The sequence below is a fragment of the Uloborus diversus genome, chromosome 1 (genome assembly GCF_026930045.1).
Source record: "Uloborus diversus isolate 005 chromosome 1, Udiv.v.3.1, whole genome shotgun sequence".
NCBI lineage: Eukaryota > Metazoa > Arthropoda > Arachnida > Araneae > Uloboridae > Uloborus > Uloborus diversus.
This window is the reverse complement of record NC_072731.1, coordinates 215933292-215988135: the sequence shown is the minus strand read 5'-3', so window position 1 is coordinate 215988135 and position 54844 is coordinate 215933292. Positions and strand designations below refer to the sequence as shown.

General features: G+C 33.1%; 1 protein-coding gene across 1 annotated transcript; it reads left to right on the top strand.

Annotated features, from left to right (window-relative positions):
• The first annotated feature begins 24463 nt into the window (after window positions 1-24463).
• Window positions 24464-44546, top strand: LOC129224830 (BET1 homolog). The gene is made up of 4 exons (XM_054859379.1): window positions 24464-24604; window positions 33957-34045; window positions 36818-36874; window positions 44287-44546. Exons 1-4 carry the CDS (start codon window positions 24586-24588, stop codon window positions 44440-44442), a joined length of 321 nt encoding a protein of 106 aa, XP_054715354.1. The 5' UTR covers window positions 24464-24585; the 3' UTR covers window positions 44443-44546.
• The last annotated feature ends 10298 nt before the right edge of the window (window positions 44547-54844 follow it).

Sequence of the window (54844 nt, the reverse complement as noted above, 5' to 3'; positions counted from 1 at the left end):
ATGTATACATATATATATATATATATATCACTTCTGCTTTCGATAAGTTGTTCTTTTAGCCAAGTTATCTGATGTCTGTACATATGTTTTCGTTACAAATATCATTGTATAAGAAAAAAAAAACATCGCTACTGCTTTCGATAAGTTGTTCTTTGGCCAAGCAATTTGAAGCCTGTACATGTATTTTCGTTACAAATCTAAAACAAAAAAACCATCACTACTAGGATTTGAAATACGGGTATACCAAATACCGGTATTTCGAGCAATTTTGCAATTTCGTAATACCGGTATTTGCTGAGGTAAAATACGGTATTTTCGGTATTAGCAGAAAATAATAAATAGTTTCAATTAAAGAGTTTTCAATTTAACTTACTAGATATCTTCTTTTATTTTAAGCTTATATTTCTTTTATTTGGCTTCAAAAGAACTAACTAATAGAATATCATAAAACAAAAGTAGCTGGAAGATTAAAATTAAATCGTCATTACTAGATAGTGAGATGAATCGCATTTCCGTGCGATTTTGTGCACCATGTATTTATTTTTCCATTTCACTGATCATTCACTTTCCCTTTTGTGAAAGTTAATTTCGAGTGTAATTTTGAATGCATTTGTCCTATTCACCAATGAACAATTTATTCCAACCATCAATTGCAGTGATACTTTATGACTTCTTTTTTAATTACTTGCCTGAAATGTACTAAATTTTGACAAAAACTTTTTCTTGTTAGCCTAACAAATGGCAATGTGTTGTCACCAGTATTGGTTTGTTGTACTCTATCGCTATTTAGCTTTATACTTGGCAAGATAATAATTAGAAATCATACAGTGCCTTTAAAATTTGCATAGAGGTAAAGCATAATCAATTGAAACATATTTTCAGGTATTTACATAATTATAATTGTAAAGAATTTTAAAAAGAGACCGAAAATGAGTAAAAGAAACAAACAAGATCAAATTAGTTTATCGTTAATTTAAAAAAAGGCTAATAAAAAGCAAACTCAAACCTCTTCTGCTCAAGAGAAAATGATAAAATGATGTTAATATTGGAAAAATATCGACTCTCGGAAAGAAATTAAAACTAGCTATAATTTAAAAAAATTAATAATAATACACACAATACAAAAGAAACCCACCCACACACATACAAAATGATTTATCCAAAAATAACACGCAAGAGACCGAAGTATTTGAAGATGAAGGACTTCTAGACAATAAGAGGAGGTGTATCGCGTTCCAGGCTTAGAGACCGTTCAATTATTGCATTACGTTTTTCACAGTAATTTTTTATTATTACATTTATTTCTTCGTTTTATATTTGTTTACAATACGTTTTCTTAAATAATACAATTTTTGTATAAAATTATGAAATGTGGCAACAAAACAATGTTTTCAAGCATTTTTTGAGAAATTTCAAATACCGGTATTGATGGTACTCCGGTACCACATTTCAAAAATACCGAAGTATAGAATTTTCGGTCCGGTATTGCAATCCCTAATCACTACTGCTTTCGATAAGTTGTTCATTTGGCCAAGTTATCTGAAGCCAGTACATATGTTTAAATTACAATGTTCTTAGCATGTAAAGTAAGAAAACTATACAGTTTTCGCTTTCAATGACAAATTAATTTCAATTTTAACGAAATAGGCTGCAACCTTGGAACAGCTTTGCTCTTTTACTTTCAGAAGCCTATTAATCATATGTTTTAATCTGAAAAAAGTATTCTATTCTTAGGAAGAGCCTTAGCACTTTATCTGAGGGCAGGGTATATAAATGTAGACATGTCCCTTAAAGAATAAAACTAAAATATAAATATTTATTATCAGTAGTTGGGAATCCTGCTCACTAACGTGGAACACTTAAAATTTTTATTTTTTCTTTTATCAATGCAGGAATAGATATCATAGCTTGGGACACAAATTATGATTTTAGAGAAGTTCATTTTACAACTATTAAATAAAGAAAAGTAACATCAACCCAGTCAGTCTTTTAACTTTCCGATTACAGAATGTACACTTGTCCCTGAAAATATTGAATGTCTCCCCAGTTTTCTTAATTCTTTTGCATGTATTGTTCCGGCATTTCCCTCTACATAAAATTATTTGTTAGCTCTCTATATTTCTCATTTCAAATTAATTTTGTACAAATCCTGAAATTGCACGTAAAGCTATACTTATTCAAAAAAAAAAAAAAAGTTTGAGTGAAATTTTATTTTCTAAAAAATGATGGAAAACAAAAGGAATAAAAAGCTTTATTGTTTTCAGCAATACACAGCAAAATATTTTTTTAATAAAATAATCGACACAAAATAAATAAATAAATAAATAAAAACAATACATTGCATCTTTAAAAAACAGCGTGATGAATCCAATTTGAATCTTTTAAAAGTTCCCAACTAGTAGCTTTTTCTATGCGTGATACAAAAAGTGAAAAAAAAGAGGATTAAGAAAAGAAAAAAAAAGTGAAAGCATAATTGAGGGAGCCCTATATATTCTCCGCAATCAAAAGTATTATGTATGTTTATTTTAAGAACAGGAATTGTCTTTAGACAGCAGACGATCTGACATCTATAACGCTCAACTCGACCTAAAAGCATTTTTAAAGTTTTAAAGAAAATCTAGCGATAAATCGCGATGCCTACTACTACCGCTTCTCTACCATGTGCTTCCTTCGGGGAATTGTAATCTGTGGTCAGGGCCTGATTACTGAATAGACCAACTAGGCCACGGCCTAGGACCCTGGCTTTTTAGGGGCGCCCAAATGACCTAAACTGCTGCAGCCAATGGTTGAAATTGTAAGGACTGACTGCATAACATAACCCCCGAGGGCCCCCTGTTCCTATCACTTGGTGAGGATTGACTAGAGGGCCCCGAAAAGCAATTTGGCCTAGGGCCCACCTGCTATCTTAATCGGGTCCTGTATGTGGTGAAGTAATGTAAACTGAAAAAAAAAATCCGGAAACGTTTCTGAGTATATCGTGCAGCTGCGGTTCATGAAATTTTCAAAAACGTTTCTGAGTATTTCGGAATTCTCTTTCTATAATGTCCAGAAACGTGTCTGAGTATTTCGGAATCCTCTTTCAATGTTTCTGAGTATTTTGGAATACTCTTTCTGTAATTTTCAGAAACGTTTCTGAGTATTTCGGAATCCTCTTTCCGTAATTTCCAGAAATGTTTCTGAGTATTCTGTGCAGCTGTGGTTCATGAAAGTTTCGAAAACGTTTCCGAGTATTTCGGAACTCTACAAACAATTTTCAAAAACGTTTCCGAGAATTTCAGAATCCTTTTTCCGTGATTTTTTCTAAAATATAATTTTTTACTATAGTATTGCATACCATATTAGTTTCAGTTCTTTCATATCTAACAGCAATGAAACAAACAATTTTAGAATCATTCGTGGATTTTTTTTTCTTTTTCTGAATTTCTGATGACAAATAGCATGGTTAACAGCATAACATATGCACAGTTATAAATTTTTGAAAATTTATGAAATAATATAGTAGTTTCATTCCTATTCACAAAATCGTCAGGGGAGGGGAGGGGGGTACTTTCTCAAAAGTGGGATTGTTTGTTAAACAAGCTTAAACTTCAGTTTTTCTCACAATATTTTCAAGACAAAATTATCAACATATTGTATTTTTAATGCAGAACTTAAAAACATATCTTGTATCAAACTTGATAGCTTTTACTTTCGGATAAAATTTGACAGAACTTACCTTCCCTTCGCGTCAAGTCTATTTCTCTGACGAAAAAGTGTACCGAAAAGTGCCAACAGAGAAATTGGTGAATTTAAATATGACACCAAGTCCTCCTGTTGGAACAATTCGGGGTGATTCTTCTGTTCTTGCCCTTTTCCAGTTCATCACAAATATAAATACTTTATCAAAATAGGTTACTGATTTTATTTTTACAATGTGCGCAAAATGCATTACATATTTTATTTATTAAAACATTGAATTCTATTGCATGATTACTCCATTTCATATATACGAGATCTCCCCCCCCCCCCCCACACCATAAGAGTGATGGTGAACCCATAAAATGCTATAAAGCGCCCCCCCCCCCCTTAAAAAAGCAATGAAAATGTCAATGGCAGTCTGCGTGAACGCCCCTCGTCTTCTCCCCATATGTACATTGTATATTTAATTAATAACATAGTATTTAAAAAAGGATCACCTTTAAAACAATGACATGAAATAATTTTTCTTTTTATTTCGGCTTGTAAATGCAGCTGTTCCATTTTTGCCTCTGGCTCATTCCTCCTGACTGTCCTATATTAAACTAGTATATCCACGAAGGAAATGTTATTTACCGAACAAACTAATGTCAAGGAATTTTTTAATGTCAACCACATTTAACAAAATGAATAAGCACATGAATTAATTGCATAACTATGTAGCTTACTGATAGATAACTGGACCATTTTCTTATGGTATAAATATTTTTTAATAAATGAATAAATTATAATAAAAAAAGATAAATAATATTGGCACATTTTTTGTGAAGCATATTACAATACCAGAAAACATTTGCATTACCATATTTTTAATGAATTAAACAATTGATTTTTTTTTGAACCAATGTATGTATATCCAAGTATTTCGAAATAACTTTTCTGTGATTGCTTTTCAAATATAAATCTTATTTCTTTTGCGTAATTAATCAGTTTCAATTGGTTACAACAAATAGTACACTGCGCTCACAGGTATGTAGGACAACTTTAAATTAATTCAATAAACCCAAAAACAGTTACAATTGGAGCCTCATCAAATGCAAATCAACAAAAATATAAATGTATATAACAACATGTTTTAAAATATTCATTAATACTTACAAGTGAACATGAGCGAAAGAAAATCTAAGTACAGTAAAACCTGTGAAGTTGACCACCCTTGTAAGTTGACCACCTGTCTAAGTTGACCGCTTTTTTCAGGCACGGAATTAGCCCTTCTCATATAAATCAATCTCTGTAAGTTGACCACCTGTTTAAGTTGATCTCTAAAGTAGTGCACCGCAAGTGGTCAACTTACACAGGTTTTACTGTACCTCCATTACAACTGGATAAGTAATCCAAAGGGTTTCGTTTCATTAAGTATAAAAACGGGTGTTGAAACTATTCACGCTTGAACACACAATATAAATGTAATCATGGTTGCACCGGAAATTGTAAAGAAGCAAATCGGTATTAACTAACTTAATAGCTGCGTACATCTTCTAAAAAATCAAGAGCAGCCCAAAATGCAAAGGCGTAAAATTAGTTTCGACACAATTTACTACTCTCTAGACATGAAATAACAAGCAATCCAATGCTAAACAGTTGCTGACTGCAGCAACCATAGAAAAGGAAAAAATTAAGCTCTCGTTATTTTCGACTCACTGGCGCCGAAGGATAAAATACGTTTCGAAGCATTGCGCCTCACTTCCGCTTCTAGATGTCTTGAAATAACAAAAAGCTTTCTGAATAATGAGGAGTTCGCTATTGGATGAAGGATTCTTACTATTTCGGAGACGTTTCCGATATATCGAGAAACGTTTCCGAAATTTGTTACAGTTTAAGACTGAGAAAATAAAAAAAAAAACTTGATGAAGAAAAGTCTACTTTTATCGGAAATGCAAATTTGAGTTTTGAAAAGCACCAAGTGCAAGATAACGAAATAAATATACTTTAATCTAGAACTTAGGGAGGGGCAGTTGCGCCTCCATGGAGGTCAACTCTGTACTCTGGCTACGTCCATGCTCAAGACTGCGTGTGACTAACGTAACCATCAAATCACGAACAGTATTGCATTCAAAAATATTCATTGAAACTAATTTCCAAAACGGACAGTACTTTTAAACTCTTTAAAACTTTTTATACTGTATGATGGCCCTTTTTCTTTCATTTAAAATTGAATAGAGGACTTTCTTTTAATTAACTGAATTTGGAACTGTCAGAAAAAAAAATGGTGTTTACAAATTGAATCAAATCAGGTTTGGCTTAAATCAAGTGTCCTTCCCCTAAAAAAAAAAAAAAAAAAAAAGTTCAATTTATCGTATTTCAGGCAATTTTTTGAGTCCCTTTGAGAAACTCAAAGACTTTACCCTAAAAAGCTAAAATTTTAATTGGAATTCATCAGGGTGTCAGTGATTTAAGTCAGTGATTGTAATCGCGAATTAAATCAAATATTTTTTTCAAACAAAAAAAACATCATTGATTGACATCATTTTCTAACTTAAACCTTAGAAATCTTCAAGAAAATTTTAAATCTCATTTGTTCAATCTTTTACTTAGTCAGCACAACGTTTCTTCCCTATACTGATTTTGTCCCCAGGGTTTTCCTCACTTAACCATTTTTATCTATTCAAATTCGCTCTTCTTACTCAGCCAAAAAATTCCAATTTTTAGTCGGAGGAAACTTTTAAATTATTTGCTTTTTTTTTTTTTATCAACAAGGGAAAAAAAAAAGCGTTTTCCCCTCAAACACATTATTTTTCTTACTGTTTGAGAGAGGTGAATAATTTAATTGCAATAGTTTTCCTTAATTCGCATAGTGCTGCAAAATTGAGTGAAAAGCAGCGGTTAGAGCTATTTTTGCCTTGGCTAAAGACCAAAAATTTCATCGCCGGCTAATCTTTGAAAAACTTCAAAAATATTGTCTAAAATTGAAAAAAGCAGCCTTTATTTTTTGGATTGCTTAAATAATCGTGCTTTGATGAAAGAAACTGCCATGTAAAACTGCTTTAAGAGTTGTGGTTTCACAAACAAAAATGATGGTGAAGCTAAAGTGACCGAGGAATGGGATCGTTTTGATATCTTTTTTCTTGGGGATTTTGAAAATATTTTGCTGCAGTACCTGGAAAATTAACGTGAATAAGTGGATTTGTGTTCACTAACTTATGGCATTTTTTACAGTATGATTTTTTTTTAAAAAATGTAAGCAGTCAAAAATAACTTCCTTTTTCCAAACATTTTAATAAAATTTATTGTCTGTAAAATTATATTTGTACTTAATTTTATCTACACTACAAGTATTATAATCCATCTATATGCACTATTCCTATGAAATAAAACAACAAATATTCTCGAGAAGGCTGGGAAAGGAACTTCCGATAATTCAAACTACCAATTACTCAATTTTTAGACGGTCCCCTGGGACTTCGAGTTATCGAGAGTTGATTGATTATAAATAATACAAAAATCATTGGAAATTTGTAAACTTTGCTTAATTTTGTAGAATGCAAAATAAACATTACGTTGGAGTTACCCATCGTGACAGTTCCGTTTTAGAAAAAAATAATCACTTAAGGATTAGTATAGCACAACTGCGCCAACATTAAAAGATGAAAGTTTGAGAGACTTATGCATAAAATTTGGGATATTTTGTAGACACAAATGGTAGCGACAAAAGTTAGTGTGTTGAATGGATTTTTTAAATATAAACAGGGATTTCTTAAATTAAGACTTTTCATGATCCGAAATTCGGCAGGACCCGAAGTTGTTTGTACAACTTCGGGTCCATGTAATGTCTTGAAAAAAGATATTACGTGTGTTACCAATTTAAAAATAGTATGGAAAAGTAACGCAAATGTGGAAATTCATTTTTTTACCATTGTATTTCACAAACAGATTTTTTAAAAAATAAGAAAATCTCCGTTGAAATCAAAAAAAAGAAAAACAAAATATCCAGCATCCATTTGAATTTTGATGTCTTGAATTCAAATTATGTTTTTCGCTATCACGAATCGCGATAGGACCATACTTGTTGAGTTTCTTGTTTCTACAAATGGAAAGGAATTGAAACAGCCAAGAAATACCCGTCATATCATGACTCGTGATTTTCTAGATTAGTTAAAATAAGGCATACTCTAAAAAAAAGAAATGGTAATTAGGATGCGGTAATGAAGGTAAAGATTTCATAGCTGATATCTTCTAGAACATTGATCAAGAGGACTATTTACAAGCGTTTTAAGTTATGTATTTTTATTTCTTACTAGCAGTATTCGCACGGCGATGCACGTGCCCATGTTTTTATGCCAAGTTCGCCGCCTACTGCGGCTGTTTAAATAAATTTGATTAATCTGTATCTATCTTTTTCGTATTTTCTATACCTATTTCCAGTTGCATTTTGTGTCATTCACCTTTTTTCGCCAAAATTGCCCCCTTCGGCGGCTATCTACCTATATGATCTATCTCTATTTTTTTTTTATCCGTCTCTATTTATTTTAATCTCCCTGCCCATTTCCCAATCTGAACAAAGATGATTTAAAAAACTGCGCTTTATTCATTTAATTAAATATGGCAAAAAAACTCAATATTTTAATTAAATTAAGTACGCAAATATGTAACGTAAAATAGATACAGCAAAATGTCCGGTGGAAGCGATCGCGCTACAGTAGCTCACCCAATTAGCGAGCGACCTGAACTCTGGCCATATAAAAAAGAATTCAACTCCCCAGCAGAAAAACAACACAATTATAAAACACGGTACATCTAGGACAAAAAAGGAAATCCCGCACCCCCGTATGAAAAATTTAACTATTGAAAAGCTATGGTTTGAAGAAAGGAAGAAAAAAAAGCTTCTAGAATATAAAAAAAATTAATTTGAATTCTGAAATTTTGAATTCAAATTATGTTTTTCGCAATCACGAACTGAGACAGGACCCTACTCATTGGAGTTATTGTTTCTAGAAACGGCTCCTGTCCCCCCCCCCCCCCAAGTCTGCCTCTCTTCCTGGGCGGTTACTTGTGCATAGTTGTGCGTGTGCGTAGACCTGTGTGTATGCACGTAGGCATGTGTGAGTGTATGTGTGTGAAATCGTGTGTGTGTATGTGTGTGAATGTGCATGTGTGTAGGACATGGACGCCTCTGACCAGGAGAAGCGGATAGCTCAAACCGGAGCAGCCGCGCCGCCGCCAGCAGAGGACGGTGGGCGGTGGTGCTGCAGATTCTTCTGGTTCAAGTTGAAAAAGGCACGGACGCCAAAAACGGTCAAATGAGAACAATAAGCAATCGTGATTGCTCAAAAAAAAACCCCTCCCCCCCCCCCTTCCCGTCTGATGTCAAATAACCAGTAATCATATTTTTTAACTAAAAGGTATGAACAGAACACCCTTCAAAAACGAAAATGCAATCCTTTGCAATCTAAAATATTTTGCGAAATAAACAAATAATACGCAACCATTGTTTATCGCCAAATTCGCCAAGCGACTTTCAAATTAAAAAGAAAATCAATTAAAATTCGCGCAATGAACTACGACAACGGCGCAATAACCAAATTAAAGAACCATCGGTTCTATTATTCAACCGCAACCGTTTATTCAACCGCAACCGTTATTCAACCGCAAACATTTTCCCCTACCGAGAAAAATGTGTCACTTTGAATTTTAAAAAAATGTTTAAAAAATGCTATTGCATATTTTTGAAAAAAAAAAAAAAAAAAAAAAAAAAATCTGAAGAAGGTGAAAAGTTTACTACATACTAAATTTTCTGAAAGAAAGCTCTCATATATTTTGTAGAATGGGTTTAGAAAGAATTAAACCCTGTAAAAAGCGAAAACTATAGGTTTTTTCAAAATTTCATAAAAATTTTTTTAAAAAAAAGCTATCTATATTTTTGAAAAAAAAAAAAAAATCTGAAGAGGAAGACATGTTTTGACACAACTACATATTAAATTTTCAGAAAGAAATATCTAACACTTTTTGGGGGATGGGTTTTGAAAAAAGTTAAACCCGGGGAAAACGCAAAATAAAGGTTTTTTCAAAAACTAATAAAAAATTCAAAAATCGGTCAATCTTCAAAATTTTTTGGTCGTCATATTTGAAATTAAATTCCCTACACTAAGGTACAAAAAATATTTTCCTGGCGCGATTGGTTGGGGTCTGTGACCGATTAAACACAAAAAAAGGGATAAAAATCACATAAAACATTTAATTAAGAAAAAACTAATCAGAAATTAAGAATTTCAGGTTCGAGGTTCACGCCCCCGGGATACGTTCGATTTTTGTGCCAAATTTTAGAGCTGTAGGTGCTATGGGGGCTTCTAGTCATCGGGTACAAACAAATAAACAAACAAACAAAGAAACACCGTCGCTCTTATATACACAGATCAATCTTAAATGATGAAAATTAGTATTCTGTTGAATTTAGATGAAGTTTTGCTATTTAAGTTCATCTATGTTGATGCTTCCTGAAAAAAATTACAATTCCCCCCCACCCGCCCACTCCTTTTTTAAAAGTAAAATCTACTTAAGTCAAGCCTTGAACAAACGCAAACGATGATTTGTAACAATGGCGACGAAAATTTATCCTTAAATATTAAAAGAACGAATTAGCTTATCACGTCAGCATGGCAATCTGAAAAAAAAAATAGAGCAACATCAACTTGGTCACGTGAGATTAATAAGCAATTAGTGATTGCTGAAAAAAAAAGTAGCAGAAACCCTACACACAAACTGAGATCATAAAATAAAGCTCTGTACCTACCTTCTCCAATCATTATCGGCTTCAAGAACGTATATCCATAACAATTCAAGCAAAACAATACTACAAATCCCGCAACTAGTAAACCTTGATCACAAGACACTTTCATTCTGTTTGTTGCCACTGAAATACGAACTTTCTTTCACTCACTGCTTTATCATTTTAACTAAACATGATTGCAAATTCACGCGAAAAACATCACCAGAAAGGTGAACAGCAGATCCGTCTCGCCAGTTATTTTGGTATTTAAATAATTCGTGGTCAAACCGCATAGAACGATGAAAGTGAACATCCGGGTCATGCCGGAAGTATCATTTGTCTTCCAGAAACCCAAAGGTGTGGACTGGAAGCTCAACTGTCAGATTCTACATTGGTTCTATTGAGCTGTTTTCGAACAGGATTCAAGAAAATAAGATAGCAAAAATCGCTTGAAGGTTTTCTAAAATCAATCTAAATGAACTGCTGATTAAACAAGTGCTATACCTCGTATACAGGATCTATATTTAATAAAACGATGCAGTTTGCATAGAAATTCTCAGAAACATGGGGGATTTTTGTTTATTATGTATAAAAAGATTTATTTTATGCCTGTTATGGCTTCGACCAAAAGATGGCACTGAAGTGGAATTGATGGAATGGTGTTATAACAGTTCATTTCGATCAATAACATTTTTTCAATTTTTTGTTATTTACTTTAATTTCCATTATTGAGAATTACAGCCATTAGAAGATACAAAACACCCTTCATAGAGTTAAAAAAGCATTTTAGATTGTATATCTGACACATGGTGACGTACTTTTTGCTGGGTCAAAGAAGTAGTCTATACACACATGCAAGTCAGGGCCCAGGATTTCATGAAGGGAGGGGTTTTGGTTTCAATGTTTTTTCATTCTTACCTGAATTGTCAGGAAAATACAACAGAATGATAAAATATTCATTCACGTTTAATGGTCACAATAAGGAGCATAGCGGTAGGGGGCGGACAAATTCCCATAAGACTTGGTTTTAAGTAATATTATTAATTCTTTTATGGTATTCTATATCCATATCCGGATCATTATGAAGCTCATCTACCAAATAAAATTCAGGCTGCGCTGTAACCTCAGTATTTATTCATTCTACTGCTTGTTTAGATTCAAATCTCATTATTACCTGTTTGTGCGGTATATTGCAACAAGTACTAAAAAAATTTCACAAATTCATTAATGAAATATGATTTCAGGTTTTGTATTTTAAGATAATGCTTAGTAAACTAAAGAGTAAAGGGTTCGTTGCAGATGCAAATAGCAAATTAAACTATCAAACAACAATTACTCAATGCATCTTCATAGCGGCAACACTCTTCTCTTTTTGTGAAACACCCAAGTCATCATAACCTCCTTATAAGAAACAATATTAAACGCAGTGAATGATTTCTATCGATAGCCTATTCAGCGGTTCCTCCATCATCAATTTTTCTAAAATATGATTTTGTCGATAAAGAGAGGACAATCGTAAATTGCCAGAGAACTTCAAAGAGAATGTTAAAAAATAAAATAAAATAATAATAATGTACTCAAACTTCAACATTAAAGTTAATTTTTAGTGAAATGTGCGCTTTTCGTCATTTGGCTTTTTATTTATTTTTTTTTTCCTATAACTGGAAGGATTTAATCCCTAGAACCTTCCCCTCGGACACGGTCCTGCACACGTGATTTTATTAGCCCTAGAACTAACTAGAAATTACAAGGTGTAAAATCAGGTCCGTCATTTAAGAACTTTCCAAGTGTGTGTGTGGTAGGGGGGGGGGCAAAGGGTTTGTCGCTAATACATTTTACAAGGAAAAAACAAAATACGTACAAAAATGCATAATTGCATTAAGTTTCCAAAATCCAGGAGGCAGAGGTCGATTGACCCACCTGATTGTCCAAATGGCAGACATAAGGGCTAATCTTACGAATTTTATAAAAGTTTAAATGACAATGTGTTATCACACAAAAATAACGTGTCTAATCACTGATGTTAAAAGTAACATTTTATCAAAATTTGATTTAAATTCAGTTTCTTGAATCTTAAAAAATCGTTTATTCATTCGCTTATTTTATGCATGATAAGATTGCATTCTACATAAAACACTAGTTACACCTTTTAGTCAAAAAGGCAAGGCAACTAATATAAAACATTCTTTCGATTATTCTAAACAAAATCCCCCGTGTTTCTGAGCATTTCTGTGCAAACCGCAACGTGTTAATGCAAAATGGTTCGATTATTATAAGGATTTAGAAAATCTATTGATCGAACCAACCGTTTTTTTAAAACTAGTTGTCAGTTTAAAAAAGTTATAAACAATGGGGGTGATGCCTGATTCATGAGGGCAGAATTCCCCCCCCCCTCGAAACGGGACAGTTTAGAATTTTAGGGAAATGGTAAATATTTATTTTTTAAAAAAATATTTTCTTTAACGGGTTGTATTAAAAAGGACAGATTAAAACGAAGAATGGTATATCTCAGACTTCAGTTGGACACAATAATAATAGTCAGTCACTCTAGTCAATTACTATGAATAACTAAACCAAATCTGAGAACTTTGACACCTTGTGTTTTCTATTTCCGTCTCTCAGACCAAGGTTATCAGATGAAAAGTTCAGAAAATAGTCAAAACACTACTTAAAGATAGCCAAATATAACTGACATGTCGTGAGAAAACTGCACCACCTTTCTACAATTTTAAGAGCTCCAATTGTGTAATCACACTACAATATTTATGACACAATCTCCAGACTGATATTCTTTTAACTTATCAAGTGTGATTTATAGAAAAGGAAAAAATGCCAAATGAACTAAAATATGGTAACCGTCTTTTCCACACTGAAAAAAAAAAAAAAAAAAACTCACGTGGTTATTCCATACCAGGTGTGATAGTGGACTCAAGTAAAATTTTATGAAGACAGACTGAAATTTTTGAAAACTATGAAGAAGCTCCCCCCCCCCCTCCGTTAAACTCTTCAAATATGCATATTAAAATCACTGAAAAAAAATTATTTTCAAAATAAATTTTTTTTAAATAATTTTTCAGCTTTAGAATGTGTTGTCAGCCCAAAATTTTTGGAATCGGCAATCCACAATTTTCGGAAATTTGGATCAGAAACACCCCTGTATGCTTATTTTGCTCAATTGGTTACTTTTATTCCCCCCCCCCCTGTGCTTATTTTTTTTACTTTTCTTTCTTTCTTTTTTTTAATTTGCTCTAACTTTCAGAAATCGAAACATTTCTGCGTCCCGATGGAATTGTGGATTTGAACCGAATTTTAATTGAAAAAAAAAAGAAAGAAAAATAAGGAAATAATGTTTCTCTTTTTATATTAAAAAAAAGTAAGGTCAAAGAAATTCTGAAAGGAAGGCTGTGGCGGGCCAGCTTCCAGGAGACCCCATAGCACCTACAGCCTTGACATTTTGTATAAAATTACTTTGAACCCCGGTGGTTTGCACTTGGGATTTTGTTTTTGAATTTCGAATTAGTTTTTTTGTAACTAATTTTTTAAGCTCAAATTTCGCGTAAATTGCCTATTAAAGGGGTGAAAATTACTTGCATATATTAATATTACATATCGTTGGAAAAGGTGGAATTTTCCTCTTTCTACGCAAGTTGTTTCAATGCTCTAACTTAATTACTTACAACGGGAGTTTTTTGCGTTTTTAGCTCGAATTTGTTTAGGCGTAGCTGAAATGTAGGCACTACTTTCTTCATTAAATCTATCAGTAAAAAGGGAAGGAATTGTCCCACAGTTTTCTTTTTGACACCACTGGAGAGAGCGGCTTTTTTTACTAAAGATCTAACTCAACCTATGGTCGAAAAACTAAGCTTCTATCTCCAAAGGAAAAAAAGTTACAAGCCGTATTAATCAAGTTCAAAAAATCTCATCTCCATTCAAATTATCGATATTTTATTTAGCGTTGCCATAGTTATGTCTTTTAGATTCGTTTGTTTCTTCTTTCTTATTCACAAATTTTAAGGGTTTCGATTTTAACAGAAAATCTTAGGCTCAACTCAATCCAAGCCCTGAGCTAAAGAGCAAAATATATTACTAGAGACTACGAATGTGAAAGCGATTTTTCAAATGTACAAGACTGCAGTTTTGCAATGCTCAGGAGCCCCTTAGCTTTTAAGGCTCTGCAGTCTGCAAGTTGGTACAAGTTATTTTGAAATACGGGGAAGGGGTACTTTTAATCCGTTTCTTTTTAATTGACGATGTAAACCTTTGCAAATCAAATAAAATTGCAAAGCAATCTTCGGGGGTTGGTGAGCGTCAGCAAGCAGGGGGCAGAACCTCCTAGTATATATTTAAAAAAAAGAACTGATATTAAGTTAAAATGCACTAAGTACCAATTGATAAAACTTGTGCATCTGCAATAGATATTAATATCTACATCTGTTATATAAAAGTTTCATTGCCAATTAATGCATTTACAAAATTAAAATGAGAGATCATGAAGTTTTTGAAGGTGGAATCAAAAGTCGTAAAATAATTAACAAGTTGATATTGAAAAAGAATTTTATAATGTGGCTCTGATAAGTTGAAGCCTGACCTTGATTACTACTTTTTGGAAGCAAAGTGAAAATGGGACATTATTGCTGCACAGACCAGAGTTTGAATACTTTAGCAAAACTTCTACAAAAGCAACGCCAAGTATATCAAGTCATGACCAATCACTCTTACCTATTACACCAAAAGGGAATAAACATAATCAAGGTCAGGCTTGAACTTATCAGAGTCACATCATAAATTGATACTTACTGGGGGTTGGACCTTTTCTCAAAATTGAATTCTCAATGAGAATTCTACCCATTGTTCATCCTTTCCTTATCCCATCTGTTACTGTTTATCATCATAATTATTGGTGTCCGTTACTGGGGGGGGGGGGGGTCAGACTTTGTTTTAAAATTGAGCAAATAAAAATAGAATTAACTAGTTCAGAGGATCCAGAAGCAGCCAAACATTAGATGAGATGTAGTTGCATGAGAGAAAAATAGCTTTAGAAGTCTAAATACCTTGAAAGGCTCTGAAAATTGAGTTTACACGAGAGCAATTTCTTAAGCATGTCTGTTACTGGAGCCTTTACCCAAAAATATATATATATTTTAAATTGCATTATTTATAAAAACTAATATGAAATTATTTGTTTTTCATATTTTCATTGATTTTCAAAAATTTGTACCATTGGAAACTAATACAGTAACCACTACTAATACGAACCATGTCTGTAACAGTTGTGAATGAATAAAGCATAAATGTGTACTTTTTTTTTTTAAATGTGGAATTCCATACTTAAAGAGAACCTTATTTAACTGTAAGTAAAAAAAAAAAGATTGTTCAACCTTTTGGACCAACAAGAGGGAGGAATTAATTTAATAACTTACATTACAGAATCAACAAGATATTAAATTGACATTTTTAATTTTGTTATGAAATTACGTAATCTGAACTACTCTACTTCATTTTTTAAAGAGACTAAAAGAAATATGAAAAAAAAAGGGCGAGTAATTTCAAGGTCAGCAAACAAAAATTGGACATGTATATTTCTGCCAACAAAAAGTGATACATAGAATAAATAATTTTTATTAAAATCAATGAGACTTATGCACTTTCTGATATTTTCAATTCAAATATAATACATAAAGCCGGCTGGGAAAAAAATGACAACAAGGTGTAAAAATATGGTTGTGAAATGGTAAGCTTTATAAAGAAGTAAGGCATAAAAAAGTTTACTACAGTAGCCCCTCGTTATATCGCTCATTCGGATATATCGCTCTTTTCTTCTGTCTCCCGAAATATTAAAGCCTAAAATAAGAAAAAAACTTTGCTTTAAGTTTAAAACCATTTCTGAAAACATATGGTATTGCACAGAGAAGGTCTCTTTCTTCTCAATTTTGTCAATGAACAAAAGGAAGCAATTCTTCTGAATTCGCTGGAAAAGCAGCAGCAATTCCTGTCATCCAAATGTACATACCCGCACAGTATTTTTCAGTTTAAGATGGTCTGTAAATTACTTGACATCTTCTTTTGTATTGATACATTGCCTTTACAAGGAGTGAGAGACATCAAGCAAGTGTCATAGTATCCCATGTAGAAGAGAACATACGCCCTTCTTTTAGTACAGAAAAGATTTGTACTTGGTTGCACAAACCAGGATTTGCATCAAAGAAGGGAATAATGATCTGGACGGGCGAAATAGTTTCCTGGAAACAATCTGGTTTCTTTTACTTCTCACATCCTATCTACAGCAAGTAAAACGGATAAGAAAACCTACTCGGAATAAGAGGGTATTGGAATGCTCATTCTTATCTCGCGGTAGCTCGGAAAGATCGTCTTCATTCGCCATTTGATGATTTTAACTTTCTGACGGTGAAAATTTACTTAAATTTCAATCTTGTTTAAATTTCAATAGGTGTGATAGCACCCACATCGAAACCATTAGAAACTAATGTCAAAAAGAACGAATGCCAATTTACTTGTGTATTAGACATAACTATTTTTAATGCCCTCCGTTATATCGCGCTTTCGGATATATCGCTCTTATTCTTTGTCCCCCGAAAAGCGCGATATAACGAGGGGTTACTGTACCTGTATAAAATTGTAGTCCAGAAAATGATTTATTTTTGCATTAATTTTTTTTCTTTATATATTAAAAAGAAAATAAATAAAAATAAGAAATTAAACTAGTCAACTCTGAATAACTCGAAGTCCCAAGGGACCAGCAAAAACCTTCGAGTTATCGATAGTTTGAGTTATCAGAAGCTCCATCCCAACCTTCTCAAAGATATTTTTTATTTTATTTTCAAGGAACAGTGCATATACAGCGGCTCCCAAAAGTGTTCGTACACTTTGAAATTTTTTAGTAAAGTCAAAATAACTCGAAACTGAATTTGAATATGAAGTCCAATATTTTTTCACATCATTCCTATGTCAATCTAAATACAACCCATTGTTTTTTTCAAAATATTGACGGATCTTCTTTTTGAAATGGGTCAGAAAACGAAAAGACAGAGAAATAACACGCCACAAAAGTCATCGTACACTCAAATATTTTCGAATAATTTCATGATTAAAATTATCATATGCCGTTTCATTAATATTTTTCCATTGTGTTGACCCTTATAAGTCATTTGGCTATAATTTTTTGTTTATTTATTCCTTAATATTGTGCTTATTACTGTAAAATGGCTGGTATTCGTAAAAAAACCGCAAACACCATTCAAAATTTGATTTTTTTTTCCCACAGTAGTGGTAAATTGGTTTGAAATGTCTCTAAATTAGTTAATTTATTTGTTTGTATAGTAAAGTGCTTGATAAAATGCTTTAAAGAAAGGAATCGGACCAAAACAAGGTAAGAAAAAGTCAACCAGCAAAGTTGACAAAACGTGATCAGAGATTTAAAGTTAAAAAATTTATGAAAAATACACATTTGAGTGCTGTAAAAGTTTCTGCAGAGTTAAATTAAACATTTTACATTTAATTTTCACCTAAAATTGTTCGCCAAGTTCTCTGATTAGCTGGATTAAATGGGACCTCTTCCCGCAGAAATTTTCTTGGTCGTGCGAAAAACAGAAAGCTTACGCTTTTCGTCGCAAAATCAATGATAAATAAGCTAAAAGCCTTTTAGAATCACGTCTTACTTACAGATAAAAATGAATTCAACATTTTTGGTTAAATTGTTGTATAACTGTAAGTAGAAGAAAAAAAAATAGGAACTTAATCTTAAGAACTTATTTGGACCAGTTAATCAGGACGGTGGAGGTGTTCTAGTGTGAGGGTGCATATCAGCATCAGGACTTGGTATTTTGTAATTTTTTGATGAAATAATGAATCATGCTGTTCCTTTAAATATTTTAAGAACCAATTTTGAACTCTTAGCCAAAAATTTGGTTATTGGAAACAACTTTGTTTTTCTATCAAGATAACGATAAGAAGCACACGGGTTTCAACGTTTGCGTCTAGTGCCTCGAAAATTGTCCTAAAGTTTAGAAAATACCCCCTCAATCACCAGATTTTAACTTAATGTAAAGTATTTAGAGACATCTGAAGGCTAGATTACGAAAATAGGGCTTTAAAACGAAAATAGAGCTAGAAACAGTAAGACTCGAAGTGTGGTTGAACACTTACTCAGAAATTACGCAAAAAAAAAAGAAAGAAAAAGAATGAAATTTATTCCCAGGCGTTTAAAAGGTGTTATGAATACTTTATGATATTCTACTAATTAATAACTTAATCAAAAGTTAGATTATTCAATAATATATAGACATTTTATAAAATGTACGAAGACTTTTGTGAGATAAAATTTCCGGCACTTTTTGGTTTTTGATTTAAAAAAAATAAGTTTTAATATTTTTAAAAAACTTTTCATGTAGTTTTGTTAAAAATTGATCATAGATCTTATAATTAAATACCTATTCCGAAATATTAATTCTAACCAATGGATTGGGGCTTATTTCATTGAAAGTCGTAGGTGTACGAAGACTTTTGGGAGTCACTGTACTAGAAAGATTAAAATACTTATATTTTGAATGAAATTAATTATTAGCACTACATAAACATATCTTTACAGAGAATAAATTTTATTAAGACACTTCGAAAAAGGAAGTTATTTTTCATTATTTAATACTTTTTATCACATATTTAAAGGTGTTTCAGTTTGCAAGTACAATTTGATCTTTCCATGTTCTCAGAATTTTCCAGGTACGGCAGTATTTTAAAAATTTGACACTTGCCGATTAGTTGAAGTAGGTAAAGATTCTTCATCAGAATCTACACAAGCAGACTATTGACGAACAGCTTGCACAATTGCTTCATAGAACAAGGATTAACATGTAGTTACTTTTTCTTTGATATTCAAGAAATCTTTCATCTGTGACCAGCTCATAACAACAAATATTTCAAAATGATTCCATTTGCCCATCACTTTAGCTTCTTTATCATTGCTGTTTATGAAATCAGTCCTTAAAGCAATTTTTAACTATATTTTACTGTCATAGGATAGGCCCAAGTGCTTTTCACTTAACTTCAACTTACATTGCTTTCAAACTTCTTTTCTTTAAATGTTTGCCAAAATTTCAACTTTCTCAAAGATTAGCCAGCTGATATTCAAATTTTAGGCCATCAGTCTTCATATTATCTACGTAATCACAATCAAAACAGCAAAAATACAACTTTTATCATTACGGACTCTACATTGAATTTTTCTTCAATAGTGAATTGAACTGAATTTCAAGCCAAAACTGGTGCTTGGGACAAATAAAGTAAAGGATTATCTCTAATACATGTAATGATTTTAATCAAAAAGTGCATTCGTTAAAAAATTATAAGTTGTGAAAATGGTGATTGTCGAGTCCATAACAATAATTAGAAGAAAAGTTTTGTTAAAATTTTTATTTATGCATTTTATATCACTAAATTGAATATTTTCTAATTTTACCTATGGTGTTACAATATTCTAAAATAAGTTTCATGAAAATTTAAATTCGGCATTTTTTTAATTAATTTTCTGAATTTGGTTATGGACTCAACAAAACGTTACAAACTCGACATTTGGCAACTGTTTCAACATCGCTCTTTCTTTACCAAAATGCTTGAACAGCCTGCACAGAAAAAAAAAGAATAAAAGTAGCCCTTTAATGCGAATTTCAACTTATTCTTAAAAAAAACTGACTTTCAGAAGAATTTCGACTGCACAAGTGTATAGGGAGAGTCGGGGCACATTGGTCTGGCTCTCTACTTTTCTTCTTTTTTTTTAATCTCATCATAAAATTCAATTAGTAGTTTTATTTCCTACCATGAGTTACATTAAATATTTCTCATCATCTCAGAAAATTTTCAATTCATTACCTTTTTTCCCTCATTAATATTTTAAGAGAACTTTGTGAAGTGAACCAACCTGCCGCAGTCCCGGGGTCCCCACATTACAAAAATAACTTCGATTACAATTTTAATGTTAAATATTATCCAACATGTGTACCAAACAAATGTTTTGTGATTAGAATCAAAAACTAAAGTTTAAAGATCAATATAATTAAAATTGGCCAATATCTACTGTTACACTTTTTCAAGAATCAGCACAATTTGTGTTTTTTGCAACTTAACTATTGCCCTTACTGGAGGATTTGCTTTTTTAATTGCTCTAAAAGTTTTTGTGGGTTTTTCTAAAAGTGAACCAATGAAAAACATTTAAAAAAATAAAGTTGCTTAGTTATGAAAGTTAATCAATCAAAAATAGCACTGACAAAATAACAGCTTCTGAAATTTGTTCAAAATAACTTTACTATATGATTTCATTATAGGAATTGTTGAACTTTAGGTGCTACTTTTTGTTGGTCGTAAATTTAAAAAAAAAAGCTATTAAAATTATCAAGGTCGGTCTAACAAGTCCAAATTTCCCCTATTATCTTATGAGATGTTGACTGATCTGGTGAATCCAAATTTCAGTAATATTTCCAGTGTGACATTTGAAAAATTTCCGGTGTAGAATACCAGTACACATTGTTTAAAAAAAAAAAAAAAAAAAAGAAGAAAATCTTTTATACATTAAAATAAAGGAACAAAGTAAGGCATGTCAGATGTCATTTAGTACATTAATATTAGGGCCATTAAACAAAAATATAAGTTCTTTTGTGCCATACATGACCAATAATATATTTAATTAAGTAAATAAATACAAATACTTAAACTGGAAATGAACAACATTCTGTTGCTTAAAAATATGTAATTCCTGAAGCAAAAAGTGTTGCCTTCTTAAATTGAATTAACAGAAAATTTGACTTTCCTTTAAAAATGCAGTTTAAAAAGTTTTGGCTTAAAAACATTTTCTTCCTAACATGTGCCCCCCCCCCCCTTAAAATTGATCCACAAATTTCGATTTACCCAAGATGGTCCAGTATTGATCACTTCAGATAACAAAGGTTCTACTATAAAAGTTAAATTGTTTGTAAAATTTGCAATAAAATCTATTATTTCTACTAACAAATTCATGACTGAAGAAATCAACATATCAGTTGGTCTGTTCCAATAGGAGGCCACCTTCAATCTGTTACCCTCCCCTCCCCCCCGAGAGCTTGGGTGCACCTCCCCTAAATATCCCACAGACACCCCCTCCCCCGTAATATCAAAAACCTCTCCCCAAAAATGAGAAAAATACTTCTCAAAATACTCCCTAAAAAAACTTCAATGGCACAGTCTGCTGCATGCCCGCCCCCCTGGTGGGCACCCCTCACATATATTGATGAAGAAATAGCCGTAACAGTTGATTCTATCATTGTAACTATTGAACAATGAGGTAGTATTGTTGTTGTTTAGACTCTATTAAACAATAATTCAAACAATACTCAAACGTGACAAATATGTAGAGTCTGTTCTTTAGTAAAAAATTCTGTAAAAGAATTTTTTTAACTTTTTAAAAATTACTTTGGTGCTTAAACGTATTATAGATAAACTGAGACCTAGTAGAAAACCTTCATTAGGTAAGAATAGTTATTACTTTCATAGAAAATTTGAAGATAGTTTAAGCAAAAATTTTCATGTCTTTTGAGTGTAGAGTCCATAAGATGCTATATATCTTCCTATATCTTTAGAAATTCAACACAAATCTAAACTTTTTTCAATGCTATGACATAAGTACACATAGGACTAATCATTTACAAAAAGTTTAACTTTACTGTTTGCACTAATCATGAGTAGGAGGCTAAAACATCCTTATCAAGTGTAGAGTCCGTAACAGCCAAATAACTGTGAAATGCCCCAAAACCCAATTTCAAGGATGATTTTCAACAAAATAAATTTGTAAATTTATTTTATCTTGCTATAAATCTGTATTTATAATATATATTACATATCTTTACCTCAACAACAATTTATCGTAGACATAGCAGATAAATTAAAAGAAAATAAAAACACTACAATTGCCCCCCCCCCCATCCCCCTCAAGTTTTATAATGGTATCTCCTTTAAAATTATTCAAAATAGAATTTCAGCAGGTTTTGATACTCCATATTGCAAGAGCTTCATAATAAATTAAGGGGGAAAAACATCAATTCTAATAATGATCAAAGAACAACTCTTAAAATTTTGCATTAGAAAAAGCCTCTTATAGCAAACCAAGTTCTCAGCATGTAAATTGCATGTCTTTAATTCTGAAAATGTTCTTTTTTCTATTGAAACCTAAAACTTGTGACCATAATCAAGGTAGTACACTTTTCTGAACAATTTTCAATACTTGAGAAACAATAGATTACAAAAATTACTCTTCAACAGCAAGATTACAAATGAACAAGCAAAAACTTTAATATTCATAAGGCAAAATACAAAGAGAACAACACAGCACAGTTACAAAAATATAAAAATAAAATCACATCTGTTTCAAAAATACCATCAATATTGAATTTGTAATTATTTGTACAAAATGTTCATAGTAAAAAGTTATACCCAATTAATTTTTTGAAATTTTAAACATAAAATAATTTCCAACTAAAATACAATTAAAGCAGAAACACAAAACCAATTTTTTAAGGATATATAACTCAACATTTAAAAAGCTTATTTGACAGTGAATGTATGCAATTAAGTTATTTACGGTAAATAGTACGATTTTTATTGAAAGGAAATATTGGGAAGTGAAATTATAAAGCTTAAAATTTTTGCTTACATATTTCCTGTTAAATAACCTTTCCTTTTTAAGTAGTGCAGCCCTAGAAAGAGACAACAGTATTTTTTATTTCTGAAATAACTCTTTTAAAAGAGAAACGAAAATCACTTTAATACCAAATATTGAATTTCAGGGGAAAAGTTGTACAAAAGTGTGCGAGTAGGCAATCTCAGGCAATTGTGATTTTTAAGGTAACAAGAAAATAATCTCAAACAAATCGCATTGAACTTACGTTCTGCAATATTATATTTCAGGTACTTTGTAGCACATTGAAAAGGAAACTTTCGCACCAAAAAGGACTACTTGTCAATGAGTGAGCATTGTTTTGATCGAAAAAACGTTCAAACAGTGAATTAAATTGTTGATTCACAAAATATGCGAACATCCTGTCCCCGTTAAACATCTGAAACAAATAGGGACAACATCATCTTCATGAACGACAATGTCACTTAGTTCTGCGGGATTAAGATACGATGAATTCTGATCATCTTCACATTTTTCAATCGAAGAACGCTTATTGATTATGTTCAAATTCTCTTTAACGCCAACATGGGGGAAGATTGTTGGAATAGCATACGGAACCAATTTTGTTCTTGAAAGGTCATGATAGAAGTCCTCATTCGAGGACTGTTGAAATCGAGAAATTATAAAACGTTTTTCAAAATGTTTTTCGCAGACATGGTCTTTACTTGACAAAGGTCGGTGTTTCGTTGGCATGCGTTCACTCCACTTTTTGAACATATTTTCATCCTTTGGCACTCTGAATATTGAAAATTTTTCACTACTAGACCTTTTACCAGTTGTACAAAAGGGAACGAAACATCTGCGAACCATTGTGGAAGAAAATTATAGCAACGTCCAGAAAGCAACTAGAAAGGAAATAGTGAGTATCTTTTGCACAAAACAAAATCTTTTGAAATAGTTAAAAAAAGAACCTCCTTTGCTTCACTCAAAAAATTATAAATATGCAAGATTTGTTTCCCACGATGTTTTCAAAATCACCCGCGTAAATGCGCGCAAAAAAAAAACTGCATTAGATATTCAGTTCACTTCACTACAATTCGGTTGCGTTCCTTTGCATACAACAGCTGGAGTCGGATGTTCTTCTTCTTGAAGTGAAAACTATTTTGCTATAAAGAAGAAAAAAAAGTGGATGATGAAAAAAAATGAAATAATGCATGTAACGTAGGAACTATGTGCGTTCAGTGTTAAAAATGTATTGAGAATTTTTTGCATATAAAATACTTTTTGCATATATCATTGACTAATTGAGCTGTTCGAACCTGGCAATAACATTTTCTGTCTCCAATCTCCAACTGTACACATTGACATTCGCGTATGTTTTTACTCCTTATGACACATTTGACAGACATATCGGCATAATTATATTTTAACTCACTAATATTGTCATTATGAATTTGTGTGTTTACTTTTAAAGAATTCTTCAACCAGTAAAATGCGGCGAGCTCATGCTGGTGAGTATGAAAAGTATTTCCTCAGATATTAATTATTTCCATGTTACTTTTCCTGTAGGTGTCCACATACTTTGATGCATAATCAGAACCATTTTTCAAAAAATAATGCTTTTAAGAATAAAATTGATTCATCCTAAAGCGTTATTTTCAAGTTTATTCACTGTTGGACAATTTCTGGTTTAATAAGTTTCGTTATTCTTAGTCAATTTTCACATTTAAAATCTTAAAACAAACAAAAACTTACTTTAGGTTGAATTAGACATGTTGCAATTTATCGTTTCAATTCCGTGCACTATATGTTCAACTTGGTAAATTAAATACAAATACAAATACAAAAGTGACGACCAGCAACAGGCTCTGGTCCCAGCTAGACTGGTCCTAGTCAATTTACAATCCCCAGTGAAGATCAATGGCCCTCTTAAAACTGTCTACTCCTTTGCTCATTACCACCTCTTCCGGTAAGCTGTTCCAAGGTTCCACTACCCTGCTAAAATAATAATTTTTCCTAATATCCATGTTAGCCTGAGATTTAAATAGCTTAAAACAATGACCCCTTGTCCTGTTTTCAGTGCTAAACTTTAGCCCCGTAACATCTTTCGTTTTAATAAATTTAAACAGCTGAATCATGTCCCCTCGGTCTCTTCTTTGCTCAAGACTGTACATTTTTAGCCTTCTAAGCCTGGAATCATAATCTAAGTGGGAAAGTCCACTTATTAGCCTTGTAGCCCGCTTTTGAACCCTTTCCTTGAAATCAACCTTTCCTTTCCTTGAACCCTTTCCTTTGAATTCTTCTGGAACAGGTTCCTAAGTTGGATGGCATGAATCGGAAAATACCAATTAGAGTCAAATCAATCATCTGCTGAACGATTTTACATCCTCCAGTAACATCAAATTCGTATGAATAAACAAATTAGAACAAAGGAAATTTTTTTACTGGGACATGTGCTATTTGATAGGTTGGAGCTTGTAATAGATGAAAATATTGCTAAGCTTCCAGTTGTTGGCAGTGATGGATTTTTCCTATCACAAATTTTGCATTTGTAAGGCGCCCCACAACATAAAGGCTCCACAGAGGGTTCAAAAATGCACAAAAAAATATTTTATGCAGTTTGTGCATCTGTAAGGCACCCAGAAAATGCTTTGCAACAGTCTTCCAAATCTCTAAATTCACCACTGGTTATCAGGAAAATGTTTTGCACCAACCAAAATCTCACTTAAATCGAAATAATTGATGCTCCATGTTGTTTGAAGAAATTTGGTAATTTTTGGAGAAGCTTGTTGGCGAGTCACCATTCAATTTCCTCTCAAAAATGGAAAAGTGCCAGAAACTCTAATTATCGTGAAACTAATCTGACTAGAACAATAAGGTTTCTGGATAATTCTGAAGTTGCATTTGCCCCTACTGAGTTATGCAATTTTAAAGTGCAAACAGTAAGACTGGGCCATGCACTAGAGCTGGGCGATGTAGGAATTTCTTCATTGTGATGCATCGCCAATGTTACATCGCGATATAGCGATGCATCACAATTTATTTTTTTTTTAAGTTAAATTGTAAAGCATTATTTATATTAAAAAGCAGTGCTAAAAGAGCAAGTTAGTGAAAAATATTGAGGACAAGTTTTGAGATTACAATGAGCATGTTTTTTTTAATGCAAAAAAGATGTGAGTAAATAGATGCAAAGTCATTCATTCTATTAGGAAGCTAACATACTTTTGCATTTTAAAAAGGATCCTTGTAACTAGCAGCAAGGAGGGAGGGAGTATTTTAATTCTCAAAACTTCCACAGATATATCTTAATTACATTTATTCTAACTCATTTAACAAATATAGTGTCCAATACTGCAGGGGGAGGGTGAAATTACATATGGCATCTAGAGCAAGTTTTGCATAAAATGGATTCGCAGTTTATATTTGTCTTCCAAACTTTTGTGAACCCACAAAGAGGGAATGAGTTGTTTCTGAAAATTGTATGAATTTCATATTTATATAAAACATTTAACTTTTTGTGCAGGGTGGAGGGGAATCAGTGACACAATGAGTTACCGACCCATGTGACATCTGTGCTAGGAACTTCACTGCTTAAAAAACCAAAATACATGTCTTTATCTTTTGTTGCTATTTTGCTCTTTAAATTTTGCTTATTTATGGCAAATGACTATATGATAAATGTACTAGTTCATCAATATATCTTTCGTCAATAACTAAAAACATGTGTGCATTTCTCACATGTTTTGGAAGAAATGAAGGTCTAACTCTTCGCACCTTCATTGTTAAATCAAATTGGACTGACACGACATTGCTAATTTTAAAATTAAAGTTTAAAGTGGCAAAAACCTTGGTTCGGTGTCTGTACATCAGAGCAGCATCAATGCATCAGTTTTGAGGAAAATTCTAAACCAGTTTAACGATGTGGGATGCGCACCTGTTTTCCGCAATGCATCAATGCATCGCCCAGCCCTACCATACGCCGATATTACTGTCATTGGTTTTTCACTTTCACGGAAACAATATTCAGGTTTCAATCCATCTGATGTGTCGTCGGGCTGAATTTAACTGCATACTAATTGAAATAATGACTTAAGTATCCATAATTTTTCCGCTATCAGTTTGGACAATGAGAATTTAAAATTTTCTTTCTACAGATTGATAAATGGTGGTATGAATCCTTCGTTTTCGCCATTCAAAGTCTCTTTCATCTCATTCAGATGCAGCTTCATCACATTCGAGTTCTGCATTTGTAACAAACTCATAACAATTTCTGTCAATCAAAACACACTTTATGTCAAGTTTTCAGGACGCATTAGTATAGTCAAAGCGTTTTGGAAATGTATAGAAAAGTTCTTGCACCTAAGCCATTTCAATTTTCAAATAGTTTAAACGTCTTCAAATAATCCACCAGACCTTTTATCTCATGAATGAAGCCCAAGACCATGATTCCTATTGCTAGCAGAGTCTACACCAAAAGTGCTATTTTCTGGTGTAGTTAGAGGCTGAGAGATAAAATTTAGTTAAAATAAATCTATTCTTACACTCAAGAATTAACGTAAGACAAAAGTATTTACATAACATGTTACACTGACATAATCAACAATTCGATCTACACTCATATGCAGTCAATTACTTAAATATCTTTTTATAAGCTATGGAAATTTGCCTGCAGTTAAACAAATCAAATTATTAATTCATTATGGCAGAAGATATTTAAATTCCAACAATAATCAGTCATAGTTCTGAATGCTTAACGAGTATCATACCTGCCAGCTGTTCAAAGCTTTCCGACAAGTTTTATGAATTTTCATGTCTTTTAATTTTCGTTCGATTGAGAGCTAAGTCTTTATGGAGGGAGGGGAGGAGTCTGGGGGTTGTTTATGTAGAAAAGAAAGCAATTGCATCTCTCCAATTTTGGAACTAGTGCGACTCTTGTGGATTGCAATGTTGCCCCACGCTTCATTTAGAATTTGAATAAAACACAAATTACATTGTGTAGCCAGTGCTTCATTGGGGATTGATAAAATGACAGCGGGGTCCCTAAGCCTATTGCTGGTCATCACTTTTGTATTTTAATATTCTTGCTTCATTCAGAAAAAAAAACGTTTTCCCCATTTTTATTAGGAGTACCACCCCTATTTCATGCTCCTTAAATGAAATGAAATGCATGAAAGGGGGGCTCAACCGAACCAAGCACTGCAAGCAGAGGTCTATTGTACTAGTCCCCAAACAGAAGTCTTAAAACAGACCTGTAGCTGAAGCAGAATTCAGCAAACACCTAATAGGAATATCATGAACCTTGCATGGTTCAAACAAATGATGACCAAGGTGTTCAAACCTATAAGCAGAAAACACTTCACAATCATACAAGGTGTGAGTAATAGTTTCTTCCTTATAGAGGTAACCTCTGCAAATTGAATCATTACTGACACCCATTATAGCAAGGTGCCGCTTTAAGGTGTCAAGTTCAGTAAGAAGACCAAAAGTCTTTCTAATACTATTTTTGTTAATAAACCTATTGCATATCTTGCATGTGATCCTCAGAGAGAATCAGATATGTCCTCCTTAGAAAAACAAGCTGAATATGTTCAATGTCATCGCGAGATAACTTCTCCGACGGGAAGGTTTCTCTCACAACAGCCATCTTATACATGCGCTGCTTGAGCATAGGACTGTGGTTGACCAGCCCTTACTCATAAAGATGCAGCAGTTTGTGCAGGGGAAGGAGTTGAAACCTTCGATCGATGACGCTTGGTTTCTTCTACCTTCTCAGGAATGGCTGACCCAGTGGCTTTCGCCATCTGTAACAGCCTGCCATCTCCAGCCTGCGGCTGTTGCATTTTTGTGCATTAATGAGTACCCCCCTGCCCCCCTACTGCAGTGTTGGTGGGTTGCAGATAGGCCCCCTCACCAGTCGATGGGTTTCAGACCTGCACCCTCACCTCCTCCAACAGCTAGGTTGCTGGTTCACTCCCACAAGCCAGTATCCAGCTCCAAAGGAGCCGTGAACTGGGCGGTGGTAAAAGGTAAACACCCGCACAACCACCCTGTACTGGTGCAAGGCAAATTACAACGAGGTGTCGCCCGGTTCCTTGAGGGGATCGTTTAGTCATCATACAACCCGGATGCCCTCCATCCATCAGCACAGTGCCTCACACCTTAGATTGGGTGTCCATTTTAGTCGCCTTTTACGACACGCACGGACTACGTTGGGACTATTCTGCTCCAGTCATCACACGGAAGATGCTCCTTAAAACCACCACTGATTGACGTTGCATCGAAAGGGGATGCACGGTGCAATCTTTGCATTGCTCACATGAAACATTCATGTCAGTGGCACGGCCAGAGAGTTTTTCTGGGGAGGATTTTCTAGATCAAAAATTTATTTCATCACAAAGTACTTCTTGTATATTTAGGAATTGGAAAGTAATTTGATTGCTTCCCACTCAGTAAGCTGTTTTGTTAAAACCTATGCTGTTCTGAATAGTTTCAATATTGTGTTTTCTCCTTGTTTGTGGAAAAAGAAGGGATGTATCAGAGTTCTGGGGGAGAGGTTTTAACCCCAGAACCCCTTCCCGTGGCTGTGAAACTGGTTAATGTGTTGTATAAATATAGATGTGTCAGCATGTGCAGGGTTCGCCAAATGTATCACGATATATATCCAATATTTATTTTGAAAATATCATGATATCTATATATATAAAACGCTTATGCGTGGCGCAAAACGAGCTTTTATTTCTTTCTCTCCATTGGCAACGATCCGTTTTGTTTACGTGTTTACAATCGTTGTTTACAAGTGCTGCAGACTCGCTTCTAGCGGTAGATTTCTAGCGTTAGAACTTTGATTTTTGAATGAGTGTTTTCGATCATTTGAATATAATTTACAAAGAAAAGAGCAGTGTGCTTGGTAGTCTTTAGATGAAAGATTTAAACGCTGATCGGTAAGCAATGCTGCCGATTGGATTAGGCGCGCAATATATAAAACGCTTATGCGTGGTGCAAAACGAGCTTTTATTTCTTTCTCTCCGTTGGCAACGATCCGCTTTGTTTACGTGTTTACGATCGTTGTTTACAAGTGCTGCAGACTCGCTTCTAGCGGTAGATTTCTAGCGTTAGAACTTTGATTTTTGAATGAGTGTTTTCGATCATTTGAATATAATTTACAAAGAAAAGAGCAGTGTGCTTGGTAGTCTTTAGATGAAAGATTTAAACGCTGATCGGTAAGCAATGCTGCCGATTGGATTAGGCGCGCAAATGCACGCCGTGAACCGCGAATTGCAAATCGAGTGAGTTCTGTAAGTGTTTTCAAACATATTTCCGGTATAATCATGCACTTTACTGTAGAAAAGAGTTGAAATAACAGTGATAGTAATGAAACTGGAGGAAAATATTATTTTATTTAAAAAAAGAATGCTAATAATAACACTGATACTTATCCTCGAATACCACATATTTTATCCGATATAGTAACGTGCCTTTTAAATTCTAACGTGAACAATTTCCTGTTAGACTAGCCTTCCTAATGACTATAAATAATGCACAGGGTCAAACTTTTGATACAATTTTTTTTAGATTTGACAAAACCACTTTTCAGTCATAGACATGTCATATGTAATGATGCATTCACGAGTCATAGTATCTGAAAACCCAGAAATTTTCTATCGTGTATGCAGAGTATTATGATTTTCTTCTTTTTTTTAAAAATAGTTTGCAAAGTTAATGTTGATGTCGAAAGGTTTTTCCCTTAACCATATTGCTTACAAAAAATAAAGTTTCCTACTTACCAGGGCTGCAGTGTCGGAGGAAAAATGTCCTACTCTGACTACAAGATTTTTAGAGACTCCAACTCCTTTACCCAAAATTAGTCCGACCCCAGCTGTGACTCCGCAAATATTGGCAGAGCTGCGAATTTTGAGAGAAAATTACCGACTCCGTCTCTTGAAATTTTAAACTTTCGACTCTGACTCCTTTACCATAAAACCAGTCCAACTTCACAGCCCTGCTATAGCTTACCACGAAAAGAAGGTGGATGACCTCAATGCAGAAACATCATTTGTGATGGGTTGTTTGTTATTATTTTGGAATAGATAGGATTAACAAGACCATGCCTTTTACTATTTGGTGCTTTCTGGAAGATTCTACCTATTACAAATGATGCAAATGATGTTTCCCTTCAAGGTCATCTGCCTTCTTTTCGTGGTCAAGCTTAACTAACTGCAACCTGTAAATACTGAAGTTTTTTTTTTCCAACCACATTTTTTTATGTACAGTGAAGCACCGCTTATACGTTTTTAAAGGGACTATGAAAAAAGTGTACAAATGAAAAAATGTATAATTGGTAAAGAAAATGTATATTAGACCCTCCAGGGACAATTTAGAAGACGTATAATTAATAAAAACGAATAGAAGAGTAACCTATAAACCGTGCTTCACTGCGTATTATGTTATTCCACATAGACTAAATGAATTTATTGGACAACTCTCACTGCCAAAACATGTCACTTAGTTTTGCAATGCATTGAAGTTAAGAACTGAACAACAATGGCAAAGTAAAGCAACAAATTGAATCGTGAAGACCTGAAGAGCGAAACATTTCACATGCTTTTGCAATGGCATTGATGTTAAGAACTAAACCACAGTGGCAAAGTAAAGCAACAAATTGAATCGTGAAACCTGATTTTACTGCTAATATGTTTTTACAAAATCATTTTGACCCTCTGCTTTATTTATAGTCATTAGGAAGGCTAATCTAACGGAAAATTGTTTACGTTTGAATTTAAAAGGCACGTTGCTATAGAATGAAATAAATGGTATCCGAGGTATGACAAATATTAGTGTTATATAGTAATCAATAATTTTTTTGTGCTACAATAATATTTTTCTCCAGTTTTATAATTATCAGTCTTAGGTCAACCCTTTTTCTCCAGTAAAGTGCATGATCAATCCGTAAATGTATTCGGAAACACACTTGCGGAATTCTCTCGATTTGAAGACGGTGTGCATTTGTGCACCTTAGCGTATCGGCAGCATTTCTGACCAATCTGCGTTCAGATCTTTCATCTAAAGACTCCGTAGCCCACTGCTCTCTTCTTCGTAAATTATATTCAAGTGCTCTGAAGCCCAGAGGCTCAGTGGTAGCCCTGACACGCTGCAGGTCCGGGTTCAATCTCCGGGTTGGGCATGATTGATTCAGCTGTTTCATTCCTTCAGTGGGTCGATAAAATAAGAACCAAGTATGCTTGGGAGTTAAACCATGGGGGTTTCGCGTTAGACTGACCTCTTAACCGGAACATCTGCCTAGCACCCCAGAGCCCTTGGTCAGAAGGAGTGAGATGGGTACAGTAGGAATTGGCCCTCATAAGCTGTCGTGCCACTGGATTTGGTTTCTTGACTCTTAAAACACTCATTCTAACATTTTTTTTTACTAAATCACTGCTTTCACAGAATGTCAGAAGTTGCTTGCTCTTTACAACTGTTAGATATTTTAAAACATAAATATACACATATTTTGACACTGAACATAGTATAGTTAATGACTGAAATGTTTTTAAGTGTGTTAACATTGTAGTGTTTTTTTCACTGCAATTTCTTTTGCATTCAGTAAATGTAGGAAACTAAGATTACATTATGTTTGTAATTTTAGTACAAAAATGCTCCCTTGCATACTTTTCTCAAAAGATAATGGAATTGCAAACTTTTGCTTTATAATAATCCAATGCACGAGTTGCATGTCAAAGTAATTGTCCCCTTTTAAATGTATGAAAATCATAAGTATTATGATATTCATATTAAAAAGAAAAACTACCTTTTTTCTAAATACAGACAAAGCTAGACCAATATTTGGTGACCGGTGAGCGAGCGCAGCGAGCTCGGATCGCGAAGCGATCCGAAGGAACTGCGTAAGCAGTTCCAGGGGTTGGCGAGCGTTAGCGAGCAGGGGGCGATAGCCCCCTAGTTTTCAATATTTATCTTTTCAACTATGGTATTTTCAGTACAAAAATTACATTAATCATAGTAATATAGAAAAAAAAAAAAGAAAATGTCTTATGCCTGTGCACCAACTAATGCATATTTTTTATTTCTGAAGCATGTAACTGTGTAAAAGTGGCTAACAGAAGAGAAATTAGTAAAACAGCTTATGCTTAACTCCATTAAAATTGATAAAACTGTTAAATGAAATATTAGATATAAATAATGAAAGAAACTTTAATTTTAAGTCTACACGTTGTAATAACAGTATAAGAAAATAGTGATTTGAGGATGCATTTACTATTTTGAAGACTTTATTTTGTGCTGATTGAAAATATTGGATATGTATCAAAATGTCCAATGTAGATCAAACTATCGGATATTTTCGAAAATATTATAATATTTTTGAACCCTGTACTAGTGTAAGCTAGTATCTTTTCTTTAATACCATAGAAAATAAAGTGAAGTTATGCTCTGAGGAACTGCGTCATTTTTTTTTTTGTTTCAGTAAGAAACTAGCTCAAATTTTGAAAGATTGCAAAATTATAAGCCAGTCAACAATTTTAATTAATGTTAAGTATTGAAATATGTACTGTAATAGTTGTCTTGTATTTTATATATATATATATATATATATATATATATATATATATATATATATATATATATATATATATATATATATATATATATATATATATATATATATATATATATAAATATTTTATAGACAATATTACTTAATTATACATGCTGTTTTGTTTTGTTTTTTTTTCTTTTTTTTTGGCTCTTGTGTTTTGGATTACTTGACTAGTCATTTCCTGTTGGTCAGCATACTTTGTAAAATGAAAAAGGTGACTTTGTTATATTTTACTAAATTGCATTTTATTTCAGGTGAGCTTTATGGAGAAAAGAATGTGGTGGAAGAAGAAAACGAATATTTGGTGGATGGGTTAAAAACAAAAATTTCTACTTTAAAATCTGTGAGATATTTTTAAATTTTCTCTTCTTTAAAGCTGTATTCTAGAAAACATAGTATTCTGTGAGATATAAACAACTCAATGCTTTTAACAAAATAGCTTTTCAATAAATCTTTAAAAAATTCTCATAATATTCTTGTAACTTGTTCCAATTTATGTTCATGGATGCTGTAAAACAAATCCCACCACCAAAAACATAAAACGTATGAAAATGTCTCGCTTCCATATTAAAAATTGAGATCTCATGTGAAACCAAGTTTGTTGTTTTAGTATCTTGGAAAGCATCTATTTAACAACTTTGCCATAAATTGTTTCATATTGTTACCTTGCAACATTTATAGCATACATATTAATATTAAACATCTTTATTTCTATAATAAATGTAGTGATTTTGGGGGCTGCTGTGCCCAGATTAGAAAAATAGTTTTTTAGTAATGCAAGATGACATGTTTAAACATTCATCAATCTTAATTTAGCCCAAAATTGCAGTTGATTTCTACAGTGCCGGATCTTTGATTTTTCTGAGCCAAGGGAAATGGTGAAATGGCTTCCTTCAATTTTTTACATCAAGTTGCGGGGAAAAAAGGGAATGTTTCCCCCAAGTTGCCGCTCAGGGCAAAGACCCCAGCTTTCAGCCCCCTATATCAAGCACTGGTTTTCACTTCAATCGCTGACTACAAAAATCATTCCAATGTATCGTTCAACAGAATTTTTAAAGAAATTCAGAAGGAAAATATTTCCACTGGTTTTTTATTTTGACCCTAATGTTGTCAATAATTTAAGAAATGAAAAATAATAATGGGTTAAATATGTGCATGGAAAGCAGGACAAGGGGCCATTGTTTTAAGCTATTCCAAATCTCAGGCTAACTTGAAAATTGGGAAAAATTACTACTTTAGTAGGGTTGTGGCATTTGGAACAGCTTACCCAAAGAGGCAGTAATGAGCAAGGGGTGGATAGTTTAAGAGTAGGGTTTGGGATTTTTTTTTAAAATTATTTATTTATTTATTTTTTAATCAAAAAAGTCAGATTTTTTAAATTTAAATCAGATTTTTTTTTTAAATCTTTAAACATTTGTAGTTATTAACATTTATAAATATAATATATTTCATACAATAGATGAATCCATTCAGCTTACTTTTAAAACTAAGATAAGTTCTCTAACTATTCAATACATTTTAAAGATTTATAAATGCATAATGATACTTAGATAAGAAGTGATTTAAAATATAAATTTTTGCTTTAAAATAAGGTTCCCATCATCATGTATGTTTTAGTGTAAAATAATATGTTGGGCAATTACTTTTCTTAACTAAATCAGTGTTGGTGTATAAGAGTGGAAATCTGTTTCACACACAGAAAGAGAAATCTATGTAGTGTTGTCTGTTGAAGTTAAGATTGTATGTAATGCCATGTAGTTAAATTTGGAATAACACATTTTAAAAATGAAAAATCATTTTACAAAAAAAAAAAAAAAAAGATTTTTATTGATAATTTTGTTAAAAAATTCACTTGATTTAAATCAACAAGCACTGTTCAAGAGGACCATCATTCTTCATTGGGGACTATTAAACTGACTAGGATCAGCCTAGCTGGGCCCAAAGCCTGCTGCTGGTTGTCACATTTGTATTTATATTTAAAAATGAAATTGTTAAAAATGTAAATAATATGAAATAGCTTAGTTCACAGCTATCAACTGCTGGTATCTGTTAGTAACCTCGGACCAAAGGGTCACCAATGATTTCAAAATTTCATAAGTAACAAATATTCAAACAATTTATAAACTTAACATGGATGATTTTTGAAGTATTAAGTGCTTTATTTGCATGTTATATCGTTACTCTTCTTTTAAGTTTTTGTAAAACGCAAATTGAACCCTTTTCCACATTGCATGAAGACATATATCTTTGAAGAGTATTAAAAACACTAGTGTTATCTCTATAAATAGGTGGCAGGGGTGTTGCCTTCTGCAATGAAATGTTTAGGGTAGTTTGTTTTAGGTGGTTTATTTTCTGTTTTGGGAAAGCATCATTCTTTGAGGGGTTATCTTTTTTTATTGATGTGTATCTTTTCACCTAGTCTAGATTGTCCTTGTTATGGAATAAAAACAGTTTAAGAGTAAAACAAGTAAGTTAAAGTAAACAGTACTTTTCTTGTTAAGATTGAATAATATGAGCACTGAACTCAAATATTTAGCCACTATAATAATGGTAATTACTTGAACTAAACAGGCTCTTAAGGTCTATCAAAGACAACAGAAACCGCAGTTGTATACATATATATATATATGTATCTGCATTGATTCTGAAAGCTAGAACCACTTTAAAGAAAGACCCTGAACTCCAAATTGGGTCACAAAGATAACTCTTCATGCTGCAAAAGTTTAGTTTTGATAAGTAAATTTTGGAAAAATAGTTTGGAATCTATTTCCTTTATTATAATTTTAATATTAATAATTGCAATCATAATCTACAGTTGTTTATTGCATAATTATGTATGGCATTATGTTATAAAACACTGACCAAATTGAGCTATAAATTATATAATATTAAAAATTGCCACCACATGGACTACAATATTCTTTTCATAATTTTTACACATAAGTTATTTCCAAATTGGCATGTACCAAAAATACAGAGAATGTAACATAATGCACTATAGCATGCCAAGAACAATCCTGTTGATACTTTAGCAATTTATCGATTAAAGATAGTAACAGGAAATTATTTTTCTTAATAATTCTGATGTTTGTTAATTAAAGCCTTTCTTTTTTAGCTGTCTATTGACATTGGACATGAAGTTCGAACTCAAAACCAGATGCTTAACGCAATGGCAAGTATTTCAACATAACATTTTATGGTTTAATTTCGCATAAATATGGTGTCTAAATGTTGCTTAAATGAAACTAAATGTTTTCGATGTCACATACTTTTGCAATTGTGAATGTTTCCAAAAGTAAAAATGAGAAAATTATGTTTCATTAAGTGAGGGGGGGGGGGGGTCAACACCAAAAAATTCATTTTTTTACTAATTTTTTTTAAAAGAAAACGGTTGGATTAAAGTTATTAAAACCTTTTGTGCATTATTATGCATGGTTTTAAGAATATTCTATAAGTTTTTTGTCAAAAAATATCCACAGACAAGCCGGTGACAGAACTTTTCCCAGAATACCTAAGGAGAAAGATGATTTGCGAAAGATGATACTGTATCTCAGCTGAAATTTATCTGAAACCAAATTATATGTGGATTTAGTCCAAGTATTAATTAATCCTCCTCCCTACGTTCTCAGATCCTTTATTGTTTGATTTTAAAAGTTTTGGCCACCATTTGAAGTTAAAAGTGCTATTTTCACGAAAAATTATGCTATTTTGTTAGTAAAAAATGCATTAAAAAAATAAACTCAAACTCAACGTAGGGGGGGGGGGAGGTTTTTCTATGCAGAATGTATGTACAAAATTTGAAATGGATCAGTCTATTGGTTTTGAAATGGGAGTGAATACCGACTTTGAAAAAGTGGTTTTGAGAAAAACGTATTTGAAGTTTTAGAAGCTAAGAGGTGTCAATTCCAAATCCATAGAAGACAGTCCCTGTAGCAGCTTCGATTTCCTTAGCCTTTTCTTTTTTCATTATTTATTTATATTATATTTAACCAATCCCAAGCAAGCAACACTGACATTCTGAGCGTTTGCAGCTGTCATAACAGCTGCATTCTTCGGCAGCTGTCGGAGCTACAGTTTGAAGCAGGGGAGACTGAATACTTGATAACTTTGAGAATTTTGCTCGAAACGACTACTTGAAATTTTGAGAATACATTTTTGAAATGTTAAACTACAACACGAAATAAAAAAGATAAAACCACTTTTTTTAAACTGCAAATCCTACCCCCCTCCCCCTTAAAAGATGATGGTCATGTTTGAATGTATCTTTATTGTTTAGTTGTTTACCTTTTTACTAAAAGTATGATATAGCTCTCAATTCTCCCGATTTGCTCAGGAGACTCCAGAATTTTGATGCCTTATCCTGAACCCCCCCCCCCCCCCCAATGAAGTAAACATTTTTCAGATTTTTATCAAACCTACGAGATCCCCGATAAAAGGAATTTTTCTGTGATTAGGATTCTGAATTTATTGGTAGGTTGAAATTATTTAGAGGTTTATGCCTATCCTACAAGAGGCAGCTTAAAGAATTCCAGAGAAAATCATAACAATAAAACAAACATGATCGCGATCGGGTATGAGAATTGGATGTGTGTGAATACTTTCAAAACATTTTTATATATATTTTCCTTCTTTTTAATACTTTTATTTCTCAAAAAATATGCTAAAATGTCCCCAAATTTAACCTGCAGCGAGTCATGTTATCATGTACAATAGAAAAGAAACTTATGCCTCTTTTGATGCATTTTTATCAAACCTAAAAGTTTTTTTTCTTTTTTTTTAAATTCTTAAAAGCAGAGGGTAGATGTTGTCTAAATTTTCCTAAAATTACTATTTTTTAAAAATTTGTTCCAGAAGCACAGTTTTAATTAAATTAATTCAATCTTTCTCTACATGCTCACTAGTCAAGAATTGCACTTACGTGGCACGGCCAGAAAATTTTTCTTGGAGGGGTTTTTAAAATCGAAAATTATTGCTTTCTTTCCCATTCATTTACAATGTGTAATTATTCAATATCAATGAGTTTCTATAGATTAGTAATTATTCAAAGTACTTGCTTATAAACAATTAATAACTCGTATTGATATCACCATGAAACGAAAGTGAGAAAGAGCACAGAATATTTATCATCAGTTTTAGTTTAATCTTATACTCATTTTTTGTGTTTTTTTTTCGCAAGAACATTTAAAACCTCCTCCTCAAATACATTTATGTCTTTATGAATGTCAAATACTAGCTAATAACGGTTTGGATCTTTCGATGAAAATTGGTAAAGAGCCTCAGAAAATCTCGTGCGGTAGGCTCTGTAGGCTTCCTCTCTAGATTTCCCTAAAAAGAATTTGTGCAGTGATGGAAGTGCTGAGGGACCATGATACCCTGTAGAGCTTTATTGACACCATTTTAGCTGTCGTATACCAGTGGGGACGTGGGGTGCTCATCATGAAGTAATATTTAAGAATTGAAAAGTAATTTCTGACTGCTTCCTGATCATTAAAAGCAGTAAGATATTTTGTTGAAACCTATTCCGCTTGGAAAAGCTCAAATACTCTGCTTTTTTTCCTTGATTTTAACAGAGGAAATGAATGTGCTTGTGCTCTGGGAGGGGTTTTAACCCCAAAACCCCTCCTGTAGCTGCATCACTGGCACTTACTATGGTGTCACTTCAGTAAATTTGTCTCTTATTAATGACCATAAAACAGTTAAAACAATACATAATTTTTAAAGCAACATATGTTTTTAAAATAAATGTTATCAAATGGAACACTGGGAAGTGTACATGTAAACTGTAATTGTATGTGCCAATGCATATAAATAGGGGAGACAAAAAGGTTTTGTTCTATTCAGAGCATTCTCCCAAAAATCTTTTCTTGCAAAGAAAATCTAAATGTTGTAAATAAAGGTACACTCTTTCTTAGGATATCAAAATTATGATGCTTTAAAATTTTTTAAAGGAAAACAGGAATAAAACTTCACTGGTCTCATGAACCACTACAATGTATACTCTGCTGGTCCAGGGGGTATTTTTGTCTTTTGTGGTTCTGCACGAGTAGACCACTGTTGGAGCTTGACAGTTAAAGTTCAAAACTAGTGGTTATTAGTCCTTCCTTTCACCTCAAAATTCCTGTTTGACAAAGCAATACTTGAATGTTCATGTGTAACATATTTCTTTTACGAAAAAAAGAAAAAACCAAACTTCACAAAATATTTTTGACAAAATTAACTTCAAAATTACTTCTGATTTGCTTTTTAGAAAAAAGTAACCCAATGCAGCTTTTTCTTCTTTTTCTGTTAGTGGAAGAGGAGGAATGCAGTTTCTAATGAAGGTAACAAATATGAAACATATGCTTAAAATAGCAGTTTGCCTAGGTTGACATTGATATTTATTGCCCTAGAAATGTCCAAAAATTTTATCAAAATTGTGTTCTCATTTTTTCAAAACCCCCACTCGGACCCTTGTAAAAGTAAGAACAGTTGTAGTCACAGTTTCAAAAATTTGGGCACTGCTGAATTTTTGAACATCAAATTGTGGTGCCTAGGAAGGCGCAAATTTAAGGAATCCCTACATATATTTTAAACATTCCTTTTACACTCAAACTTTTGTCACTAAATTTATTCATAATACATCTCCCTAATTTTGCATATAAGTCTCCATAATTTTCACTTTTCAATGTTGTCAGCTATGTTGTAAATGCATCATATTTCACTGGGAGAAGAAAAAGAAGCTAGAGGTAGCAAAAATATTTATGTTGAAGTTTGAACACTAATCATGTTTTCTATGTTTTTGAGGACTAGAGGTTTTAATCCTTAGGTTACAATGCTTTAAAGTATGTATTTAGGAGAAAAGATTTCCTAAGAACTAGTTTAGGTTTCTATAAAAGAGGAAAGTTGTTCCTCACAAAATATAAGGAACACTAATGCCAGTCACTATATGCAGGTCATTTAATCTTATTTCATTTGGGAAGTCTTTTGTTTGTTATACATGACATATATGGTAGATCAGAGGTCTCAAAACTGCACCCCCATCTGGCCTGCAAACACATTTTGTCTGGCCCTTCAGAAAGCATACAAAACAAAAAATAGGGAAAAAAACATTATATGTGAATTTCACTTTCAGGATTTTTGAAAAAACTAGGCCCAGAAAATATATGTCAAAAACCACCACTTAGTGCTTAGTTAAAAACATCCATGGTTGCATGAGGGAAGAGGGGGTGCAAACACACTGTATACCATCTGAACTGAAACTACAGTAGACCCTCGTTTTACGCGGTTTAGATTATATGCGGTTTAAGATTTGACATCTTTATTTTATTTTACGCGGATGAGTTTCGGTTTTACGCGGATGCGGGAATGCAAATTTTACCCTCTTTTAAAATCCAAACTCCTAAAGATTGCAGATTACGCATAATCAACTGCATTTTGGCGTGCTAATAATTGAGCTTGGGCCACTGGAGACATTTTATGTGATTGATTCCATTGCTCTTTCCAGAAGTAAACTTATTAAACTAACACAGATCAGAACTCACTGGAAGAAGAGCTTTTAGGAGTGACAAAGGAGGCCAAAACCAACTAGGATACCAACATCGGCGATGCACAACCAAAAGCATTCACATTGAAAATTTTGAACCATTCCTAGACAATAGAAAGGATCTTTCTGATTTGTTAGTGAAGGAAGATTCTGTCATGGAAATGACGCAAGTGATGACTGATCATGGATGCGTTAATGCACTGGAAAAAACTACAGAGAAAAATTCTTAATGACTGCCAAAAGACTATCATGGCCAGCTCCTCTTTATAAGCAGAGCAAGAAATTAATTTGTTTTCTTTATGCATGTTGTGCTGAAAAATCGATATAAGTACACACACATTAAACTTATTATACAATTAGTCATCATTAGAATGAAGTATTTTCTTATCTATGGAACCAAACCACTATTTTAACACAGTATTAGGTCTCAATTTACGCGGTTTTGATTTAAGCGTCAATTCGATGGAATGTAACCTCCGCGTAAAACGAGAGTCTACTGTATTTCATTGTTGCATCGTTAACCCACCTTGCCTCCAAAAAAGAAGTGTGGCCCATCAGTAAAAAAAAGTTGGAGACCCTTGTGATAGAATCATTTTATATTTTATTTTCTTCAAAGATTTGATTGTAGAATAAATTGGCTGACTAATGAAAGACTTAACTCATCAATGCATAATCTGCGTTTTTCCTTTAGAAATATGTCTGCAGTGCTTCATTAAGAGCCTAAAAATTGCAAAGACCCACCGAGTAACGGTTTGTAAAATCTGCAAGTCTGAAAGCCCTAGCAATTACCTTGGATGCAGAACACTTGAGACAAATACTTGAGGCTAAAAAAAAAAAGATTGATAGTAGCCAGTGCCCAATAAACCCAAAAAGAAAATTGCTACTTTTATGTTGTTGGTGGCCACTTGAAACCATATTTCTAGCACAATCCCATTCCACTTCATTTTACATTTTCAAATGCTCGAGAGCATTTTCGCTAAATTTTATCCTTTATGGGAAAAGGTAAATAAGCAAGTAAATTAAATACTTGTAGATGCAAATCTCTTAAAGAAATTCTTTTTAACAATGGTTTTGTCTGCAACATGTTGAATTGTTTTTAAAAGACTGTCTACAAAAGATGTCACTCTTTGAGGGGGGGGGGGGTTACAAGAAGTATAATATCATGCATTTTTTATAAGATGTTTATGAAAAATAGCGTGACATGCAGGGCTGAATTTAGCTTCATGCCGCCCCTAGGCAGATTTGAAATCTGCCGCCTCCTCCACTTAAGTGATTTATCCAAGGTCAATTTAAATACTGAAATGCACTTATTTTCACAAGGCTTAAATTTTCATGAATCCGCTGTAATAGAGAAAATTTAAGACATGCGAAATATTTAGACTTTATATATTATAATCAAATTTTGATTCTGTTAATATTAAATTCACAAAATATTAAAAATGCAAAATCACCAATAGTTATGTTTTTTGTGAAAATATATAATTGTATGTACTCTTTATACTTATAGTCATGTAGTGCATGCACCCCATGTTTTTCCTTTTAAATATTGCAAGCATTTTGATTGCTATTGAAATTCGTAATCACTAACTTTTCAGGCAATCTGCAAGGCATGTTGAATTGCTATGGGGCTTTAAATCTACACATGGCTTAGAGTTTTTTTTTAAATTCTTTTTAGTTCGTTTTAAAAGCGTGATGAATTCAAAAACTATTACAATTATATTCTGCCTTTGAGTATCTGTGTGCCTGAAATTTTGAGTTCGATTTTAAACACTTTCATAAAACATTGACAACAGCATTTAAATTGACAAAAACTGAATTTAGTTCATTTTCTCATTAACCAAGTAACCAGACAAAATTAACTGAGCAATAAAAACACGGTAATTCCAAAATCATTCTGTTTACTTAAATATTCAAGTACATATATTGAAACTATCAAATTGTGGCGTTTTAAAGCGTCACCTACAGTAAATAAACAATACATATTAAAAATTTTAAAAAAATATTTTGATTTTTTCTACAAATGGTTTGTACAAGTAGATGGTCAAAACAGTATTTAAACTTTTCTGAACAGAGTAGATTTTAACTAACTTACTAAACGGAAGTAATAATCCCAGATTACTTTCCAATTCTTTAAAAATTCAAGTCATTTTTCGAGATGAACACTCTTAAGGGTATAAGAGGGATAAAATGTTCTTTTTAAAACGCAGAAGGAAATATAATGGTCACTCAGCCCTTCCAGTGCTGCACATAGTCTTTAGTCTTTTTAAGAGAAACCAGATGTTATGTCTGTTTTACCTGAGACTCTCTTCTTGAATCATTCTGGAAGGACCTTCTTTAAGTTAAGGGAAAGAAATTCTTGGAAGGTATAGATCAAAGTGTATATTTTCTATAGGGGGATGTACTCCGTCCCTGCCGCAAGCTAAAAATGAAACTGATTACCCATTACCGGAAGTCTGACCGCATTTTCTGTGGTTTCGACAACAACAAGTTAGGATCACTTATGTCGCTCGCTGTTTTGAGGAAAAATAAAAAACGAACTGATGTTTTATTTTCAAGAATAATAATTTAAAAAAAGATTGAAGCAAAATTTGCCACCCCTAAAAAATTTGCCACCCTAGGCAACTGCCTACTCTGCCTATTGAGAAATTGGGCTCTTGTGTAAAGGTGTAGGGTAAAGTGTATAAAAGATAGGTTAAGTGGGTAAGGTAAAGTGACACTTTGTGACAGAGGGGGACAAGATCATAAATATTTTTGAAAAGTGTGACACCTGAAGAAGCCCCTAATAAGTAAAAGCAATGCGTTTGTCCTCTCCACCTTAGTATTATTTAAGCATTTAGTGTTCCCTTACCTTTTTTATGTCCTACAAAATATATATTAAATGAAGGGAAAGCTTATTGACTTGTGGTGCCCTTTCTTTTATGTCCTACAAATATATATTAGATGAAGCTAAGGCTTTATTGACTCGTAGTGCCATTTGTACTTGTGCTGGCTCTGATTTTTAGTCATATGCATATTGATTAATTTAACTATCTGTTATAAATAAATAAATTTCATTTTTACAGGATGATGATTTTGATTCATCTGCTGGCTTGCTTTCAAGTACTATGGGGAGAGTAGTAAGACTTGCAAAAGCTGGCCATAATAGATACATTCTGTATTTGTTGCTGTTTTCCTTCTTTGTATTTCTTGTAATATACATAATTGTTAAGATTCGATGAAGGCCAAGAAATTCCTGTGATACACTTTTGGAATTTTGTCATTTTGTATTTATATTTTAAAGAAAAAATGTTATGACTATTAAATAATATTTGTTTTTTGACTATTTTTTTGTCTGGTGTTTCTTCCACATCTAAAAACGTTTGAAACATTTCTTCAAAATGTTTGGAAACTTCGAGTTAGACTAGAAGGAGATTTATAATTTTTAAACTGTTTTAGCATGATTTGTTTTTCGTTTCAAAAAAGAAATGGGACCAATTTTAGTCCTAAAGCCTCTTGCTCTTGCATATTTATACACCTTTTAACGATTTTAATGCTCTAACAGAAGTTCTGCATAGGGCAGTATTATTTTAAGTCTGTTTTTTAGTTTTTTTCCCATTTGCAACAACAACCTCTTCAGAAAACAATTTTTTTAAGTAATTTTACTTCATTACATTTTTACCAATCTGAAGGTTTGTCAGATCTTTTACTACTCAAGCGCCGCCTTTGCATTATACTTCTGCATTTAGTGTTTTATTCATTGTCTATAAACTTCAGCACATTAGAAGTTGAAATGAGAGAAATAATGATTTCATTCGGTGCCAAATTTTCAGACAGTTTCTTGCGTAAAATATTTTGGATTTTTGCTTTAAATGCCTCCAAACTTTCAGTGAAATAGATAGCATCAAATGACTTATCACGCTCTAATTTGTTTACAGGGAGTTGGAAATTTATGTGCTAATTGACTAATGCCCTAATTTAGTAGTTGCTAATTCTACCGATTTTTATGAGACTCGCTTTTCAGCCAATTCCTTACTCCCGTTTGAGTTGATTTCGCCCGACTTTTTTTAATACTTAAAAAACTCTGATTTAAAAAAAAGTTAGCTTCATTTAAGTTTTAAAGATTGCTGACTAATAATATCTTCATGATAGTTTGTTGCATTTTTTTACTGTGATTTGCATTCCCTTCCGTCCTATCGCTGCAATTCTAAAAGTTTAGAAATGAAGGTCAATTTCTGCCAACATTCAATCCCAAACTAGACAAGTTGATGCCCAAGTCCTGATAAAATTGCAGCTGGTATAAATGTTTTCATGTTACTCAAAATTATTTTTATGTTTACTCTTCATTCTTGTTGTTCTAAATTAAAAACTTCGTCTATGTGCTTTTTTTGGCAAAAGTTTTTCAAAATTCTAAAAGTTTTATGCCCTTTTCTCCTTAAACAATTTTTCTTCTTTGGCTCCTTTTTCGAATTCAAACAATCTTCTGGCGCAGTATAACTTACTCATGCTCTTGCGCCATAAACCTAATCTAAACAACCAACCTGATGAAATTTAATATCCCTCTCACAAGAAAATCAGCACATTTTCAAAGTAATAGTTTTCAAAAAAAGGGAAGAAAGATCGACATTTACCCTATTTTGGTGCCCTGTAGGACCTTGCGTTAATCAGGCCCTGAGCAAGAGTGTAGAACGGGAAAGTTTTCTAAAGAAGGCCAGTGCTGTTATGTAAAAGCTGATTAAGTTTGGAGACACCCTTGCGTGACTTCGTCCTTATCTTTCACTTGTTTTAATTGAAAATTTTGCTAGAAACCCTTTCACATTTTTTGTTTCCCCTCTAAAAATCTGAGAGTTGTGGTTTTCTAAAAAAAATTCAATTCCCACTTAACCCTGTTTGTGTTTCAAATACCGACGTTTCAGTCCCAGTTTAAAAAAAATGTCATGAAGTGGTGTTTTGTCGTGACATCTACTACATCTGATTTTCCACTTCATTGTTCTTTTAAATATTATGCTTCCTGATTATAAGGATCAAGTTTCTGTTTTCTGCCAGTCAATCGTGTCATTTTGTTTCAATATTTTAAATATCTTTCTCTTAGTTTTTAAAACATATTTCGGTGGCCCATGTATTTTATGTATTTTTCTATACATTGCTGTGATTCTTGTGATGGTATGAATGAGATTTTATTCATGATATGGGTGATCCCATGAGTAGGCTGTTCTTTGTTTTTCAGCTAGTTTTATGTCACCTGTTCATTGCAAAAGGTGATAGAACATGGTGTTTTTCAGCTAGTTTTATGCCACCACCACCTGTCCATTGCAAAAGCTGATAGAACATGGCAGAATTGAATTTATGAAATTTTAAATCTGTAATTTGTATAAAATTTCCTTTTTAAAAAATGAGATCAAATGTCATTTTTTTCTAAAGTTGTAAACTTATGCAGTTGAATTGTGCATTATGTTATATTAGAGTCCTTCCACGTCAACTGACCTTATTTTTAATCTGTCGACGCTCGATCATCTCCGAATTGGAAATGATCGAGCGTCAAATTTTATGGAGGGGTGGAGATGTCTTTAAAACTAACTTATGCAAATTCTCAGCTTCCGAGATCCAAATCCTGTATATCTAGGATCTAAAAAAAAATAGTGCTCCAAAATGAAGGCTCAGCTTTGTGAGAGGAATTGCCATGTTTTGGTTAAGGTTGCAGAACACTTTATCTGACTGGAAGTCTGAAAATTTGGGAGCTTAGAGTGCATCTGGCTGTTGAGTGTTGATACGTTCTAGTATTTTTGTGAGTTTAAGCTCATTAGGTTTTGTGTAGCACTCATGTAAACTCGTGAAAAAGCGCACTTTTATACTGAAATCATCAGTTTTGAGACCGCTAAAAAAGAAATCTGATTCGATCCTATGGTTTTCAGACATAAATATAATATACACCACATAGAGTACAAGTACAGCTCTTGCTCAAAGTTATTGACTTAGCCCTTTCAGGATTGGGACCTAAAACTTTGATTTTTTTGTTTCAAATTATCAACTTTGAGACCGTGTATTTAAAAAAGTTGATTAGATGCCATGGGTCCTGGACCTTAAACTACAGCACACGGAGTATAACTACAGCTGTGTCTCAAACCTTTTTACAATTTGCGCGCAAAGTAATTGACCTTGTAACCTGGCCGATTTCGATATTCATCAACTTCGAGACCAATTAACTCCCAAAGCAAAGAGCAACCCATGTTGTTTTCTGTTTTTCTGGGTACTAATCTATGGTGAGTAATTCATTCTATACGTATTTCCGAGGATCACTCGCGGCTTTAGCAGATATCCGGACACACACAGGGCAAAAAAAAAAAAAAAAAAAAAAAATTATAATAAATTTCTTTTTAAGCATTGAGAAAGAAAACTAAGCCTAGAAAATCTGGAAAACCACTACTGAGCGCTTAATTTAAAAAAAAAATCGTGGGTGTGTTTGTGGGGAGGGGGAGGCAAACGGAAACTAGACCATTTAAACTGAAATATTATTGGATTATTGGCCCGCGTCCAGTGGTGGCGCTAGGAAATCCTCGGCGGAGGGGCAAGCTTGCCCGACAGGGGGGCATAGCCAAATTTTAGTTTGCAAGATTCCCTCCCTCCCCTCCAATTTAGGTGATAAAGAAACTAATCATTCTTGGCATCTAACAACACGAACTCCCCATAAAAATTAAAAGCAAAAAATAAAAATTTTAATATAGATAAAATAAAATAATTAAGAAAATAAAATTAAATTTAAAATTAAAAGCATGAAACTAGGCATTTGTAAGCGGGTTCATCGCGAGATCTATAAACTACCCAAGTAGCATTTTTTCTTGGCTCAATATTGGCGTGAGATTGTTCACGTTGGCAACGTCTTGGCCAATATTGGCACGATTTTTGCAATATTAAGCCAATATTGGCTTCCCATTGTATTAACAATATTGTTCTTAGATTGGCAGATAATCTTGAACCAATATTGGCGTCTCATTGCATTAACAATATTGTACTTAGATTGACACACAATCTTGTCCCAATATTGGCTTAACAATGCGCAACCATTATTGTATTTAGGCTGTGAGACAATATTGGCGAAAAATTGGTCGAATTATGGAAAGCCAATATTGGGCGGAAGATGGCTCTTTGATGTTCAACCGATTTTGAAACAAATCTGAAAAATGATTCATTTTCCTAAGTGAGCAATTAAACACTGAGTCTGATTACCTGAAACTCCACAAACTGTTTTAAAGCTAAGACAAATTTTGAACGTAGAGAGAGTCCTCAAAAATTGGAGCTATTTGAGTTCACTTTAAACGCTTTTGTAATTTTTTAAAACCCGGCGAAAAAGAAACTTCAACTTTGTCTGCTCTGCACATTTTGTGTTTTGTTGCTCTTCCTCGCCGCTGCACATGGTAAATGCTTTTGTCCGAATATCGGAGATATTTTCCTCAAAATTTTATTGTTGCCTTCATTTCTTAAATGATGTTTTATCATTTTCATCAGTGAATTTTTTTTAACTATGTCTAATCCACTCTAAAATTTTAAAAAGCGAAAGAGAAAAGCGTTATTGGAGCAACTCAATGAGAAAGCTTTCTTTTGCAGTGATGAACTTTGTCTTCCAAAATAAAAGTAATGAAATAAGGCAAAAATTTTTTTGAAGAAATATTAAATACTGAATAAAATTCTGGATAGATATCCAACGTTGAAGAAATTGCTGAAACGATGTGAAGCAGTGAAAATTTTGGATCGACATTGTGTTTTCAAAACTCGAAATCATAATCGAACAGTGACATTCTAAATTGCGTCAAACATTGAGAATTCTGAACTAACATTTGAAACTGGAGTAAATTCTGGATCATATTTGACTTTGAAAACACTGGATCAATATATAAAGATTCCAGGAGTTTTATTTTCATGATTCTAAAGTGAGAATGTATCATGAGACAAACTTTCCGTGAAAATTCAAATTTCTACTGGAAAACTGCATTCCTTTTCACAGTGCTCTATAACACCTAAACTTATTGACAATAATCTAGTAAACTTTTAGAAGTCTGAATGCAAAATCTGAAAGAAGATTTTACGGACTAGTTTTATGCTACCAAGTTCATTTCTCTACACGGATTTGCGTTTTGATGATCATAAGACTTTTGCTCATTACGGAATGAGAATTATGTTCCATAGTCTATTTTCAGCTGAGCATGTACGATTAGATGGCAGTTAAGGTAGTGTAAACTATTTAGCGTCAAACATTGTTACGGAAATATTTGAAGTTCTATCTGATAAAGTTGTTCAAGAAATGTATCCGAAATCGAATAAAACCAATATGCTTTGATTAACTATGATTTTACACCAGTGTTGAATTTTTTGTGCCAAACCCTTATTTTCTAATGACATGTCAGGAATCTCTTGAATATACGTTCAACACTATGACATTTTTCATATTTCAAGTTAGAACTTTTTTCTAGAAATTTCGTAGGTTTTTTAATTGTTTCTACATGCATAAGTATTGAGCAAAAAAAAATGGCTCAATCATCTAGAAAATCTGAACTTTTATTGATAAATGTTGTGCAAGTAATACGTCCAACACCGTGGAATTGTCCATTTGCTTTACAAATAATTCTATTTATACTGTTGCCTGTAACAAACTGTTCTAGTGAATGTTCCTTTTCAACCTTATAAATTGTTTCACTTCATCTCTTTTGCACAAAAAAATTAAGTGTTCATACTCTTTCGTCTATTAAAAGTAGATTAAAATTTAATAATGTTGAAGATTTTGGAAATTTAAAGGTGAGGGGAAAAACATGTAAAGTAAGCCGTAAGTTCTTTTGCATTATGTATGGAATATTTTTTATTTGTTTAGAAATAAAAATGAATGTATTTATTTTTTATAAAAACTAAGACAATACAGGGCTAAAAAGTGATGTCAGAAGTTAAGCCAAAATGCAAAGGGTTTAATAATCATTTTCAACTTTTTAAATTTTCCTTTCATTATGGTAAATGGAAGTACTTTTTTATGTGTTTTAGTTTTCAAACATATGTACTAGACTGACTGCTTGTCCATAATTTCACTGAAATAAGTGCAACCTATATTTGCATCAATAATAAATGATTTTCAGATTATTCAGTGTTCATTGTCACCTACATTACATCCATTTTAAAAAAGAAAAACTTAACAACTTTGTTTGCAGTACACTCAAACCTGTTTGTGTGGGATCCTTTTTCTTTGTGGTACATGAAAATTTCAATCAAATTGTGACTCAATTGACTAACTTGTCTATAAAACAAGTGCTCGGTAGTATTTTTAAGTGATGAATCATTCTCTGATGTATATTTTAAAAGCGGATTTAAATGGTTGGCGAGATTCAAAGTAGTTGCAAATGCAGAGCTGTCTTCAGGGTCCCATCTAACTGGTTAAGCCACAAAAAGTGGTAGGTACGGGGAACTCTGGAGTGAAAAGTGTCTTGAATTTGTTTAAAGAAGAAATTCCTACAGTTGTTTCGTAAGTTTTGGGTTATTTTCAAGTGAGACTGTGTTACGAAAGCATTTTTTTTGTAGCTAATAGTGAAGTTTTGAGTGAATTTTTTTATGCGGTCCCTATCCACCACACAAAACTAGGTTTGAGTGTAGTTTGTTTCCACATTTATTATAATGAATGCCAATTTTGTGAAATAGATCTTATTATTTTTCTTTAACAATAATTATTAGTTCATTATTGAATACTTTTTGTTTATGTGAAAATATTAGACATATGCTGGAGTATTTGATAAAGAAATTTTAAAGATCTACTTACTTTATTTACATAAACATGGTCAAACATTTTACTGAAGGAGTTAATTCTTGCAAAATTAAGTTGCTATTTCTGAACTATCCGAGTCACAGAAAAAGGTACTTAAAAATGATGTTCATATTTAATTTTTTTAAATAGGAATAAAAATTCCTACCATTAATTGTTCAATATTGCAAAATAACTTTACTAATCAGTTATTTCAAATTAAAAAGTTTATTATTATTTTGAATGACAATGAAAACGATCAAGCAAAGATTTTGAGCAACTTTTGCACTGTACTTCAATTACATTTACTTTCTGTGCAACCGTAGAATTGCAATGAAACCAAATGTGTACAAATTTTCTATTTGTTCGTCGAGGGAGAATTAACTCTAATCTGAATTCTGCTCAGGAACTTTTGTAACTAATATTTAGCAATGTTAGTAAGTTTTGAGCAGAATTCGGAAATATCCGATATTTTCAATTAGCACAAATTAAAGTCTTTAAAATAGTAAATGCTTCCTCAAATCACTCTTTATTTTCTTATGTTATTATTACAATATGTAGAATTAAAATTAAGTTTTCTTTTTATTATATTTCATTTTACATTTTCATCAATTTTTATGGAGTTAGCATTGACTGTTTCATTTTTCTTCTGTTAGCTACTTTTACAGTTATATGATTCAAAAATAAAATATACATTAATTGGTGCACAGTCATAAGAAATTCTCTTTTTTTTCTGACCAACTAGGCACTTTTAGTATGAATTAAATTGATAATGTTGTGAGATTTTGGGCTGTTCTGCTGTGGTCTGAGTGTTGTTACCACAAACGTTTCAACTGCATCTGCGGCAGTCATCTTCAGTGTTTACGTGGTCGAAGCTTCCAGGAAAGCGACTTTTAATTCCTTCTTCCTTTTCGTTTGAAATTGTTGGAATCCTAACAATTTCAGTCCTGGTTAAACTTTAACAGCTACCTACACTGCTGGCCACACGAAATGCAACACCAAGAAGGATAGTAGTCAGAGTGAAATGAAATTTCATACACGTGATGGCAACCTTACTATCAGAAAGTGATTACAAAACGAGAACAAATTGATCATTTATTACTGGAAAAATCCCAAATGAATGGAGGTTTAAGTCTCCTGTCGAGCTACCTATTGCGTGAATGTACGAGGTAATACAGTCAAACATTGAAGCATATCAGTCTTGTAGGATATCCTACTACACAGGTACTAGAAATGTGCACCTAATTCCATCAAGCTCATAGCCTACGCAATTTACCATCTCAAGTGATCCCAGATATGCTCAATTTGTGACAAAATAGGGTGACGCACTGGACATAGAAAGTGGAAAAAGAAGTCCTCTCACACCCTTGCTGTGTGTGATCAAGCAGTGTCTTCCTGGGAGCGCCGCCATGAGTGCCAACACATGAGACTGAATAATGATATTAACGCAGTTTGGTGTCATGGGGACCACAGGGTGACCTGTCGTAGTGCTGTGGATCAATATTAGAAGTGACTATGTTTTGTACATGATTGCAACCCATAAAGGCATCCCAGCTGTGGGTGGGGTATGCCGCTGAAAAGCAAAAGCATTATTTGGTAGTTCACAACGTGTTCTCCATAACCTTACAAAAATGTTTATTTTGCGAAATTCGATCTGGATTCATCGCTATGAGAGCAATCAGGAACCATTCAGTTGCTAGCAAATCGATTTGAACTCGAACCTACTCCAAGTGTATGCGACCCCCTAACAAAGCCTGCTTTTTAAGAGCACACCACATCGACAGCTGTAGTGATGCTATGGGGTGCTATATTGTGTGTGGGACAGGATCACCTCCAACATTGATTCACTGCACTATCACAACCTAATGGTATATTTTTGTCATGTGTTGAGACTCGTGTTCAATAGGGCAATGCACCGTCACACACAGCAGGGAGGGGGGGGGGTTCCTCTCCCACATTATCACCTTTTCTGACCTGCGTGATGTTATGATTTGTCGCAAATTGAGCATATCTGGAATGACTTGACGGTAAATTGAACAATCTATGAGTTTGATTGAATTAGTAGTGCTTTACATTAACTGATAGGAATTGACCTATTACATCATATGAGACTAGTATACCTCAATGTTCGACTGTACAGTGTTGTACATTCAAGCTAGAGTTTATTCAACAGGGTACTTAAACCTTCAATCATTTGGGATTTTTCCAGTAATAAATGTTTATTTTCATTTTGTAATCAATGTTGCCATCAAGTGTAAAATTTTGTATCATTCTGACTGCACCTTCTTGATGTCGCATTTTATGTAGACAGTAGTGTATATAACAATAACAATAATGGAAGCCACTATTTAACCAATATTGGCTTAAAATCGGCATGCAATAATGGCTCAAGAGTGTGATTGCAATATTGGCCAATATTGTCAAAATGTATCCCCTCCGTGCTTCAGCCAATATTGTGAGCCACTATTTAGCCAACGTAACGCCAATATTGGCGTTAGATCGGCATGCAATAATGGCTCAAGATTGCAATAGCAATATTGGCCGATATTGTTAAAATGTATCCCCTACGAGCTTCAGCCAATATTGGGTGTAAATCGTACGCCAACATTCAGCCAACCAAGAACAATATTGCGCCAAGATTCAATGCTACTTGGGTAGAACAGTCTAAGAATCAGAATTTGATGAAAAATCTGAATATGATGTAAAATCATTAAAAATGTATGCTCCACAGAGTTTATGCGGTGAAAGAAACTTAACAACATTAATGTAGTTGTGAATGTAATGTTGCTCTTACAGAAATGAGGGGGGTCCGGGGGTTCTCCTTCGGAAAATTTTCGAAATTGTAGCTCTGAAAACGCAATTTAAGATGATCTTCAGTGATTTCATGCAGACAAGGGTTGGATGCTCACCTCCAAATAATTTTAAGAAATTGAAGTCCAATAAACAAGATTTTAGTCGATCTGTAATGGTATTTTGTAGGGAGTGAGAGTCGAGGTGCACAACCGAAAAAGTTTCAAAATTAAAGAAACAAAATTGTAGGTCATGTTTGGTAACGTTAGGGTGATGGGGGTAATGACCAATTAAGATATTCAGTGTTCCTCCCCCCCCCTCCTTCTTCCGTAATCAAACCTTATAAACACACAAATTTACGTGGTGGAAACTCTAGGGCTCAAGAGTATAGCAGTGCTCATCCACTAGCTCAACATATTAATTGGGGAGCAGAGAAATCCACATCTTAAGTAAGCAGAAGAACAGTAACTAATATTAAGTTAAGAAATTCAAAAGAAACTTGAGCCCGATGCCTAGCTTTATATTAAGACTAGCTGCGTTGCCCGGCTTTTCCCGGTCTACTTTGAAAACAAATATTGTGTCAAGTGACGTATATTCAACAATCAGGCATAAATAAAAGAAAAAAAAACATCATGTAAAATCCCCCCCCCCCCAAACAATGACGACAGATATTGAAATACTTTAAAGAAATTAAAATAAAATGAGAAAGAAGGATTTAAAAAACGTAACCATAGAAACACAAAATAAAATAAGTTTAAGAATTGAAAATGAGAAAGATGGAAATGAACAATGGATTCAATAAGCGTTACAGTGGAAACGCAAGATAAAATGGTTAAAAACTTGAATAGAGAACAGATTTTTGAACTTCATTTAATTCGCTTGTAACTTTTTTTCTAATGGAGATAGAGGATTAAACTTTCGACCATAAGTCGTGTTAGATCTGGAGTGAAAAATGTCGTTTTTTCCAATGGTGTCAAAAAGAAAACTGTGGGACAATTCCTTCACTTTTTATTGATAGATTTAACGAAGGAAGTAGTGCTTAAATTTCAGCTAAGCCTAAAAGAATTCGAAGTAAAAACGCT

Bases quoted from the DNA above. Each gene is read 5' to 3' on its own strand.
- LOC129224830 (XM_054859379.1), top strand. The intron at 34,046-36,817 runs GTGAGATATTTT...TTTCTTTTTTAG, and splicing joins AAATTTCTACTTTAAAATCT to CTGTCTATTGACATTGGACA. The intron at 36,875-44,286 runs GCAAGTATTTCA...TCATTTTTACAG, and splicing joins ACCAGATGCTTAACGCAATG to GATGATGATTTTGATTCATC.